At 37.9% G+C, this 72089-nt stretch overlaps 3 protein-coding genes across 4 annotated transcripts in view; 1 reads left to right on the top strand and 2 right to left on the bottom strand.

Moving 5' to 3' along the window:
- elmod1 (ELMO/CED-12 domain containing 1) overlaps nucleotides 1-14401 on the bottom strand; it is a 22200-nt gene extending 7799 nt beyond the window's left edge. Inside the window, exons 1-8 of the mRNA XM_041800669.1 lie at nucleotides 14162-14401; nucleotides 13708-13780; nucleotides 6706-6851; nucleotides 6473-6501; nucleotides 6243-6340; nucleotides 5864-5993; nucleotides 2449-2582; nucleotides 2110-2178 (exon numbers count right to left, since the gene is read on the bottom strand). Coding sequence (XP_041656603.1) covers nucleotides 2110-2178; nucleotides 2449-2582; nucleotides 5864-5993; nucleotides 6243-6340; nucleotides 6473-6501; nucleotides 6706-6851; nucleotides 13708-13724 — 623 coding nt within the window. The 5' untranslated portion in view covers nucleotides 13725-13780; nucleotides 14162-14401. The remainder of the gene's footprint in view (nucleotides 1-2109; nucleotides 2179-2448; nucleotides 2583-5863; nucleotides 5994-6242; nucleotides 6341-6472; nucleotides 6502-6705; nucleotides 6852-13707; nucleotides 13781-14161) is intronic.
- Nucleotides 14402-17081: 2680 nt separating this feature from the next.
- On the bottom strand, nucleotides 17082-28082 carry slc35f2 (solute carrier family 35 member F2). Its single transcript, XM_041801503.1, has 9 exons — nucleotides 27967-28082; nucleotides 27245-27350; nucleotides 23838-24010; nucleotides 23589-23716; nucleotides 21724-21883; nucleotides 20651-20807; nucleotides 20345-20397; nucleotides 20073-20227; nucleotides 17082-18326 (listed from the first exon to the last, which is right to left on the bottom strand). Exons 2-9 carry the CDS (start codon nucleotides 27331-27333, stop codon nucleotides 18123-18125), a joined length of 1119 nt encoding a protein of 372 aa, XP_041657437.1. The 5' UTR covers nucleotides 27334-27350; nucleotides 27967-28082; the 3' UTR covers nucleotides 17082-18122.
- A 5641-nt stretch (nucleotides 28083-33723) lies between these two features.
- cul5b (cullin 5b) lies at nucleotides 33724-54986 on the top strand. 2 transcript variants are annotated; one of them, XM_041802201.1, is made up of 19 exons: nucleotides 33724-33779; nucleotides 38352-38461; nucleotides 38578-38677; nucleotides 39925-40101; nucleotides 40220-40361; nucleotides 40524-40669; nucleotides 42723-42803; nucleotides 43970-44063; nucleotides 44858-44988; nucleotides 47537-47644; nucleotides 47737-47801; nucleotides 47889-48021; nucleotides 48755-48886; nucleotides 49002-49125; nucleotides 50887-51062; nucleotides 51214-51375; nucleotides 53143-53261; nucleotides 53518-53641; nucleotides 53831-54986. In XM_041802201.1, the coding sequence occupies exons 1-19, from the start codon at nucleotides 33756-33758 to the stop codon at nucleotides 54023-54025; spliced, it is 2343 nt and encodes a 780-aa protein (XP_041658135.1). In that variant the 5' UTR covers nucleotides 33724-33755; the 3' UTR covers nucleotides 54026-54986. The 2 variants fall into 2 exon arrangements, with proteins under 2 accessions (XP_041658135.1, XP_041658134.1); XM_041802200.1 differs by having other exon boundaries at nucleotides 43970-44108.
- The last annotated feature ends 17103 nt before the right edge of the window (nucleotides 54987-72089 follow it).

Here is a 72089-nt window from a genome sequence, read left to right as displayed (position 1 = left end):
TGTTGCTGTGACACACTAGGATTACGGGAAATGACGTGCTGTTTCCCAAGATTGCAAATAAGGAAATGTTTTTCCTAAAGGTCAGATAAAGGCGCATATGCCAGTTGCACTTGTCAACCTTCATTCTCTGACCTAAAGGCAGTCACCCAGGCCTGTGCCCTATCTCTCCAGGTATCCTCCCAGCTGGCCCCTCCATAATGCACCAGGTCCCCACCAGGTCATGGGCACCCAGAGTGCGGAGAGCTTGATCAGGCCTGGGAAAGCGCACGTGGTACCCACAGGAGTGCAGCTTGTGCTCTCCAGGAGCTGACCCTTCCCATCCCGTCCAGGCCTCACAAGAGTGAAGACCTGTAGGACCAAAGACTGAAAGATTCTCCTTTTCGTCTGTGGGAGCGCCACACCACCTTGCCCTGCGAACCCATTTGCCCATTTTCTTAAAACCAGGCCAATAATATTTGAAATTGTGCATTCTACATGACCATGTATCATTTCCCATTTAAACTGTCTTTTGTTGAAAAACAGCTGTTTAATTCATTAGCACTAACAATGATGGCTCCCAAGGCTAGACCAGTTAAGAACTACAGATCTACATGACCATACTGTACATCATCATTTCTCTCTCAGGTTGCTCTTAGTAAATTTAATTTGAATATTTTGGTGATTATAACAAAAAATCAAATCCAAATAGCAGCTTAGACTGAATGATAAGGGACAGCAGAAGGGGGGAGTGGTGTTGTCTTATCCCCACTGCCTCCCAGTCCTTTCCATGACGTATCGAAGGAATTCCAGGGTAGATGTAGCTGGAACACTGGGGTTTAGTTACTCTTCTAGCAAATAAGGTTTTAGATTGCCTTTATATTTGTCGTCGTTTTGATTTATGAGAGCTTCCTCAGATCTCATAGATAAAAACATTAACCTGTTAAATAAAAAGTACCCATCATAGTTGAAAAGTGCGCACATCTATATCCTTTTTGAGCTGTTGATGATTTAGTTTGAGTTTGTTTTTATCAGTTATTACAATACTTGTTTTTATCAGCTGTTGCTTTTAATATACCCCCAATTATGACTGTGTTTTGGGTTTTAAATGTGTGTGTTTTTTTAAATGTGATTTTATATGTGTTGTTTGTCAAAGAAGAATTTCTGTCACTTCTCAGACAGATAGTAAAGTTTATCTATCTACCTATTTAGTTGTCCTGCTCCTGTATGAATTTCAGCTGGACGTGCAAACACTAAAGATCACTTTTACCAGGAAAACATGCCTACTATAGTTGACCATTTTTCTTCCCCATCTTTTATGCTTTCCAGACAAACGTGCTGATATTTACAGATAAGTTATAAATGGGTAGCTTCCAAAAACTAGTTATTAATGCCCTTGATTTAAAGCTACAGTCCATACCCTTCTGTATCAGCAACATGTTAAATGCTGATGTGAAAAAATGGAAATGGTGCAATGGTGCAGCTTTAATGAGAGAAGCAACAGCAATGCATGATCAGTCCAACAGAGAAAAAGCAATGAAAGCAGTGAAAAGAATGAAAGTGGAGTAAAGTACCTTGGCTTTCTGTGTGTGCTCCTACAGTGCATGTAAGAGAGAGGGAAGGATGGGCAGAGAGGTGGAGGCAGGTGAAGGAGAAAAAGAGGAAGAATCTTCATTTATGAAATGAGACGCCAGTGACAAAAAATGCAAGCAGCAGAAGTCAATAAAAGATAAAGCAGTGAATGATTTTAAGCTGTTGCAGTGAATATAATCAAGCCGTTATGGATGACTGAGTGTTGTTTAGAGCTGAAGAGATACACCAAGAGTCTAGTAGAAAGCTACACTTCAGTAACTCTTATCAAAGTCCCTACAATGGACACTACAAAGCAGCTGAGATTGCATTCAGTCAGTTACAGCTGGGTTTCAGAAATACTTAAGAAGTGACAGTAGAACATGACAGAGTTTCCCAGAAAGACACATTATGCCAGTTATACAGCAACTATAAACATGGGTGCTATGTCATGCGGTTTAACATTTACACTCAAGTCACACAGCCACTTTCTCCCAAACCCCTGGTGTATTTCTTTTGTTTCATCATGCTTTGGTAAAGTTGAGAAGAAGAGATCTGCCATACTTGTGCTTTGGTTGCAGAGAGTCATGGAGCATCTGCAGAGCAGTAGCCTTGTCATGTTCTGCAAAATACCTGAAAAAAGACCAAAAAAGCAGAATTTGGGAAGCATTTCATATTTAAAATTGTGAGTTTAATTAAAAAATCTGACCTTTTAATCCAATGAAATTGGTGGCTTATGTGGCATTGCAGCTTTTATTAACAATAACTTGGTTTTCCAAAAATGCATGCAAAAAAATTGTGACTGAAACCACTTTTTAAAATCTCATGTAAGGGTTAAACTGTCCATCTTTTCACTGTTTTATGTTCAGTGTTTATCAGCGAGTGAAGTGATGGAGAGCTCACAGTAGGTTGTGCAGACCCAGCAGGCCCATGCCTCTGAAATCAGTTTTGGGATCGCTGCCTTGGAAACCAATTTCACACCACTGTTTAGAGATGCGGCCGGTGAGAGGAGTGTCAGGACGTAGCTCCTTCCATAGCTGCAAACACAGAAATCACACCACAGCATAGTACACTTCAACATTTCATTTTTCATTTAACAGTATTGATCTGGACCTTTCTGTGTATTTGAATATTTAAATCATAACCATGGGGAGGGTAGACATTTTTGGAAATTTGCATTATTGACAACAGTTAAATGAAAGGATCAATACCACTTCCACTGGTTAGGGTTAGGGTTTGATTTGATGCAGCAGCCAGCAGCTGGTATACAGCCAACAAAACATTTAACATCCTTAACGTAAAGTAGAGGATATGTGATGAAACTTGCTTCAAAAAGTGAGTGAAACGGTCTGCTAAAAGGAAAGAATAAATGGTTGAAATACATTCAAACGGTAAACTGTGGTTGATAAATGAAGTTGTCCGAGAACACCGCCACATGTGGCTGAAGCAGCTGGAATTCAAATCCCTCAGCTTCCCACCGAGAGACCACTGAGCCACTCCTGCTGGTTAATATGTTGGATTAGTTAGATAAAATAAATGGTTTATCAAAGAAAATGAGCTGAAGGCATATTGTAATGGCTAAAAGTATCAATAAATATTTAAAGAGTTGGCTAATGCAATGCTGAACGTTACTGCATCAGTGGGTGGGATCACATCTGCACTGCAGCTGGGTTGTCTCCACTGCACAGAAGGTTTCTGAGACCCAGATCCCAGCACCAGTGGGTACCTACAGCTCACAATGCCACAAAAAGCTCTCAACATCTGCTTGCATCCCAGAAGCCCCAGTCACCATTTATTCAAACTCCTCCATCTGGTAGACGATACAGAGCCCTCCTTGCCCACACCTTCAGGGTAAAGAACAGTTTCACCCCCAGAGCCATGGCTGCTCTCAATAATACCCCCTAAATGTTGCTAGACGGTTTTCAATGGCTGCCATTAATGAACAGGAACCTTTCCAATACTGCACATTTGCGCTAATGAAGACTTGCACATGTGCACATAATCAATCCAAATTTATCTCCACTTTTGTTGTTGTGTTGCTGAACATTTGCACACGTGCACGTGATGGACCCCAGATCTGCCTCTACTGCTGCTGTTGTTTGTCATATTCACTACTGTGCTGTTTTATTTATTGCTGTGTTGTTTTTATTAACAGAGCTTTGGCAATAAAGTTTTGAATAAATCAGAACGTAATCAAATATACAGCAGCAAGTAACACTAAATAGTTGTACAAAGCAAAGCTGAATTACATTTTTATCAGAATCTTAAACTTCTGATAATCAATTAAAATAAATGCCTTCAACAGAAACATCTGTCAAATGAAGTATCTAGTTACACCATTTGACATTTCTTAATGATTTGAAATTTGACAGGAAACCAATTGGAGCCAATGCTGTAAGTAGGCACATTAAAACAGTCAAATTGTCACTTAAAAAAAAGAAAGATAAAAAAATGAAAAATGTGGACGTAAGGAAGAAAAAAAGGAAGAATCTTAACTCATAATTATGAAATTAAAGTCCAAATTAGGAGATAAGAAGTCATAATTATGAGATAAAAAGTCCAAATTATGAGATAAAAAGTCATAATTATGAGATAAAAAGTCAAAATTATGAGACAATAAGTCATAATTATGAGATAAGAAGTCATAATTAAGAGTTAAAAAAATCCAAATTATGAGATAAAAAGTCGAAATTACGAGATAAAAAGTCATTATTATAAATTATTAGGATATTTTTTTCAAGAATTGCCTTACTTTCACATTTTTTTCTTTTTTATTTGGCAGAAATGGGCTTCCATAGCTAGCCTTAGTTTAAAACAATAGAAGAAAATGACACAAAAACGGCTTTGAATGCAAATAAGTAGAATTCAAAAATGTGAATTAAAGGATACAATAAATGCCAGTTAACAACAGAAATTCTGAGATTAATCGTGATTCAAAAATTTCAACTTTGACAGCCCAACTTTATACTGTTAGTTGTAAACAGCAAAAGTTATAACTTAAACATAAAGCTAAAATGTGAAGCTAAACAGTTTAAATACGAAGTTAATAACTATGCTTAAAATTTCAACTGTTGAAATAGATGCAAGACTTAAAATATTTTAAAATAAGTTGAAATTAAAATAAAAAAAGATTTAAAAGTTTAAAAAGATAATTAGCTTAATTTTTTAGCGCATAATCTAAAAAGACAAAAAAAAAAAACCCTATTATTATAGGATAAAACTTTGACATACCTCAAAACAACAACTAACATTTGTTACAGCTGTAAAATAAATTGTTGAAACTGCTCACTTATTCATAAACCATGTAACCTTTGCATGTGTGGGTTCTCTGTGTCAACTCCGACTTCTTCCCACAGTCTTAAAACATGCCTTTTCAGTGATTTATTGGGTACTATTTATTTCTGTCTGCATATTCTTTTCTTAATCATCCAGAAAGCACGGAAAATTCCGTTGTACTTTTGTACAAAGACAATAAAGGTTGAATTGAGTTGCCTAGAGGTAGTGATGTAGTGATGCCTGCAAAAGTGAGTATACACTTAATTTATCCCCTACAGTTTTCAGCAGCCCATCCTGCAAAGGACAACCACCCTGTATTATAAACACAGACATATACCAACAACATGCATGTTGAGTTGACTTAAAATGAGCTTTTAGTGTTTTTATAATCTCCCTTCACTTCTGCTGCTTCAGGAAGTAAGAATCATTATTGAAATAACAGCCAAAAAAGAGCAGATTTTGCCATCACCACTGACACAAAGACAGAGACAACTACATGATAATGCATTTTGAGTAAACAAATCCATATTCCTCCGCAGTGGTAGGGGTATTGCATTACAAAACAATGCACTAGTGTACTCGTAGTACTTTGTTTTTGCTTTTGCCATCCTAGGAGACAGGATTAGGAGTGGGTGTACTCTACAGAGACAGAATCAATAAGTGCGTGTGCTCTGTATGCCCGCATATACCCTACACCACTGCCCATAGGTGTGAATGCGAGCGTGTCTGGTTGTTTGTCTCTATGTCAGCCCTGTGATCGACTGGCGACCAATCCAGGGTGTACCTTGCCTCTTGCCTAGTGGCAGCTGGGATCAGCTCAAGCCCCCTGAAACCCTGAGTGGGATAAGGGGTCTAGAGAAAGAATGGATGGATAGATTTATAAACTGTTCATTAAAAAATCAGTTAATGGTTGAAATATATGGCTGTATAAAATAACTGAACTTTGGTTATTTCTGCCTAGAATTGACTGTTTTAGAGAGGCAGTGTGTTCACTTCACTGAGGTTATTTTTCCCCCTCAAACAGCCATAGTTAAGTGTTTACCTTCATCAACATTTTCTCATTCTCAGGGTTTTCACAGTCGTAGGGCTCCCTGCGCAGCTTCTCCACTTCTGCCACCAGACTCCTGTAGCCCACAATCTGCAGCAGGCTGGCCTGAAGAGAGATGCCCAGCCTGGGTACACATAGAAAGAAGAAAAGCTTTTAGTAAGTGGGTAAAACAATGCTTTAAACTGCCTTCAATCTGAGCCATTTATCAGATTAGTTTAAAGAAGAGGCATGTTGTACATTCTCTGTCACTCTTTCACAGCTACGTCTGAGGATTCATAGTGTTGACAGTCTGTGAAACTCTCTAATTTACCAACAACACCCTCAACACAAGCGATAAAGTAACATATACGTGATATGAAATGTGGCGTCTCACTGTGGGTTGGTGTCAGGGTTTATCTTCTTCAAGGCCATGATGTCGTCAATGGTTTTCTCCACTTTATCAGGATGGACGCTGAGGGCAGACTGCAGCAGCTAGAAGATAAGAGCAGAAGACAAACAAAGAGGGACAAAGGAAGATTCAGGCACACAGAGATAAAACTCAACAAAGAAACTGAGATATATTGGACAAATATTAAATTCATTCATATATTTAGAGACCAGTACCTCATTCTTGGAGTATCTCAGGGATGACTCTGAAAAGAAAAGATTGAAAATGTGAGAAAAAGGCCTACAGTTAAATCAAAGCAGATCTATGAGGTGGTGTCAAAATGTAGCTGAATTTAAGGAAGATACAAAGCAGGTATTTAAATACCATTTAAGTTACTTTACAATGCTTGTTTAATGTGTCTAATGACTCCATCTAAGCATTTATAATATGAAATAAATTTCACAGGCACCTATCTTGAGGGTCCTGCGGGCTCCATGTTTGTTATTGTAGCAGATTCGCTGCAGCTCACAGCGGCCCGTAAACTTCCTGGCGACGAACTTCAGGCCCCGCCAAAGCAATTTACAGTAAAGGAACACAAAGAACTGGGACACCACTCTGGAGAGGAGAAGACGGAGTAGATTAGACTGAGAGATTTATGTATGTGTGCAAAGATTAAACCATTTTTGGTTAGTGATATTTACAAAGGCATCTCCCAATAAGCTATTAGCATGAAGTGCAAGGGTTTTTCCAAAGCATCTCACAGTAAACACCCATTTTTACAGCAGAAAGAAGCAGGTTTACATGTCCCATTAAAGCCTGGTTGAAAAAATATGTTTGGCCTCAACAGCTTATTTAATTATATATCTGTATAGTAATACTTAGTCTCACTGCCATGTAGGACAAAAAATTTTTTAAAAAAACTGTCAAATAACTGAAACTAAAATGAGACAAGACTAGGTTAAAACCTAGTATATGGCTGGCCGCAACTATCTGGGATCCCTGTTGAAAAGCCTGACTGAATTTTTTTTGGAGGGGGTGTGTAATTGTGCTGTCCCTTATGTCTGTGGGTTCAGAACTGTAGGATCCCGAAAGTTCAAAATATAAAGCCCTGCGGTAGGAAACAGCAAACCTGACACGGCAGATCGACTCATATCCACTGCATGAATAAATTTGACATTCATCTGGAAAGGCTCCCATAGAAAACAACTGGGAAGGGCAGGATTTTCAGAAAATCTTCAGAAGGTACTTGGAGGAACGTTCTGGTTGCCACGTTCATGGTGTGGCTCTTTGCTCTGGTTTTAACAAGAAAAGTGGTCCAGTTCAGATTAAACAGTCGCGTTCCTACAGCGACATCCAAGCTTACAGCTACCGCAGCAGAAGGCCCTGGATATACCGGACAAGCACATTGTAATAATTGCAGACCCATGCCAAAACAGACCAGGACTACAGCGAAAAAACATGCTCTGCCTTTGATTTAAAAAAGACATGTTCAGACGCAACTGTAACCGTGGCTAAGTCCAAGCTAATCGCTTGGCAGAAGAGCAAAAATATCTCTCCTAACATGAAAAGCTTTTACAGTTGTTTTCATTCTTTATTTCATACAAAAACGTGGCCCAGTTCTAAAACAGATGTAATGCTAAAGCTATCTGAGGTATTTCCAGCAGTGGAGGCAGCCATTAACTACTGCTTTCAGTACAACTAAACCCAACTCTGTATGTTATGACTCTGAAAGTAGCATCACTCAGTCAGTCAGATACTCAGATACAGACCCATCTGGAGGGCTGACCACTGAAAATACTGAACTGTTTAACTCTTGGATTAAACTTTTTCTGCAATGACATAAGGTTTTTTGGGACTGTTGGCCAAAGAAAGCGAAATAATCCATGCTCTGACTCTGTTCTTGGGTCACTCTGATGTTTTTTTAAACTGATAATAAAAACTATTAACAGTTACAGGCATGGAGAATTACTATTTATTCAAGATTTTAAAAACATATGAGTTCTATAGCTGTGTATTGAGGGAGTTTTTTAATCCCTAAGTTTTGCTTGATAAAAGAGCAAAAAGCTAAAGAGTCAGCGTAGATATACCATTGTATGACATGAAAAAGACATGACACTAAGGAGCAGTAAGAAGAAAGATCTGAAAGAGAGAGTCAGAAAGCAGGAGATCATAGTGAGCTATTTTTAAAGTGACTGAGAATGAAAATGAAGATGTGTACCTTGGGAAATGCAAAGTGACCCATTAAGAAACAGTGGAACCAGATTTCAAGCCTTCACTCTCTATACATGTCGTGTTATTTTTACATAGAAACCTGATAAACACTCCTGCCATGATTATTCATTACTTAAAATCAAGGACAGAACATTGTGTGAAAAAACACCAGCTATCCTGCTGCCTTTTACGTGCATAGAAACACGAATGTAGGACCCAGTTATTTGTCTTTTCAGAGCTACCTTAACAATGAAGCTGAAAAAATACGTGAGCACAACCTGCACTTTAAATAACCTACAAACCTCCCACTGTGTTTGTTTTCAAGGAATGGAGTTTACAACCTTTTCAGGAGGAAATAAATCCCCGATCATGAGCGATCACAGCTTAACATCATCTTCAATGTCAACAAAAGAGAAGGTATAAGTCGAGCCTGGATGATTAATTCCTCCTTCTATAGGCCAGAGGATGAGAGTGGCATGCTAAACAGCTCATATAGACGCTCTGTCATTTCCCTCACCTTCAGGGAAGTCAGCGTTGAGGCTGGGTGATGAAAGCGGGATTCAGACTGAGATCGAGCAGATTTGGTACAAAGAAGTCTGTGAAGGTCAAACGTGCAACCTCATTTAAGGTGCACTCCATTAAATTATACACATACCTTACCTCTTAATGTAAGATAAATTATTAGCATTATTTGGTAAAATCTTTTAACACCACCTTATCCCATAGCATGTTTTTATGAGTTAACATAAGTGCCAATCTTTAGTTTTGTAGATTTTTTTGTCACAGTGTAATGTTTAATGTCTTTTATCCTTCTTCTTCCCCAAAAGTAAACAAGCTGATGTTTACGAGTGACTTTTAATGTTTTAATTCTGCTTACTCCAGCTTGAAACTCAGAAATGTTCACTGTTTCAGATCATAACACAAAAGAAGACTGTTTGATGTGAGAGCGTTGGAGTTTTGTTATTTAAATACAACACTAAATCGCAGCAGTACGCCTCTAAATCCTTCTGAATCTCTCTGATCAGCCAAAACCATTAAAGGAGCTACATGAATCATTTCTACATCAGTAAACTATTACCACTTTCATTTTAGCACATTAATATAATTACCCTAAACAGGCAGAGCCATCTGTGAAGAGGATTTTGGCAGACAATGCTGAGCTCCACTGTTCATTAAAAGTAAATGAAACTAAAAGGCTTTAGAAGAAAAGCAGAAAGGAGCAGAAATGGTTTCTATTCATGAGAAACATGGTGAATTGTGGGAAACATTCAGTATTTTGTGGCAACTTTTAGTAGCAATAGTGATGCATTTCAAACTGATGTAGTGTCAAGGTAGCAAATTAGAAAGATGCTACTTTAGGATAAAGTCCTTGGCATCTGAAATCACAATGTCTTACTCGTCCCAGACAAAATATCAAAGAGGGCATTACCAAGAGGAAGTTAGATAAATTCTCTTGCCCTCAAATTCCTCACAGTAATTTGTGTGGTGCACATTTTGTACGTGGAAAGTTTAGAAGGCCTGACATGTCAGCATTAGATGCCTGCAAATCATTTTATGAAAAACAGAATTTTCCATAGCAATGTATCATTTACAACAGAAAGAGTGAGCTTAAGCTGGGCGTACACTGTGCGACTTCAAGCCAACTCTATAACAGCTATGATGTAATGTCAACTCTCACTGTGCAACTGAATCGTTTGCAAATCACAACTATTGCACACAATTTATGTGCCCACACTGCACAGTCCAGTGGTTGGTCACAACCTGAGTGCTCACACTGTACAGTCCAGTGGTTGGTCACAACCTGGGTGCTCACTATGTACAAGTGAAGTCAGATGGACTGTAACAAATACCATGAAAGTTTCACAGAAAGGCTCTAGTCATATCTAATGACTCGTTTTCATTTTTCAAATGGCTACAAACAGTGAAAAACGTGCTCTCATCATCTCTGTCATGCACAAATAATCAGCATTGTCAGCAAACACAACTAACAGGTAATTCATAGCAACTATTCTGTGTCAGCTTGAGGTTTGCAGCTAGACATATTTCCTCATTTGCTCATTTGTTTCCTTTATTATGATCAGGGAAGGTAACTGTGTTTCTCACTAACAAATCCATCTTGCAAACTCCCATCTGAACAGATTGGGCTCAGGAAGAGAGTGACAGGACCAATCAGCGTCGTTTGAGGAGCCATGATGTAAGCAAGCAGCGACAAGAGGCCAGCACAATTATGGTGGAAGAGATTAGCATGGATGCTGCTGAAGCGTCAGTTTTATCAGGCCTTGACGACATTTTTTTGTTAAAAGAAGAACAAGGAACAGCAGTGAGTTGTTTTCTTTTCAAATACAACAAAAGTTGTGTACTGACATGTATACAGTCACCATGGTTTGCGTTATGCAGTTCTCTATGGAGTTTACTCCTCTGTAGTAGTGCACACTGACGACTTCACTTTTGTTGCTCTGATTGGCCCGTGACAGACAAAACATTCATTCAGTCACCCTCCAAGTTTTTTTCAAAGCTTCTTCCCTTTCCCAAACACTGTCTATGGGAGATTTCCAGAAGGATGTGTGAAACAAATCCATCTGGCGTGTCAGGTTACAGGAAAGGCACATCAAAAAGGAATTTCAGCATTTTCGTGGTGGTGTAAGACGCTGTCAGACACTTTACAAAGGAAAAGTGGCCCCAAAGTTTGGGATTCTGCTCGTAGTTCTAAACATGCCAAAAATCCATAAGACCAGTCGGGTTAAACTGGTCAGACCACAGTAAGTCATCATGTCCACGCTGCACGGCAAATGACGCATTAACAGGCTGGAAGTCGGCCTGACTTCCAAGCAAGTGGTGCAACTCAAAATATGTTTCCGAATAGGATGAAAATCACAAATTGTAGGCTCGGCTAAACTCTACTGCTAGCAAATGGCAGTGTTAAAAAGTTTTCCTGTTAACTTGCAAATTTAAACAGAATTAGATTATAAGAATAGAAAGAGTACTCATGAAAGTCTCCTAGTGCAGTTTACAAAACTAAACAATGAGGTATTCACATGGACAGTTACACAGGTATGAAGGTTTTTGTACACTTCACTGCCAGTGTATGCAGAGATGACTTCATAAGTTTCTGTGTTTGTTAACATCCTTGAGGTGGCTAAGTTCATTTTACAATCAGACTTTTAAGACAAGTTGGCAAATTTTATAATCTTAGTTTCTGTTACGTTTATGCCTCCAAAATACACCTCCAACTTTACTAAATCAACTAAACAGCAAAGTAACCCAATGTTGACATCGGTACTTGCAACATCCGCAGTAGTAAGAATCACATGTCTGCAAGTGGTCCTTATAAAAATCTGTACTGTGAATCTTTGAGGGGCCGACTTGGATAATGCTTCACTGTGCACAATGAGCATTGGGCAAATACTTGATAAGTATCACACTAAATGTCAAGGTGTCTTCCTGAATATCAGCACTGCTGTGGTTCAGTGCTGTAGGTACCATGCCAAAGATAATCACAGTAGTGCTGCATTTTAGGGGTTAGGATTCACAGATGTGTAAATCAGTCTAACTGGTATGTAAGATTAATCATTGTTAACCCTTGGGCGGACTTCAGTCCATCTACAAATTATGTGGCCTGCATCAGCGTCAGCAGTTGATGTGTATCTGTTGTGTTGTACCATTAAGCTAGTATATCTAACTACTGATTCAGGGAGGAGGCTTGTTCTTGGGCAAAGACTACCTGTTGAATAAACTTGGGTTTGTGTTTATGGTCAAATGTAAAGGAAAATGAAAGTATCAGCACACAAAAGAAAGAATAGTTTGCAAGACATGCTCCAGTGACATTTCAGGGAAGGGATTACTGAAATGTTACTGGAGCATGTAATTTATTTCAGGGCTGTCAAACTATTGAATTTTTGTAATGCAATGAATCTTTTCTTCCCTTTCCCTATTTTAAAAAATCCACTATTTTGAGCTCAAAACTGCTTTTGATTCATTTTGGATGTTTACACATTCTCAGACTAAGGGTAATTGACTTCCTGTTTGGATACAGACCAGCTTTGGCTTAGAAAAATAAGGACTTTTGGGTACATCGAAAATTATGACATGACTATAACCACCAAAAAGGAGTTTATGGATTAAGAAGGAAATAAGATGACAGTAAAAACTGAAATGTTTGATATCATAAGATGCAGATGACTTCTGACTTGTCGCTAAAAATTTTAAACTGAAATGGGCCATTAAGTATCGGCACTTGTTTTACATTTTTGTGGTTGTAGGAAAATGTTTGAGTGGCTCAGTAAAAAGGACAATAAAGTATGCAACTTATTGCCATTAAAAAAGCACTGCACATTATAGGCTTTAAGTGATTCTAATTAATGCATTAATGCTGACAGGCCTAATACAAATACATCAAATCACATAGCACATTTGAAAATAGACATAAAGAATAATGTAAACGGGTTGAAAAAAACGCATTGTATTGTATGTATCTTCCAATTATTGCTATCTTTTTGTATTGTACGCACAGCATTTTAAAACACCTCACTATTGTTGAATAACATAAACATGTTGTGTTTATGGACCTGCCTTTTGAACAATCGGTGCATCTCTTATTGAAATTGTTATCATGTATTTATTATCATACTGCCTTTTCATATTCTATGTACAGTACTTAAATTGCCCTATTACAGCTTAAAACGAAACCTAGCATGTTTTTGAAATAAACGATGATATAAATAGTATAGTGTACACAGATCTTTGTGCAAATTTTGATGTAATTGAACTCCTTTGTCATTTGAAGTATTTTAGCCAACAAAAATATAAGTGATGAAAGTATTGCCTCTATGTTAAGCATAGTAAAGCACAGATTTATTCATCTTATGTAACACAGCACAACAGATTTATCCAACATTTATGCAGAAACAGTCAGAAAGCAGCAGATCTATTAATAGACACACCAGGGGAAACCACTTGCTTTGCATGAGCTCTATTATTAAAAGGCCTCTTTCTGAGCTACCCACTCAAACCAATTCACACCTTCACACAACCACTCATTGCCCACACACTATCTAATGCGATCGATTGGGAAAACTTCATTGGTAAGCTGGGAACACTGTGTACACTGATTTTTGCACAAATAAGACATAACAGTACCACAGTTAGGAAATAAGCATGCTGAGAAAAGAAGGGGGTTCGGTATGCAATGAATTCCTTCACGATTTGACGAACAAAATGCTTATTCAACTCTGCATTGCATGCAGGAAAGGAGTCTCCTTACCTCAGAAAATGCTTCATCTTGACTTCTGTCTCTCCTCAGGTGTTTATCAGAGCTTTTTCAGAGCAGGGATCACCTGAAAACGATTAAATGTGGTGTTTATAGGAGTCAGCCAGAGGGAGGGTGGCCAGTGGATCAGGCCCCGCGGCTCCGGAGCTGTCCGTGGTGCTTAGCGACTAACGCGAGAGCAGGGGGGTTTGCCTTTCAGTAACAGGCATGCACAGTCTATTCGGTTCAATGGAAAAAACAAAAACACTGAAACCTATACTCGAGTCTAATGGGTGAATATTTCTCTTTTTACAGAGCCACAACCCGGTAAAATCAAGCTCTTAATGCTCGATCGATTAGCCCAAACAACCTGCATAATCCGTAGCAACAAAACAGGCATGCAGCGTCAGCCGTTAAGACAACACAAGCTCTTAATCGATGCACTCATAAGCAATGATTTCCCTCTTACCGGTTTCGTACTAAAACAGGCGAAACAAAGATGGGGTGCAGCGTTTTGTCCTCTTCACTCGGCTCGAGTCGTCTGCTCTTCCTCCATGATGACACTCACTGAGGCTGAGGAGGTGCACGTCTAAAAGCTACAGCGCAGCAATGCAGTCCAGAATACTAATCAATGGATCCATTTATAGATCATTTGTCTCCCGGTGTCCTCAGATAATGCTTGCATGCACCTCAGGGTACGATGTGAGGCTCAAACAATACAATAAAGCTTATTACGTTGCGCAATTCAGGTGTTTGGCCACTGTCACCCAGAGTTACGAAAAAAATCAACCCAACCGTCAGTTAGCATGTTTGTTAAAGCTGCGGTTTGAAATGCTGCTAGCGAGAAAGTCTGTGGGTTTGGTTATGAGAGTTTCTTGGCGTTTACATTTTAAGTTACAACCCTCCTAGGTTTTGTTTGTTTGTTTGTTTGTTTTTTTATTTTTTGTTCCCATTTACCTTTTTGGTCACATTGGGGTAGAGCAACAAATAACAACCATATAGTAATGTAAAAATCATATTTTGGCTAGTAGCCTAGTTTTAAAGGTTGATTTCCTCTGGTCTCGAGCCAATAGGATAACGATGCTGATTTCACATGATAGCAATTTGCTAAAAATTAACTTATATCTGGAAAAGGGAAGTACTCCTGAAATAATAAGGGGATAAAAGTGTCTCTTTAAATGACATTGTAACATAATGAGATAACTACAATAAAACCGGCGTGTGAGAGGCACTTTCAACGCCTTTTTTAAAATTGTATCATAAGAGTAGGCTGTATCCTACACTGAAGGGCCAAAAGTATTTGGGCACAACTATTAATTATTAAGTGAAGGTGTTTGAATCAGAGCAGTTGCCACAGGTGAATAAAGTCCCCTAGCCATGCAGTCTCCATTGTGATACAAAATGGGGCTATCTGAAAAGTCTAATTCTGCGATGAATGCCACCGTTACAATAATACAGTTCATGAAATTTCATCGCTGCTGGATATTCCACAGTGAACTGTAAGTGATATTGTTAGAAAGTGGAAGCATTTAGGAACAACAGCAACTCAGCCATGAAGTGACCACATAAAATCATAGTGGGGTCAACGACTGCTAAGGCACATGATGCATGTAAGTCATCAACGCCCCGCTCTGCTTCCATAGCTAAAGCGTTCCAAACTTCCACTGGCATTAACGTAAGCACAAGGATTGTGCAACAGGAATTCTTTGAATGGGTTTCCATGCTGCATGCAAGTCTAATGTCACCAAGTCCAGTGCCAAGCATCAGATGGAGTTGTGTGAAACACACCAATGCTTGACTGTGAAGCAGTACAAATGTGTTCTGGGGAGCAACAGATCATGCTTCTCTATTTGGCAGTCAGATGGGTGAGTCTGGGTTGGGCAGATGCCTGCAGAACATCACCTGCCTGACTGCATTGTTCCAGCTGTGAAGTTCTGGTGGAAGAGGGATAATGGTATGGGGCTGTTGTCAGGTTTTGGGATAGACCCCATGTCTCCAGCGAAGGACAATCTTCAGTATACATTTTGGACAATGCAATGCTTCCAACTGTAATCACTATTACAGAGTGAAAACAGTAAAATTAAAAAGGACGGATGCATGTACACTTAGGGCTTCCTCAATCTCCCAACCCAGCAAATAAAATGTTTTTATTCAGCAGCAGCAGTGGAAATGAGCTGTTCAGCTAGGACCCAGCTACTGTGAGGAGTCTGCTTATGGCCTATGAAAGCAAACAATACAACTGAAAGTAAGATGGGTAATTTCCAAACAGTAATTTAAAATGCTCTGGCAGTCTCCTCAACTGTCCGGTCACTGTTAGGCAAAGTGACTTTCAGTGGGATACAGGAAAGTCTCCAATTATATTTTCCATGGCAAAGATTTACAAAAGTGATTGATTGTTAAAGGTTTGGTTAGGGTTTGACACCAGAAAGTGACCCTTTCGCATGTACAGGACAAGATCTGCAAAGAGATAAGACATACCACTTTGTCAACAGGGGGGCTCTAAAACCAATGCAAACCTAGAGTTTCTCCCAGGAGCTTTATAGTCTATCCAAATCTACAGAATCTAAATTATTAAGATTTGGGTTTTTTTCTAGTGACACATATGGCAAGTGACCACAACTGTAGGTGAAATGGCTTACTTTTAATGCAAATTTACTTGAAAAAGAAACAGCTTTCTAAATGAGCTGGAAACCAACTTTGTTATGCAGGCTACAGCTCAAGTGGCATATTTGCATCCTTATAGGTCAAATATTTTACCGCTTTAAGACAAGTTTATATTGGTCTCAGAGCTCCCTGAAACATGCCTGTGAAGTTTGATGCTGAAAAAACACTTCAATGTTGGATTTTTGAATGTCTAAAAAAGCCTCTGTTTCAGCCCTGCTCAGAACTGTTTCTGTGACTTTAAATGTTAATGAGACATTTGACTCCGCCCCTCTCAGGAAATGGATGTGGCTTAATGAATGTGACTCTCCCAATCCTCCATTCAGCTGGCTGCTCAGAGGAGGGTGGAACCTTCTACCAAGAGGGAAGGGGCAACCAAACCTCGGGGCGGTGATAACTCCCCACATGACATCATGAGGGAAAAATCTGAGAATGGCTTGTTTCAGCACACATTTTCTGAAAGGGGGAGCGGGGGGTATATTCTGATTCTTGGGGGGATTATGGACAGGCCAGGGGTGCATATTTTTGCTAGAAAAGCCTGAAAAAGTACATTTTGCATCTTTGTGCCTCATTATTTAAATGTTAGATAAAATCTAGAGAAGAGTGTAAATTTAGGGTTGATTCCAATTAAAGAACATTTTGGAATTATTCTTTGAATAGCGTAAAATGAAGCAAGTAAATAATATCAACTAGGGTGCTGAATAGCAGAGAAATAATGTAGAACAAAAGAAAATATAAAAAACTGTCTTTAATATTATAAAAGTAAAACTTCTGCTGCATGGTTACATGCTATACACTTGGCAACATAAGGTAAACAAAACCTTGTCATTACAGTGGATTTGGTAGATTACCAAATGAAGATTGTAACAGCATCAAAGGCAACAAAATACAACTTTCTGATTGGATTGTGTTCATCTCAATTATGCAGCTGTTTAAAAAAGGCATTGCCAATATATTACAAATATATATAAAAATTTTCAAAAAAAAAAGAGAAAAACAATATTTAAGGGACAATAAAAAGCAGCCATGTTGATACACTCTTTGAGTCTGACATTAAGTGCAGTAACAGGTGATCATTTAACATTACTTAAAAAGGAATATCTTCAGTGACCTTTCATGAATAGGAATGAAATGTATTTTTTAACTTTTAAAATATTAAACCAGCTTCATCAAATTTAATAACGAAAATACAAAACTTTGTACAACTGCAACAACAGGTTGTTTGCAGTTGCATGATCCCGATGACACAAGAATATCAGATGGGGGGCAGGAAGTGAACAACAGTTAGGAAGGAATGGGAATGGAGGAAAATTGGAACATAAAAGCTCTGAATGAGCAAACTGCAATTATCATCAGAAAATTATTACATACACTAGGTATGATCCCTGCACTTTTCACAAAAGTGATTTTTCCAGCAGGTTAACTGGTTTAACTGGTGTAGAGGCGAGTACTTCTGACACCTCAAGTACTGACTTTAGACAGGTGCTTTTAATCTGTCTCCTGCCATTTCCCCATTAGCTCTGAAACTTTTTTTCCTGAATTTGACACAACTTTCAGGACACAAAAGAAGTTGAAGATTGAATTATTTTTGTAGAATTGTTGGTTCAGTCATAAAGAGCACAAAACTTTGGCATTTTGATAGCACCTTTCTATGTAGATATACATTTTCTATACATTTTCTGCCCCCCATCTGAGTTTGTGGCATGTCATCATCTGTAATGAACTTCTCTTCTAGCAGCAATGTCTTCCTCCCTCTTCTTCTGTATCAGTCACAGAGCAGCCACAGCTGTGACTGTCTCAGTCCTCTGATTGTCTCCGTCTTGAGACAACAGGCGGCTCGAGGTGCCATCAGCAGCAGGATCTTCATCATCACTTGAGCTAGAGTCTGGTAGAGCCGAGTAGGTGGGAACAGCGTTGAACATGATGAAACCCACAGTAATGATGACAAAAGAGATGATGTACAGGGTGGAGAACTGAGGATGGGAGAGAAGACATTGATATTACAGATGTTCCCATTTTTGAAATACCTACAGTAATTCTCCAGAATTGTAAAGGCATTATTAGTACTTAATGTAATTTTGCTTGAAGGTGGTCTTTTTTAAAAAAAAAACATATACGCAACTGTGAAAAATGGAAGATTTACAGATGTGCCATTTTCCTTCCGTTTCTTGATGATGGAACTCTGGGGGGATGTTCAGTGCCTTGGAATTATTTTTGTATCCATCCCTTGACATATACTTTTCAATAACCTTTTTCTTTTGAGTTGCTTGTTCTTTTGTCCTCATGGTGTAATGGTAGCCAGGAGTACTGATTAACCAGTGACTGGACTTTCCAGACACAGGTCTCTACAATCACTTGAAACACATTCACCACACTCAGGTGATCCCCATTTGTTAGACTACTAGCACCAATTAGCTGGACCTCTGTTGAATTAGGCCAGACACTTTAAAAGGGGTGAATATTTATGTGATTACTTATTTTACTTTACATATTTTTACCTAATTAGCATTAATTAGTAGAACTCTGTTTTCATTTAGACATTAAAGAGCTGTTTTTCGTGAAGAAGCCAAATCTTATCGACCATGACTTATTTATAAAATCAGTCAAAGGGTAAAACATCCAAGGGGATGAATACTTTTTAAAGGCATTGTATAAATGTAAAACACTCATATTAATGCATTATCAGTACTTTTACTGATTACACTGAATAAAATAACAATATGCCTTAAATGCAAAGAAGAGAAAGATCATAGACACCACATAGACCACATAGACACCACTTAGGTTTTGGTCTTGTTTTAGACTCCTTGACCGAACTAAACTGACTTCATGTCAAAGTTTTCATCGCGAAAGATGTTTTTTTTAGTTAGTTTTCGTCTAGTCTTCCTCATGGAAGGTAGTCAATTAACATTTTTTAGTCATATTTTTAGTTGACAAAATTAACACTGCAATCCACCTTTGTATCAAAAAACATCTTGCAAAAAAAAAAAAATAGAAATTATAACAATAAAACAAAAAATAAAATATCAACAGGCTAACAACACACAAAGAATGTTTATTATATCTTAATATCAGTGTTTCCATATGCTTTGATTGGTTTCTTTTCTTCAAATAACACTGCTGAACAAAATATTCAAATATGTATTCTCAACTTCACAGAATCTTTCCAAAATGCTATGATTTCTTAAATATTTTTTGAAAAAAAAAAGTAAATAAATATTAAGGATATGAGGTTATACAACAGAAATTGTATTGTTAAAAATGAAAAAAAAAACACCTCTTTAACTCTTCAACTTTTCATGTCTCTTGTTAAATTCCAAATGCTTGCAACTGTTTTAATTTTTCAGTGATGTGAAACAATTGATGGTTGATTAATTCCTTTAATTCCTTTGTTTATTTTCTATCCATAAGAGTTAAAATAATGGGATCCTTTAGTTTGCTTTTTAAAAAGGAAAGGTTGTAGTTTGGATGTTATTGTGATTCTTTTTCATTCTAAGAGCAACAAAAACCTTTCTGTGTGAGCTCCTTTCAAGCACTCAACTGTACTGTCCTGCTGCTGCAAACAATCTAAAAAAGGATTTCTCAAATTAAGGGCTGTGAAACTGTATTTTTTAACAAGGAATAAAAAAGATCACATTTTTACTTCATGGTTATCATAAAAAGGTCTTTTTCACAGCTATCAGGCCTGTTAAAATGTGTTTAGCTATAACTAGACTCACTGTGTAACGAAAGAGGAAGATCCCACAGAAGAGACTGAAGAGGTCAGCAGTGAGCAGAGAGAGGTTGACGGCTGTAGCGCTGGTCATCTTCACCACCACAGGCATGAAGCTGTACAGAGCGAACATGCACAGCGCATAGAGAGCAAACAGCATCGCTGCAAAATAAAATAAAGAGACTTTAATGAGGAGTGATGGTGCAACAATCAGCTGTCCGTGATTCCTTTACACTATCATATGTTTCTATTCTTCAACTTAACAGAAGGAGAACTTACAAATGTGGAGGTCCCACTTTATCACTGCTACTGCAGGAATTTCAAGAACAGCTCTGCAAAGAAAAACAAAGCAGAAGTGAGCATAGGAAGTGAAAATGCAAAGGTAAACTTTTCATTTTGAGGATAATATCCAGAAACTGGAATTGTCTATTCTTTTTAATTTCATTTTTGTTTTCAATGCCCAGATGTCAGAATACATGCAAATGCAGTGTTTATTGATCTAGCAGAACTAACTATAAATGTGGTTCTTTACCAATGATTAGTAATTATAAAGTGAATATATGTTGGATTTAAACATGAACCCACAGCTGTATGCCACTGATGACGGTCCCAAACAGCCCCATCATGCCCAGGAACTCGATTCGGCTCAAGTTCTTCACCGTGTACTCCTGGCACACATTGGATACAGCATAGAGGCCAGCACTGAGCAGGACCAAACCGTCTCCCAACACCACATCACTACCTGCACAGAGACAAGGAGGCACACTGTAAATACTGTAAATATCAATTTTATTATCATATTAATATTTGACATAAAAACTTGGAGAACAAGAAACATTTGCAGGTAAAATTTTGGCCTTAGATAACTTAAGCAAAAAGCTGCATCACAGTGAAGTGTGAAAAGGGGGAAGGGTCTGAATATTAGTTTTGTAGTTCTGAAGAACAGTCTTGGTCTTGAGACCGTTCTTAAGACCACATTTTGAATGTCTTGGTCTTGTCTCGGACTCGAGAGCATTTTTACTTGCTCGTGTCTCGGTCTCGGACGTGCTGGGCTTCGGATTTTCCATCAAGATCGGTCGAGACCAGCACTGATCTGCTTTTCTTCAACTTCATTAATGTGATAATAAGGAGAAGCACTTGCTAAAACAACAAATAGCAACACCTGCAAAAACTCAGACATCAGTCCATCTTATTTCTGGTCAGAAATACCACTGAACATTTACTTTAGGCCTCATCACCTGACAAATCTAAATAAACATCTCATTTTAAGATATCTAACATAATTATTGACTTGTCAGTGGCTTTTAAATACATACATGGATTTATTTTTTAAAGTAAGTTACTTAAACATATTCGTTAAGATTTGAGATTTTTGCATGTCGTTTTTTGAAAGAGTTGCAGACCCCTTGTTTTTATCTGTCAAATTTACTTAAAAGAAAACTAAAATTAAAGAGAGAAGGCTCTGTTCAACCTTGTCATGGTTTTTTAAAATTGATTTTATAGTCTTGGTCTTGTCTCGATCTTGACTCTGTCTTGACCCCCAAAAGTCTTGGTCTCCATGCACTCTGGTCTCGGGCAAGTCTTGGTCTCTGATAGTGTGGTCTTGAGTACAACACTACTTAATATTTTGAGTGCATTATACAACAGTGTGTCCTTACTGGATCCCTGGTCTCTGCCTGCCAGGATGTCGGCTCCCACCATGGCCCCCACCCCTAACAAACACACAATCACTGCTACAAAGTGGACCAGCCTGTAGCGAGTCTTCAAGATGAACCAGGATAGGAACATCAGCACCGGGATCACAAAACAGTCCAGTAGCTGGAACACAGAAAAAACTATATGAAATATGAGCTTAGACATAATCACTTATAGATAAAAACAATACAAAAGTAAGTGTTCATCAATATCCTTGTCACTTTGGTGTTGGCCAATCGACTATGGCTTCATTTTCAAATCTTACAATGTTATACATTTTATGAATGATTGGAATTTGTACAGATTCATCAAAAAAAAATGGAAATAACAGTTAATTGCAGTCAACAATTTGAGAGGTTTTAAATTTCTATATGCTTCAAAAATGTGAGTAGGGTTACAGTATATATTTTTGTCTATGGCTTGGTATGGATTATTGACATGTTTGTTGTAATACCAAGTATGATTGGGCACTTTTTAATCTTGCATACCGGTAAACCTTCCATAAAATTCACTTCAGTAAACAGTTTTACTGCCAGGTGTTTTAAAACCACATTATACAGGTTGACCAAGGAGTGGCATGTAAGCACAAGGACAGTAATCAGAGCACATGCCTCTACTCGCTTGTCATTCACGCCTTTAACAAGATTATTTGAGTGCAAAAATAAACAATAAGGAGGTGTATTACAGGAGGGCTAGAAGTGAATCATAGCTGCAGCATTGTTTTAACTTCAAAGGGAAACTGAACGTCTACAAATGATCCTCTGTCTCCTTCATTTCCTTTCTTTCTCTATTTGTGTATTAAGATTTATATGTTCTTTCCATACCCCATCTTAAAAGGCAATATGAGAAATAATTATCCAAACTATTATCAGACAGGATCTAGGAATAGCAATCTAGGAATACCTCAGTCCGACAGTATGAAGAGGAGTTCTGTAACCACTATTATAACATCTTAACACACAGACGGTAGAGCTGCTGCTGGAATCAGACCCACATCCTAAAGGCTTTTATTATAAACTAGCACTTTACACTGCTCCACCTTTATGATGGTAATTAAAGCAATACCATGGCTATTTTTTCAATATCCCAGTAGTACCGTATTACAGCCCATTCCTAGCACCAAGCCAATGTTTCCTCTGGTTGGATTTGTCACAAAACTTCTAAATTCTTTATCTGATAAAAACACAAGACTAATTCATGCATTCATTCTCTCTATAAAGATTCAGATTGCAGATTCAGTAACATCTTTTAAATCACTCCCTAAAACTTACTTTTACAGAAATGCTTTTATGTGACGCTTCCTTTAAGTCCTTGTACAGGGCTTTTCTAGCCAACTGACTACCCACATTCACACACTGAAAGAAAAGGCTGTTTTGCTGAGTGGTTATCAGTATTAACTAATCACAACCATGTGTGAGTGATGCAGCAGTGAGAGCATTTGGAGGTTACGTGACTTCCTAAAGAAGACATGGACATGTGACTGCAGGAACGGGGACTGAATCCCGACCCTCCAGTTGAGGGACCACTGACTCTACCGAATGTCCATCTACAGATGCCCATTACTAGATGAGTGTTTCAGCTACGAGGTTACAACATTAAAACAAGACGCAAATATGTCATTATAGTAAACTTCATTTAGACACAGAAAAGTTGTTACTGCTTACTCTGGGAGAACTACATATAAAACTCTGCATTTTTAATGATGTCCCAACTAAAACCTCTTTTTAAACATACATATCAGTCACATTTAAATGACTGTTTAATGTCTGTTCATTTTATTCAGGAGTTCGCCACCAGACTGAACTAAAAATATTTTTTCTCCTCTTACCTGTATACTTGTCAGTGTTGTGAACTGATAAGCTTTCACAACTGTATAGTTTGCCTCCACATCTGCCAGACCCATGATCAGATATTTCCACCACTTGGTTTTTAAAATCTCTACGATGTTTCTGTCACCTGAAGAAACAAATATTGTTAGTTGAAGGATGCAGAAAAGCAAATTTTTGTGGCTGCAAAAACAAACCCAACCCTCTCTATCTTCAGCTGTGAAAACAAGGAGGAGTCCAGATATGCTGACCTTTGCGGGTGCAGAGGATGGTGGTGTAGATGATCAGCAGCAGGGCATAGTTGAGGAAGCTCTGCAGCATGGGCGTCTCCACCCCGGCGTCGGCCAGGTACTGACAGCTCACTGCAGTCCCACAGATGAGCAGGGACAACACCTGGCCCATCACTATGGTCTTCAGCAGATGCCTGCAGAGTCAGCAAGAACATTGTGAACTACTTAAAAAGCTGGAAACATTTATAAAATTTTACATATCAGAACAACACCCCCTATGACTCTCAGACAGACCCATGCAGTGAGTATAAGAGGGAACTAAGCCTGAAGGCAAAGACATTGTTTTACAAGTCAATCTACATTCCAGTATCCATCTGTGATCACAACGTGCTGTTACAGCACAAGCATACATACTGTACATAAACATATAGGCTGTCAGCATGAGCTTCCTCCATAGGTGTCTGAGTTTGTACTCAGGTTTTTCAGGTATCTGAGGAGGTATTCTTGATTGTTTTGACAAGGACAACTCTTGAAACAACATCATACAATCATTTCAAGACATGAATAATACCCAAAGAGATGTCAGTGAACAGGTTGTTAATGACACAAGGAGGCAACCATTGTTCCTGTTGACTGCAGCTGAAAGAAGTTAGGAGTGAAAAAGAAAATGTGTGAGATTCTTGTTCATGTGACTGATGATACCAGAGGGGTAAGTGTACCTAACGTTTATTTATGACAGAAATATTCCCCCCTTACTCCCAGTTTCTCTTTCTATAGCAGTGTCACAGTCAGCAGCTTCAAAATTCTCCAAAGGCTCAAGGAAAGATAAAAGCATGTCTGTGTTTCCATTACCCTTAGAAATACACAAAATCTAAATAGCACAATAAAAAAATGTAATGGAAACACCTGAATTTCAAAAAACTTCTCAAATATTGCAAAAAAGTTTTAACACTCTCATGAGGAAGTTTTTCAGATGTTTTGATATAGAAATCTATCGCATAAGTGCAATGGAAACACTTTTTCTGCATTAACAAGTCACATGGCCAGTTCACTCAGAGAAAACATGGCGCAGTACGTGTAGACAGAAGAGGAGACGAGACTTTTCTTTACATTATACTTATACCCTTTTAATTGGCTCCTGAACTATCATCTTTTGTCTTCATCTTTTGTTCAAAATTATCAAGGAAACCGCTTAAGATGTAATCATAACCGTACTAACAGGTAACAGGTTTTGAATGTCCAGCTTCATTGTAGCAGAGACTCACGAGTTGAGATTTTATGAGAATTGTGAGGCTCATGCCCGAAACTCCCTTCAATGGAAACACGTTCAAAGTGCAATTGTACTTAGTTGAAATTTAAGAAATATCACTTTTATTTAGCAAAAAACTGTAATAGAAACCCAGCTGTTATCATCGATGAAGCGCTTTGAAGACTAGTTTTATTAATTATGATTAGATGTTTTAAGATGCTTTAAGCAACTGAGTGTCAGTTGCTTAAACTTGGGCTCAGTCCCATTTCTAACTTTTACCTCTATCCCTTGTGGTTAAATCTCCCTCTATGAAATGGGACGACCCTTCAGGTTTCTCATACTTCATCAGTAGTTGTCAATGGCATTTATGTAAACTGACGTAACAAATTGGATATTTCTACAATGAGCAATGCACTAAAACACCTTTTTTAGCTGCTGTTTTGTCTTACATGGTCGTAACTGTGGCCACTTCAGTTATTTATTTGTTGGAGAAGAAGGATTCACTTCACATCAGCAAAGATTACCAGAAGAGTGCATTGTCTAAGCTAAAAAACGTTTCAAAAAAGGTAGCACATCTCAAAATCCCAGTTATGTAAGAAAAACAGTGTCATTTCACTAGTTTGTATGGCTCAGAACACAATGTGCATTTCACACAGGCTTTATCAGAGTGTTTGTGAAGGCTGCTCAGATGAAGGCCTTGTGTTAAAATGTGTGTTTATTGTGGTATGAGCCAAATAAACTAGTGAGATGTTTGTGCTTTGTTCACAACTTGGATTTTCAGATGTACTGCCATTATTGAAACTTTTGAATAATTTATTTGATATTCACTGATTGATTATTCAGTTTTGCATGGAGTATAAAGCATCTGAGTAGTAGCTTTATTTCCTCATTTTAGAAACCATTGTATTTAAGACATATTTTAAAAGCAGAATCAAAACAAGACTAACAACATTAGATTCTAATATTAAGAGAAGTATGTATCCTTGCTAATATAGTAATTCAGTTGGGGAAAACTGGAAGTATTTTAAACTATCATGTCATGTCTATTATGTGTAAAATTTATTTTTAACAACAAAACCAAGCTTCATCTGTCTTTTTGAGAGGTACAAAGAGCCCCATATGAACCTGCTGTCGATATGTCTGCCAATATGGAAGGCCAATGAATACACGGTAAAATTACACATCTGGTATAACAATAATTTACTTCACGAGCAATTATTTACCAAAAACCAGAAGGGTAGTGGTGCCTGGTGAAGTGAGAATACTCCTGGTTTATTTACCATATTTTTAATTGGCCCATCCAGCAAAGGATAACCACACTGTGTTATAAACCAAGACATATAAGACAATATTTAATTCACATAAAAACAGGCCTTTAGTATTCGTATATTTCCTGCTTCACAGAGTAAAGATCATGGGGAAATTAACGGCCAAAAAACAAGCGGATTTTCTGATAGTAACTAGCCAACTGACTATAGGCAAAGAAGACATGGTTATACTTATTAGTTAACAATTCCAGCCTCTTCAGTGTTTGAGGTAATGCATTATAAAGCAGTGTAGCAATGTACTCAGGTCACTTTTTTGCCTTTACCATCCTAGGAGAATGGCTGTAGATGTGGGTATACTCTATGGAGACTGAAAAAGCCGTGGCTATTTGCTACATACCCTGCACTACACTGCCACCACCACCAATACCAATATTATGTCCATAATCCCTGATCTGTTAATGGCCAACTTAGTGACAGCTGTAAGTTGGCATTTAAATTCTGAAGATAAGTAGGCTATGGTATGATAAATTGTGATATCTAGAACAAAGCACATCTCAAATGTGGATTATCCAATACATAAAAACTCAGAACCTTACTACAACATTATAAATACTTGGTGTATGTGGCTAACTATCTTGTGCTGAAGGCCCTTTCTCAGCAGAAGTTGTTACCTAATAAAAAATCACAGGTTCTGATTAAAGCATTAACAATGGCTCTGTTCTATTCCAGTACTCAGTAAGCTGCAAAATACAAGGATAACACAATTTAGGCAGCCAGGTAAAATTAATCCATCATAAATACAGTTGTTCACACTTTTCCAAAAGAGTTATATAAATGTGTTTTCTAACAGTCATTCACCTGGGTAATATTTCAATGTCATTAACTTAAAAAGTAGATATATTTCTGCTCACCATGTGAAGACATCCCTCAAGTTGTAACTGTGCAAACCACAAGCAACCCTCCATTTCCCCCACAGTCTGTCCTCCTGGAGCCCCTCCATGTCTCTGGCTGCCAAACCTAGACAGAGGAAGGAAAGGAAAGAAAGCATTAAAGAATTAGTGTCTTTAGGGCTTAATGTCTTCATCAGATTGCCCAGGAGAGCAGGACTCCAAATCTGCACAGGAATGTGATGAAACACATGTGGTTGGAGATTACTAGTAGTTAATGGTTTAGCTTTTTATGAAAGTTATCAAACTATCAGTGTCAAACATGATTTATTTCCTTGTTCCTGTACTTTCAGGAACTGTACTGGCCCACAAACGAACTTGTTCGGTCAGATTTAAACTCGATAAATGTTAGATCTGTCCATGAACGCTTCTCTCCTATGAATTACGTTTAAATTGGCGTTACTAATATGACCAGATAGGCTAAGCGTGTTTTCTCGTAATATTAGTAATAACTGAGATCTAGGACATTTCACATATCCCGACTATAATTACAGCCGCTTAAATTAAAGAATACACGCTGATTTCGTTCAGGCTGATAAGGTGGAGTTGTAATAAGGGAAACAATATGAAACTGCTACATTTGTCAATGAAGTTTGGTCCACGCGCGACTTAAACCTTCCTTAAACTGCACGTGTTCAAATTAAAACTTCTAACATATGACTTATAAATAATAGATATATACTTACGTTTTATTCCTCTGTCTTCGGAGGTATCACGAAAATCTCCCTAAGCGGTAAATTTCCATGTTGTCAAAATCTCACCATCCACGCGGGCCACCTTCACAGCCGGACCTAGAGTCAATCTAACCTCGTGTTGTTTGGGACCGCCCTCTGCGCTGTGATTGGTCGAGGAGGAGAACAGGGTGACGTCTGTACCGTGCAGCCAAACTTGATCTGGTGCTGATGAGAATCTCTCCAACAGAAATGGAGCGTTTTATTTCAAATTAACAGCTTAAGTAAAGTGAAAATACATTTTTACCGAGTGAAATTCAGTAGTCACTGAGAATTCAGATCTGTTAATTAAGTAAATAACGTGGAATCATAGTAAAAAAATACTCTGGACAACAGTTAGTAAGCCTAAGAGTTAATGTCAGAGGCAGTGGTGGACTCGGGATTTGAAGAGTGAGGGGCCAAATAATAAAAAGGCAACCTTCTGTATGTGATGGGGCACCAGCACACACAAAATTTATAGACATTTCCAACCATAATTCCAAAAAAGTTGGGGTGCTGTTTCATTTCATAAAAAATATTAGCTTATTTTGAATTTGACAGTAACATATCTCAAATAAGTAAGGACAGCCCCTTGTTTACCATTGTGCAGCATCCCCTCTTCTAAATCTGGGAAGTGAGAAGAACAGTTGCTGGAGTTTTGGGAGAGGAATGTTTTCCTATTCTTGTTTGATAGGGTTCTAGCTGCTCAACAGTCCTGGGTCTTCTTTGCCGGATTTGTTTCATTTTATGATACAGAAAATGTTTTAGATTGGTGAAAGGTTGAGACTGCAGGCAGGTGAGCTCAGCACCCAGACTCCTCTTCTACTGCAAAACCATGCTATTGTGATAGCTGCAGTGTGGGGTTTAGCTTTTTTTTTTTTTTGCAGGAATATGCTAGGCCTTCTTTGAAGGAGACGTGGTCTGGATGGTAGCATATGTTACTTTAAAACCTCTATATACATTTCGTCATCAATATGCCTGTCCAGATGTGTGCTGCCTACACCATAGGCACTATTACAACCTCATAGATGCAGAGATGTAGACTTTTGAACTGCACACTGATAATAAGCTGGATGGTCCCTCTGACAGACACGGCATCTGTGGTTCCCAAAAAGTATTTCAAAATTGGATTTTTCTGACCACAGTCCATTTTGCCTCAGTCCATTTTAAATGAGCTTTAGTCCAGAGAAGATGGCATCTGATATGTTGTTTATGTTGTATTGTACTCTCTTGCCCTCTCTTTGAGTAAACCAGTGGCAAGAAGGGAAGGGTGAGTTAACTTGATTTTGGTTTACAGTGAGTGAGACTGCTCAGGATTTTAAAAAAAACTTTCAGTCAAAGCAAATTAGGAATAAGAAGATAACACGAGTCAGTTAAAAGATGGTAAATAGACTAAAGAAAATAAATATCAACCAGTGAAAAATATGGATACAGATGTGCCATCAGAAAAATGAAAGGAAGCTTTCAATATAGAAATTCTTACTAAATGCAGAATGTTTCCACCAAACTATAGTTTAAGATGACTGTTTCATCCTTCAACACCAAAATATAATTTGAAAAAGAATTTCAGCCTTCTCTTAGATGATTTCACAACATTTTGTCTCCACAGTAGCACAGAACTTTCATTGCCTCTTGAAGCTGCTTTTGTATTTTTAAGAATTGTCAAGCTCAGGAATTTCCTGTCCTCCGCAACTTGCACTAAGCTGCTCCTGTTATCTTTGAATGAAGGTCACAAAAGTCCTTGCTTGTGTGGGAAAAACTATGATGACTGTGATATTCAGTCTGTGGAACAATGATAACAAGCATAAGGGCGACTGTGAGATACAAAAACTGTCCCTGAAGCTATGCAGATTTTTTTCTTACAGTTTTCTTAGTAAATGAGAGAAATTTAGGCGGTTTCTTCCAGTCAAGGGTGGCTTTAGATTAAAAGGCAGGCTGTCTTATTCCTTTATAGATTGTAATATTATTTGCTATTGCATATTGCATTATCTCTTTGATATATTTCAAAATGAAGTGAGAAAAACACACTTATCTCTTTAAGATTTTACTTTTCAAATGATTAAGATTTGTGTGAGAAATGCTGTCCAAACATTTTACATCTACTAAAACACTGAAAGCTTGAATCCATCGACTATGACTGATTTTTGCCACACACCAAACATTTTTTTTAATCATAAAATATTTATTCTTTCTCTTCTCTCAAGAAGCTTAATGGAGGATGAATAAAGGTTCATAATTTTGTTTGAAATGGGTTCAAAAGTTTGAAAAATCCTTGTGTTATGTTAAGAAATGTCACTACAGGAGCACCTTTTTCTGCTGTTAAGCAAGCCTTATTGGGATTTTTGCATACTGTGCAGACCCATGCTTACTCACCACATTCTGTACCTTTTAGCCTGAGCTTTAGATTCTCTAAAATTGTCACTTCTGAAACAGGTCACTACCAAACATTATCTGTGTTGTGTGTTCCACTTGGCTCTTTTGTGTGTGACATAACTGAAAACTTACCTTAGAATCAAAAAACATCAATTTTAGCTCAACAGCCAATCAAACTGAATTAGACTCTTCCTTTCTGTTCTGCAAGAAAAAGTGTCTTGAGGAGTGTGTTTATCAAGTGTTCACCGTTAAACTGTAGAAAGTCAGGCGATATAAGGAGGAAAGCGTGGTGGACCACATGCACCAAATAGCTGCAGCCCATGCAGCAATTATGTGCATCTGCACCAAATAAGCTAAACATCTTATGATGTGTTTTTTTCCAAATAGAACGAGGCAAATCTTTATGATCAGGACTGAACTGTTTATTTCCAGGTTCATGGTGACAATATGAATATATGACACTTAAGACAGAGCATGGACACTGGGTCATTGATAGGTATAAACCACATATATTATGTATATCATAAATTATAGTCATCTACAGTGCTTTAAAAAGAAGGCTGTGGTTGTTTAGGTCAGACATGTGGAGAATTTTGGAACTAAAAAGGATTTGGCTCCTCTAGTCTCCTTCTACTTCAGGATGTTTGCAATCAGGTTAGATGTAGTTCACCGTTTGGTGAGCCAAGTGTGTTCTCTTTGTCTTTGGACCTGTTTGGGAATTTTGAAATCACATAGTTAATGTTACAGCATTTTAATAAGTGGTTAATGTGTAATTGTTTAATAAAAAACAACCTTTACTCTCAGGTGTTTCAGTCTGGGATTTCTTCTTTGAGCTTCCACTGCTCTGTCTTTGGTGAATTTCATCAAATAAATGCACCTTCTCTTCAAAGATTAAGATTATGTGGTCATTTTAGATGAATAATGATAGTTAAGATCATTTTCTGTCGCAAATTTAAGACCACTTTTGATCTGCAGACCACCTCACACCTGTATGCTATCTCCATTTGTTCTAAGAGTAGAAAACAGCATTGCATTTCCTTCCACACTTTCCCCAGTCTTACAGTTGCATCACGAGAGCAGGCAGACTTCATTTCCCTGTGACATTTCTTGTTACAGAGGAGGGTATGACACTTCTCCATTCTGATGCTAATCACTCATCTCACTATAAAATCTGCTGCAGTCACTCAGACAACCTTTCTAATCAGCCACTGTTAACCCCAGACCTGGGGCCAACTGAATCAACCCATGCCATTTTTATTTGATGAATGCATCTGACATATCTAATCCAATAAACAGTCAGAATCGTTTTTTAGACTACTGCACTTCTGTAAATTCAAGAGAAGGAAGAGCGAGGTATGGAGTTATTAAAGAGGAGGGGGCTTATAAGACTCCCTAGTTCAAAACACACATTTTTTTAAATGCAATTAGAAAACAAATGTATTTAGCTTTGGTTTTATATGTTGATTTCAACAGGGCTGTCAGCATTATTAGTGAAAATGCTATCAAAGTCCATAGTAGTGGATTATTTTTTCAGTCCCATAAATCGCACGCTTTATTGTCCATTTAAGCAGACTTTGGTTGAGACACTGCAATGTCTCTCTGCAGCCACAGAGATGTAAAATAAGAACAACATTACACATTTCACTGTTTACTGCTTTACTGTTTCCTGATTTCTTTTTCAATCTATAACAAGTTCCTCTTTCTTTGTAAAGGTTATGTAATCTTCAATATGTCCAAAAGAAACAGGAAGTCAATCATCCTTAAAAATAAGACAGACTATTTGATCTATGGTTATCATTTAAATTTCCTGGCTGAAGTTTATTATTTACTATTGTCATGATGTTGTGGTTTTTAGTATTTTTGTCGGTCTTTTAAACTTGATTTTATTGTGACTTTTGTAATTATGTATTATGATTGTTTGACTTTATCTTTAATTTCTTGCCTCCTTGTTATTTCTTTAAATATATTTTCAATTTCATGGTATTCTGTTGCTGCATATTGGTGCAAGTTATTCTCTTAAGCCTATTTTAACCTTTTACACATACTTTATTTAATTCTCAGTGATAATTCGTCTTTAATCATTGCTGTTTAATGAAAATGTTTGTTTTTATTCTGTTCAATCAAATGCACCTTTCAATATATAAAGTCATTTCTAATAACCTAAAGATGGAAGTTCTTCCCTTTCTCTGAGGGTTGAGGATATTTATCTCTGGTCCCTTCCTTTTCTGTTGTAACTGTTTGAACTGATTTCTATAATTTCTATGAACTAAACATCTGTTCTTCTGGTTTATTTAACTCCACAATATCAGAAATGACAGAAAACTCTGTGTCCTTTCAAAACTGAATTAAGGCTTGAAATGTGCAACAAATAAAATAACGTTTATGTCATATAGAATCAGCCATTCTTGCATTTTACATCATTTCATAAGTGATTTCAGACAACTTAAACCATTACTTTTCCTTGTCCCCTGCCTGTCCCTTTTTTGTTGGTTTTAATTCATTGTGCAATCAGAAACGATTTTTCTATCAATACAAGAAATTAAGCATTGCGGTCTTTCAGGCAAGGCAATCATGTTTTTAAAGACACTCTTACAAAAACAATTCAAAAATGCTTTAGGCTGAAAACAAATATGTGTAGACAGTCCTGTTGACAGTGTTGTGGTGTTTTAGGCTTCTTTTTTCATGGCTGTGTCTACACATAAAAAACAGACATTTTTAATCACAGAATTTCTACATATTTATAAATGTATTTTTATGCAAATTTTAAATAATAATTTATAAATACTGTAAATGAAAACTTTGATTTCAATCTGTAATCTGTACAGCTAAACCTAGATTTTTCTCTATATATATTTACTACTTACAGTAATGCATTTTTTCCTGTACGAGTATAAATTCTATGATTTAGAAATGTATTTGGACTTTGATTTATCAATGCTTAAACATGTTTTCCATGCCAATAAAGCTAATAAAATTGCACTTAATCGTTTAAAAAACACTTGTTATATCAAAAGAAGTAAAATACACGATCTTTGATAAAACAAGACATTTGGGACATATGAAGCATAAGACAGGAAAATATAGCAATAAAGAAATCATGAATTATGACATTTAGTAGCCTTGAGAGAGCATATGTAGGCCTATAAAGCAGGCTGTGGCCATCAATTTAAAATAGTGTGCTCGGTTAACTTGGATTTTTTGTTAAAAGATACATTTTTTAAAAAAGCATTTTAACAGTTTTTAATATTGAGGGCTTTTATTTTTAAACGAATAAATAACGCCTTCTGCAGAACTGAAGAACTGCTCAGACAGAGCTGGTGATGTGATACGGTTAATCTTCATCCTCCGTGTAAAATCACGCGAGACTTTACGAGAGGATAAGTTGAGGGAACATGGCGACGTCTAATTTGCTAAAGGTAGGATCCCCTCCAATTCAATTATTGCTATTTAACGCTATCTTAACGGCTTGTCACCCTCGCCGTCTGTTGTTGGCGTTTAGCTCCCACCTTTACGAACAGCACACGGCACCTGAATGTGACTGTGCTGCCAGTTTTGACTTTAGCTGTGGACAGTTAAGTTACATCTGGCTAACATTAGCTACTTATCAGTGATTTAGCTGGCTAAACAGAGCAGCTACAGCAGCTAAATATGAAGCAAAAAGACAGGTTCGAGGGTAGCCGGGTTAACGGAGAGTTAGATAACGGGTTCGGCATGTATCGTGGGCTAAAGCTGCGCTAAAATATCATTATTAGTGTGTACGCTAGCTACAAGTCTCATATCATCTGTCAGTTCAGTGGCACAGAGACCAGCAGCTGACCAGCCCATTAAAACACATGTTAAATGCTGCCTAAAGCAACGGTCGTAGTAGTTCCTCTGCATTTAGTCAACGGTAATCCTCAATTGCTATCTTGCTAACTAAGCTGATCTTAACAGAAAGCTAATACACTGTGTCTAAGTATTAAATTACAGTTCATATAACCAAACAGAGACATGGCTGTAGGTAGGAGACACATCCCAGAGTTGTGCACTGGAAACCAGTCTAAACACTACACTGTGCATGGGGAAATAGGAACTGCATGTTCAGTATGGGCAAACAGGCAATGCCAAAACATGCATGTAATCTAATCTACACCATTAGATAGCACCAGTGCATGAATTAGTATTGCAGCTGTTGTACTTTTCTGGGTCGTCATGATTACAGAATTTCAACTATGATACCACTGGTAAAAATCAAATAATACTGATACCTGTTTTATACCACAGCAGTAAAAACAGGAGCCCAGGGCACCCAGTGTCACTACATTTCTAGTCTTTTATTACTGGAGAACCATAGCAGGGTTTTCTGACGCAGCTTAAACATCTTACAAGGTGAAGTGAGGATGGAAAAAAAAGCCTCAAAGAAAGCAGAAAGCTCCAGCAACACTTGTAGTTTGAATAAGTAAATTAAACGGATATGTTTCAGCCTGTGGCCTTCATCAGGACCCTGTTTAGATGGGCATGGATGACCCTGATTGAGGTCACAAGCAGAAACGTGATGTTTGCTGAATTACAAATGTAGCCGGAGTCTTGTGTTTTTTTTTTTTTGTCTGTAATCACCAAGAGATGAAGGACAGAATCCTGCATATACCATCTAAAATGCACAAATACATTGGTGGTGTATTGGTTCTGAAGTGCTGTTAATGTCTCTGAAAGTAAGCTGGTGTAATCAACTAAAGCCTGGCAATTAATAGACATTTAGATTAAAATGGTGTATGGCCTACTGAAATTTTCAAATGTCAGAAGATGCAATATGTCTTTGACTTGAAATGTGTGTCAAAATACCAGTCTTATATGATTTTTTTGCAGCAGAGGAGTTATGCTCTACATATCATGCAAACATTTGAGTGTATTTTTTTAGATAGGTTTACTCTTACTTTCCATATTTTTGTTTGTTTTTCTTCTTGAAATTAAATGACATGAAAATGATTGTTCCCTTCAGTACGTTTTACATTGCATTTGCATTATGAGTCAAAATAATCATGGTCACAATAATAATCATAGTCATGATGATTGCTTTCTAGATATATACTTTATCAATACTAAGGGAAATTCAGGGTATTCAGTAGCAGCTTACAGGCACATGACATGAACAATCTCTTACGTTTAACCAAGATCATACTATATCCAGAGTTCAATAAATTAAAAGCCTTTTCAGAAGAACACGAATTAAACATGTACAATGTAAAGCAAAAATTTGTTTTAATCCGTATAAGAACAAAAACTGTGCAACAAGTCGGCAAAGTACAGCAGTGTTTTATAGGAGAAAAAGGATGTTGGGTTTTTTTTCAAGTATATACAAGTCCATGTGCATTGATAATGTGGTTGCAAGTGAAAATGGTATAAGAATGCTGACCAGACATGATAAGAAATATAAAATATGAATGACCATAAGGTAAACAAATCACTCTGTTTACTACTGAAATTGAAATAGATAGATACAAATATGTCATTCATACTGATTCATGCATCTGCTAATTTAATTCTAATATTTAGGCCTGGCCTTCAGGAAAGAACAGTTTATGTATAATCTAACTAATATTGTGTTGGTTGGAATATTGTATGATAGATTGCTTGTGCTTGTTGAATTATACACAAGATGTGGAAAAGAATAATTGCATACTTATCAGGAATTAGGGATTCATGTTCATGATATACGTAGATAGCAGCAGATATTAGCTTTAAAACTGAATTATCTGTGTCAGCGGATATAAAAATGTTTGTTTAGCTTTACAACCAATATATCAGCTGTAGATATTTGCCTGTATTGGCTATGAATATGAGATGAATGTACAAATAAGTTTGTGAAGTCTTTTCTTTGATCATCCTTATTCCTTGAATTTTAAAGTGACTTCTAAGGCCAGTAGTTTGTTTCTTTGTTCAGCCCTACACTTAAAATATCATTTTGAGGACTGAAGTTTCAGCTCTGGACTACATTTACATTTCAGTATTAGCTGGAAAGAATTTGTAAATATCGTCTTGTCTGATAAGGGCAGAAATCCCTCATCACAATCATTATTGTTGCTTAAGGACTTAATGTTTTAATGGTGCTTCATAAGTCTTCATAAGTCTTGAGATAAATGGGAAAACTACATCAAGACTAAAGACATTTTTGCACAAGGTTGGCTGCAAAACATATATATCAGAAAAGCACATATCAAAGATGCTGATATTGAGATTGAAGGATTTTGCTAGCTGCATATAGTGTGTTATATGTATCTTTAATATCGCGCTTATAGGAGTTTGTTCATGCTATTTCTATCAAAGTGACCTACTGACATGTCATAGCTGCTCACAGTTTTTATTTTCTTTATCTAGTTGCACTTTTACCACTGTTAGCACAGCCAGATTACATTTAAAGTGTGTCTAGTTAGTTGCACCAATACTGTTTGTGGTGAATGGCTAAATCTTATCTAATCCTACTGTTTTTAGATTACAAGACATACAATTCAAGAAACAGACATGCTAAAGATCGCCACAAATTCACAGACAATAATATTTATTTCAACCAGGGATGCACCAACTGTGAAATTTAGAGCTGATACTGATGTTATTTTTAGTTACATAATTTGTTGTACATTTCCTATCATATCAGCATTTTCTCTCCTATTTGACTGTGAAAACAGACTAGAGTTTGCCCAGTAGATCCCTTTTTCCTGCCCTGTAAAAACTATTTTTGGATTGAGAGGTCAGATATACAAGATACCACATAATGCTACATAATCTGACCCATGTTGGATGTCTATGGGCTGATACCGGCTGATACCGTTGTTAAACTCGTGCGTCTCTGCGTCCCTAATTTCAACATAGAAAATGTATCAGGGGCTGTAGCCTAGTCTTTGCTCTCTATGTATAGAGGCTGTTCTCATCTAAACAAGCATCCTGTGGCTTCTTTCCAATGTCACTCTTAACTCTCTCTCCCCAGTTTTTAACTCTGTCCACTGTCTTGTTTCTTTGATAAAGGCATAGAAACCCCAAAATAGTAACCTGACACACCAGATAGTGTTTTACGCATACATGGCTTGGGATATATTTTACCCTACATCCATCCGAGCAACACTCCTTCAATGGTGTTTAGGAATGGCAGAACCATTGGAAAAACGAATAGGTTGATTGAACTGATGTTCTGTTTGTCACACTCATTATGGGCCAATCAGAGTGACACATATGAAACATATGATATAGGCTTGTGCCACCCCGGGGAGTAAACTATACAACACAAGCTCATCATTGATGTTCATTATCAGTGGAGCCAGTTTGTAAATTAAACTCTTGCCGAAGCTTTCAGTGCAGCTTTTTACTCTTCTGTTATTAAAGAAATGCCATCAGTTTCTGATAAAACTACCACTATAGCTACATCCACGCTAATCTCTTCCCCAGCCAGCCACCATGGTTTACTGGACTGTGGAGTGACTAAATCACACTGGTTTACTGCCTCCTCCTCCTCAAATGAAACTGATTGATCCACTTATTCTCTGACCAGGAACAAATAAATTGGCTCGAAACTTTATGAGATGGATTCGCCTAATGACAAGCATGGAATCTGGCTAATCCATTGGCTTTACTAAGTTACAAAAATAAATCTTAAAAAAGCATTCAGTATACAGTTAATGTTTGATTTTTAGTAAGATTTTGCTGGAGGTCTATTCCACCAGGCTCAAATTGTTATTGCTTTAATATTTTGTTCATTTTTGTTGCTTTACCTATTAATTACTTTCTTAAATAAGTGTTCAGTTTATAAAATGACATAAAATAACCATCTGTTTATCAGTGGTTACATGTTTTTTTTGTTTGATGTTTTAAAATTGTCTTATTAAAAGAAATGACACTTAGTATTTAGCCATATAGCTTATGTTTGCCACCCTACAAAAAACAGCCCATACATCTTTATTACCTTGGCTCTAGAGCTCATGTCTGATAATGATCTTCACCTCCTTTCTGTCTGTTTGCAGAACAAAGGCTCCCTTCAGTTTGAGGATAAATGGGACCTGATGCGTCCCATCGTACTGAAGCTGCTGCGGCAGGAGTCTGTCACCAAACAACAGTGGTTTGACCTTTTCTCGTAAGTTTACCTCACTGCATCTGCTCTCAGCTCAGACACCTTTTAACATAATAATGAAAGTGCGTCTTTGATAAGTGTCATTCTTCTGATGCTGTTTCTCATCTTTGTTTCCACAGAGACGTCCACGCTGTATGCCTGTGGGATGACAAAGGTCCAGCCAAAATCCACCAAGCCCTCAAAGAGGACATCTTAGATTTCATCAAACAAGCACAAGCAGTAAGAACAAGAGCATGATGGGAGTTACGCACTGGTGTCTCAAAAATAGGACAGTTTTTATAGCTTATACATAATGACTTTCCTCAAAATCCACAATTAGTCTCTGTATTAGCAATTACAAGAGATCTAATCAGAAAAAAAGTCGTCCAGTAGATCAGTGGTTTTCAAAGGATATGGCAAGGCACACTGGTGTGCCTTGGGGCAAGTTTAGGTGTGTCGTGGGAATTTTCACAACCATGTAATTACTACTACAATACATTACAGAGGCTATTTTTCCATGGATATAAATGTGGTGTGCCTTTAGATTTCGGCTTGATCTTAGCTGTGCCTTGGACTAATAAAGTGTGGAAACCACAGCAGTAAATAATGTGTGTTTTTTTTTGCTTACAAAAAGTTGAATGTATACCATTTTTTTAAGATTTATTTGCCAGTTAGCCAATTAGCCTCGTTGATGTCTGGCTGCAACTTCTGTTGGTTAAAGAAAGTTTTTTGAGTCTATGATGAAATTAACATAGCCCCTGGTGTCTCATGGTTAAAGAAAATGTTATGTCAAGTATTAATTTATTTCACTCATTCTCTTAAACAAGAAACTTCTATAAAATAACTGCGAACTGAATACTTTAAACTATTCTTTTAAAAAAGAACCACTTAATGGACAGATAACCTGTCTGTACATTTCAATGATTTAAATGAGAGAAGGGATCCTTATTTTGCTAAAGTCAGTTGCCTTCATGAAAACTATCAGGAGTTGGAGTCAGCCATTTTTGAAAATAATTGCTGAAATTAATAATGGTTTGAATTTGCTGTTAAATTATTTCCTTTATGTCAAGTTATCAACCGGCTTTATGCTCAGTATTGACTGCTACAGTAATGATAATGGTGCTGATAATGGTGCTTGTGTTTTCATTTTGCCTTGTTTTTAAATCCTTTTTTATTGATGCTGCTTGTTTATCTCAGTGGCTAATCCTCAGACTATCCTCTATATCAGTGGTGTGCTGTGAATTTAAACAAGCATACATGCAACTGCATCTATACGACAGCTTTAAGTACTCTAACACGAGTTAAAGAGGTTAATTTGCATGGATATGATTATGATGTGCTGTGAGATTTTGGCTCTATCTTAGGTGTGACTTGGGCAAAAAAGGTTGAAAACCACAGTTCTGCATTGTTCCTGTGTATATCTGTCAATGTGTCGGTTTGATTCTGCACCCGTCAGTCAACCCTGTTGTGTCTCTTTCTTTACTAAGCGGGTGTTGAGTCACCAGGATGACACGGCGTTGCTGAAGGCCTACATCGTGGAGTGGAGGAAGTTCTTCACACAATGTGACATCTTACCCAAACCTTTCTGTCAGCTGGAGATCACTCTGATGGGCAAACAGGGAAGCAACAAGAAGTCCAACGTGGAGGACAGCATCGTCCGCAAGGTGAGTCAGGGGAGCAGGAGGAGAGAAGCTATGATGAGGATGGAATAAGCCTGTTGACAGTCCTCAAGATTGTTACTCTACATTCTGATTATCTTTCTATCATTACTCTATACTTCAGCTGATGCTGGATACGTGGAACGAGTCCATATTCTCCAACATTAAAAACAGGCTACAGGATAGCGCCATGAAGCTCGTCCACGCAGAGAGGCTGGGAGAGGCCTTTGACTCCCAGCTGGTCATTGGAGTACGAGAGTCCTATGGTGAGAAACACATACTGCTTGCCCTAGTAGCTTCACTCTACAAGGCTGGTTGAGTTCTTCTTAATATTGTGTGTTGAAGTCAAACATTACACTTTGGTCTTGATTGCTTTAAGGACGTGTCTCATAGCACCCCATAACCTTCATAATTTTTTTTCTGATCAGTGAACCTTTGCTCCAACCCTGACGACAAGCTGCAGATCTACAGAGACAACTTTGAGAAGGCTTACATGGACTCTACTGAGAGGTTCTACAGAACACAGGCACCCGCCTACCTACAACAAAATGGCGTCCAAAACTACATGAAATATGTGAGTATGTCTCATCCATGCATTTACCCATGAAGACCTTAGGCTTCATTAAAAACACACTCTAAAACTTAAGTACCAAAAACCTGAGGGTGTTCTGAAAAACACAAAATTGACACATTTATTCAAATCTTTGTTTCTCGGTCTCGGTAGCAGAGAGAGACATGAAAAAGGCATTTGAAATCTTGAAACCTTGGCTTTAAAGGCCACATATTTTACCCTTTTATGTCTGGTTTATGTTGGTCTCAGAGGTCCCAAAACATGCCTGTGAAGTCTGTTGCTGAAAAAACACTCCAGTATTGGATTTTTGCATGTCTAAAAACCCCTCTGTTTCAGCCCTGCTCAGAGCAAGATGTTTCTGTGTTTGTGGCTTTAAATGTTGATGAGCAGTCGGACTCTGCCCCTGAAACTTAAGATTCAGTTCTTTATAACTGTCTTATACGATGCTGTGTCTTGGTTTTCTGACCCATCAGTGTGTAAAAAGTATTAATTGCACAATCTGCACAAAGCTAGAGAACGTTTTTTGATGAGCTCCAAAGATAGCGTCCCCCTTAGCGTCTGCCAAGGTTCGAACAGGGAAGAGAGATGAACATACCGCGGTTAACTGTTCAACCTTGTCATGGTTTTTAAAATGGACTTTTATGGTCTTGGTCTTGTCTTGGTCTTGGCTTGTCTCAGTCTTAGTCTCAGTCTTGACATGGTCTCAGGTCCCAAAAGTCTTGGTCTCGTCTTGGTTTGCACTCTGGTCTCGGGCAAGTCTTGATCTCGGATAGTGTGGACTTGAGTACAACACTACTATGGAGTGTAGAAATGCCAAATGTAAATAGAACTAAAAGATATTCAATCAAAAGACTAAATTTAAAATAGCTGTCAAAATTAACACTGGGTGAAATGCTAGTCTGTGAAGAAATACTCAAGGTTTAAAACTCAGAGAGCAGACATTTCTGTACTTTGTTCAAACTGTTGGTGTTTCTCCCTGCTTCAGACCATCGAGAGGTTCTTTTTGTTGCTCGCAGCTTGATCTCTGCTCAAAGAAAGCAGCCATCTCATAACAAAGACAAAAGCTGACGTCCTACAGTTGCATTTTTCATCACAAAGCAGAGACTTGACTCCTCTATTGAGGCTCCTGTTCTACTGTTTTGATGATCTTGGCAATAATCCAGCTGGTAAATAGAAAGAGAGAACATTTAGTTGAGCAAAATGATCCACTGCTCTGGTTGAGCCCTGACTTGTCCTCCTAAAACCATCACTTCTAAAACTATGTGCCTGTTAAAGCTTAGAAATGTTCATCCTCGGTCACAGATTGGTCAAGGATAAATACTTTATGAGAGTCAGTGGGGATCAAGCTTGAACTTAAAGGAGGACTAGACTTCTCTGGAGATTTTTAAGGACTTTTTTCAGTTAATCCTTTCAACTGACTCTAAAACAGAATATTTTTTAGACTAATTTGAAAAAGTTTGTGCTTTAGAAGGGATATAGGGCTGATAGTTTGCAACAGTCCATGCATGTCTCTGTGTCCAAGTGTTAAAAGTGAAAAAATAATGCTTGATATCATCTTATGACTGTTAGCAAGTGTGCAAATCGTGCATTAAAAGGGAATTCCGGTTCTTTGAAAATTCAAGGTAAAGTTGTATTTTAAGATCAGTGGCACATGTTTGTCCACATATGCCTCCACTGATAGACTAATCTGGCAAGGGACTACATTTAGGGATGTGTTTCAGCCAACACCAGCAGTCTTACTGGTTTTACTGGAACGTTCTCTCCCTTCTGTTTGTATGCTTTTTGTGACTCTTCCCCAATTTTAAGGGATTTTTTTTTTTCAAGGAAGTTTTTCAATCATGCATCCAGGCAAGCAGGCTAGTTACACTGTCATGCCCTGAAATTTGTTTACTTTTTGGTAATTATCTGACAGACATACCTGCATTATCTCTTACATTTCCTACAAACAGGTTACCTAAGAATGAATTAATAACTATTTTATATCTATTTCATGTGGATGAATGTGTAAAAAAAGTGATTTAAATTCTTTCTGTTGTTGTGTTTTTTTTTTCACCAGGCTGATTCAAAGCTGAGGGAAGAGGAGAAACGTGCACTGCGATACCTGGAGACTAGACGTGACTGCAATTCTGTACAAGCAGTGAGTGCTACACCACAGCATGTTTCATTTGAATTTTGTTGGCAATTCAGCATTCAAGCTGGTCAAAGAAAAGCGTACAAAGTTTTCCAATCTCTATAAATATTTTAATATTAATATTTTTATTTTACAGCTGATATAGAACATTATTTTCAGCCCACAAAGGATAATATTTTAAGTTGATACAGGACAATATTTGCAGCTTATATGAGACAATATTTACAGCTGATATAGGCAATATTCAAATCAAGTGTAGGACAATATTTATGGCTTATTCAGAATGATAGTCACAGCTGTTATAAGTGGTATTTACTGCTGATTTAGGACAATATTTACAGCTTATATAGGATGATATATGCAGCTGATATTGATAAAAGGATTTATAGGACAATATCTACAGCTGATATACGGCAATATTTTCAGCTAGTTTAGGTTGAAATAGGACAGGTTTTACAGCTTACATAAGATGATATTTACAGCTGGTATAAGAGGATGTTTACAGCTGATATAGGATAGTATTTACAGCTAATAGAGACAATATTTACAGCTTATTCAAGATGATAGTCACAGCTGATAAAGGTGATATTTATAGCCAGTTTAAGATGAACTTCACAGTTTATATAGGATCATATTTATAGCTGATTTTACAGCCGATATTCTACAATATTTACAGCAGATATGATGTTCTAAATATCAGCAGAGATTTTTCGTTCCCATCAGTACTGATATCATGACGGCAATCTTGTGCATCCCTACAATAAAGCTGGGATAATGAGAAGCTATAAATTGTATGGTCATTTCACTGAATAAAATTGGAATGAAATAAATGAGTGACACTTAAATAAATCAACTACTATTTAAGCTTTAAGTTTAAAAATTGAAATTTCCCAAAGGATAAAATTTCACTAATTTCAAGCAGATATTGTATTTTGTTGCAAATGTTGACTGTAGCATAAACAGGAGATATCATGTGTTCTGACATTATAGCAAACGTTTAAACAATCTTTATACCAGAGTGAGATGTGACTTTTTTTAAAGCAAGAATGTTTTCTACCAGACTTAGAAGACTTTCCCCACAAACGTTTTTATTTGCATATGAATATTTTGTGTTTTTCAGGTTTTGTACGTATCTTTTATGAATAAATTGTTATTCTTGTTTGTTTTTCCAGCTAATGGAGTGCTGCGTGAATGCACTGGTAACATCGTTCAAGGAGACCATCTTAGCAGAGTGTCCAGGCATGATCAAACGAAATGAGACAGAGAGTGAGTACGGCAGGACTGCTCCCACCAAAGGCTCAGCAAGCTCAGGTTTGCAACCAGGAAATAGCCCTGACCAAACCGTCTTGTGCAGCATCTGATCGCCTGTAGATCATCCACGTGTGTTTGCATCACTCCTCTAAAATCAAAGTGCAGTTTGAAGGGTCTTAAATGCTCTCCTTTCTAGTTAAATTTGAAATTATCAGGTGCTCTACTTCCACCTAGCCTGCTAAAAATGAGTTTAAGCAACATTTGCTCCCGATATTTTCCCCCTTTAGAATATACACTACTATAATGAATAATCTGAAAAGTAGATAAATGAGGCATCTGCTCAGATTCTTGGCTGCATAACATTGTATTATCTTGTTGGAATATTTCTGTGTGAGCTCTCAGGCCTGGGTTCGTGCAGCTTGATTGAACAAAAGGACAAAGGGCTTCCACAGTAATGGATTTTAAAGCAGCTCATTTTATTGTAGTTTGATTGTGAAGCGTCCAAATTAAAGCTAAGTGTTGAATTCATCAGATCAAGAACTGCTAACACTGAGTTTACATGTAGGACCTTAGCCACTGATTATTACTTTGGTTTACATATTTTTTATTCTTTCTAAACATGAAGCAACAAAAGACTACTTAATGCCACAGTCATAATTATTTTTATGCATATTTTTGCTCTTAGGTGTCTCTACAGGTTTCTGTACTCCTCAGCAGTTACAAAAACACATTTACTGTTAACTGGCCACATTTTTTAATCCACTCTGATTGGTCAAAGTGTAATTTTTGCTATTCCCTTCACATCACAGAGCTCCATTTGATGTTCTCTCTCATGGACAAAGTGCCCAGCGGCATCGAGCCCATGCTGAAAGACCTGGAGGAGCACATCATGAGCGCCGGCCTGGCTGATATGGTGGCTTCAGCAGAGACGATCACTTCTGTAAGTAAAACATACACGCCTTCTCAGTAGACTAGGCTGAGAAATTAAAGGATGGCAAGTGCCGTTCAGACCCTAGACACACGGACGACATTTGAGAAAAACACAAAGTTGTTGTGTTTTTGTGCTGTTGTGGAATCTGTTTGCCTCCGTGCTGTGCTGAGTTTATGTATCCATGCGCGGCACTGAGTGTTTGTATTCATGCGCTGCAGCAACTTTTTGTATTTGTGTTGTAAACTTTTGTTTTTGTGTTTTTCTCAAATGTCGTCGTGTTTTTTCTTTTTGCAAAGCGTTTTGAATTTGCATTCGTGTGAGACCTCTCGGCCACCGTAGAAATCCCCTCAGTGTCAGCTGCTTCTAGTAACCATGCTCACGGCACTCTCACTTAAAAACAGTTAAACTTTCGAAGCAGTGCTGTGTTCGTTAAAATCATTTCTCCCTCACTGACTGATCAGAATCTGATCTATTTGGCCTGTCTTGTCAAAGATGGAATTTTCAGGTCTACAGTTGCTGCTTGGTTCAAGAGAGGATCACTTCACATTGTTTTCAGATTTTTTGGTTACATTTCCTAGAAAAAAGGAACTATGGGGCACACAGAGCTACTTAAAACCAATACCAGCAATGAAAGCAGAAGTCATCTTTCATAATCTCGCAACAATAAACGCTGGTGAGAAGCGCTCTGAAACTGAGGCTGTAGGCACAGCTAGCACAAGAACATTGGCCAGGGATCATCAAGTACATTTGCACAAGGGCCAGATTTAGTCTTGACAAACTCTTAGAACTTTAAAAAAAAACAAAAATTAAAAAATTTTTTGGTCTGATAAACATATTATTGTATTAACATTTGTATTTTCTTTCAAAATGCAGGAACTCTTTAGGCATTACTAGTGAGATGTATCCCTATTATCTATAATGCAAAAGGACACAAGGAGACAGGCCTGCCTACAGAGTTGGCTGGGCAACTGAAAATCCCAGAGAATGTGCCTGTCCTAAATGTGATTTAGCACCACTCATTTTTAACACTTTTTAACCCCTTTTCACTACTTCCTTTGGCCATTTCTGCAACATTTTCCCCCTCCTAACCCATTTTTGATAGTTTTGCCACTTTTAAACCAATTTTTCTCAATTATTGATCATTTTGCGACTATTCAACCCCATTTTTGCGACTCTCGTGCCAATTATTGCCCCTGTGTGCACTCTTTAACCCCTTTAACCCCTTTTTACTACTTAGCCAGCCTATTTATTCTATATTTTTGCCACGCTTAACCCATTTTTTATTCCTTTTGCCCCCCTTTGCCTCTTTTACCCAATTTTTGTGACTCTTGAACCCCTTTAATACTACTTTTCCTACATGTTTTATTCACTTTGAACCATTCTTTTATCCATTTTGCCACTTTTAACCCATTTTTGATACCCTTTGCCCCCTTTGTCCTCTTTGAGCAATTTCTCACCACTTTTCCTGCCAATTGTTGTCCCTTTGTGCCACTCCAGAACCAACGTTGACTCTTATCACCCATGTTTGCCTCTTTAACACCTTTTCACAACTTAATCTGGCCATTTTTGCAACATTTCTGCCAGTCGTACCCATTTTTTCTTTACTATTTACTAGTAATGGCTGACAAGTTAATTTCTGTCAAAACAGATCAAATGTTAAGTCATTCTTAAACTATTTTAGTATTGAAATATTCAGTATTTTGGGGTGGATTCAACAGCTGCAGATTTAAAGCCAAAGGATACTCTTAAAAGCCAAACATCATCTTTTCCTTCTCTGAATTTAATGATCTTCTGGGGGCCAGACAGGAAGCTTTGGCCTGATATGGCCCCTGAGCCGCCAGTTGATGATCAGTGACATAGGCCCTTAACCTTGTTAGCCCTTTTGAGGTAGTTGTGCTGAACTCCTGTAGCCAAGCTATAACTATAAACATTAAAACATTCAGTTTAACAAATCCCACAGAGAAAACAAGAGCCACACTGCAAGCACAGTAATCATTTAACTTAAATTATCTTGTTTTCACGATCATAGAAGCCAAAATCATGATGTGAAACTTGATAAACTGCCCTGGCCCTGCTGCTTTACAGTGATCCTTTCTTATCCCTTAAAGCCTCTGTTAGTACCTCTGATGCCAGCATAAAGTTGGGACAACTTGATCCCACCATTACACATCTGTAATGCCCATATTGAAGAAGAAAATGTTAAAATGGTGTAAATATTGCGCCTTGAATGAGCGATAAATAAATGATAGTGAAGTAGACCATGGGCTGGGATTAGGTATCATTGTACTATTTCCAAGTTAAAGAATGAACTTTGTTGTGTTGTTGGAAGATTCCTTATTATTTATATCAATAATGATAACAAATTTATAACTTACTTGCATTTAAAAACTTATCTCAGAGTGCTTCTTCTATAAGAACACGAATTAAAACCAGCTGAAAAAGAACAAGCAGAGAAAATTTACATCAAAAGTCATGTGAGGTTGATGTACCATCCAAAGTCTCTTATATCAATTAGCTTTTGCTAAGTAATATCATGTGTTTCTTTTTTTCCTCACAGGATTCAGAGAAATACGTGGAGCAGCTGCTCACCTTGTTTAACCGCTTCAGTCGGCTGGTGAAAGAGGCCTTTCAAGATGACCCTCGCTTCCTGACAGCTAGAGACAAAGTGAGCTCACCTTTCACCCACTTAACAAAGCTGTGTTACTGTTGGATGAACCTTTCAGATGATGCTAATATCTGAATAAATTTCTTTTTCAGGCGTATAAAGCTGTTGTGAATGATGCCACTATATTTAAATTAGAACTTCCTATGAAACAGAAAGGGTAAGAGATGCTCTCCTTGTAAAATCAAGCTTATTATTTTAACCATAAACATGTGGGTGAACTGGTGTTGTTGTCCTGTGTTTACAGTGTAGGTCTGAAAACTCAACCAGAATCCAAATGTCCAGAGCTGCTGGCCAACTACTGTGACATGCTGTTAAGAAAGACCCCGCTGAGCAAGAAGCTCACATCTGAGGAGATCGAGGCCAAGCTTAAAGAAGTGGTAAGCCCTTTTATTTAATTTCATGATTTTTTTTATTGTGAGGGACCTGTATAAACCATGCAAACACTATGGCACTTTTAGCTGACTCTAATTTGCATGCCTGCTTCTAAATGGCCCTTTCAAATACATAAAATATGAGAAAAAAATATTCTTTAAAAATGCATTAAGACAGAGACAGATAACGACACAGAATCATATCATGCCTCACTGTAAAGCCAGAGGCACATAATCACAGATTAATGCATTTCATTAAAACAGGTTTAAGTTGGTTAATATTGTTCCAAACATGTTGATAGATCTTGATGACTGTACTTTAATTACTGACTTTTTCTTTTGCTTTTAACAAAGTTGGCTAGTTGTTATAGACCCTGGATTAATAATCAAGAACTGAATTAGAGCTGCCATCAACCAAGAGCCTGTTTTATTATGAATCATCCTTTAAAGCCAAGCCTTTAATTATTTTCAGGATTAACAAAATGAATTTTTAATCACAGGTGATCCTTCTTTGTGTTGTGCCTGATACCACCCATCACTCAGTGTTGTTTTTTGCTGGTAAAATAGGGCCAATGAAAAAAGAAACCTCCATACAACATTAGATCTTGTGCACAAGATTGACTGTGTGGGAGTCTCCAAGATCAGCTGCTATTTTGGTTCATGTAGGTGTAGCAGTCAGCAGGGCTAACTTTACTTTGAATGTGGGCTTCAGTAATAATTTGTATGCTCTTGTTTGCAGCTGCTAGTGCTAAAATATGTCCAGAACAAAGATGTGTTCATGCGCTACCACAAAGCCCACTTGACACGTCGACTCATCCTGGACATCTCAGCTGACAGCGAGATCGAGGAGAACATGGTGGAGTGGCTCAGGGTAAGAGCTGGATGAATGTTCCATTCAGTTTTATCTCATAAGTACTGAGTGTCCACCAATAAGAGAATAAGACTGAGGTTTTTTTCATCACCTGTGATGTCATTTATTCTAACAGGAAGTAGGAATGCCAGCTGACTATGTCAACAAGCTGGCACGGATGTTTCAAGATATCAAAGTATCAGAGGACCTCAACCAGTCTTTCAAAGAGATGCATAAACATAACAAGCTGGCTTTACCAGGTAAGAGGTAGAAGAGCTTCTCACTTTGGCTGGAAAAACTGTTTTCCTCCTCCATTTTCAAAAATAATCCTGTCTACAGACATTCTCAAAAACAACTTCAACCACGTGATAACGCAAAAACACTTATATGCTGTAAGGAGCAAGACATTTCAATGGCAGTGGTAGGTCTACGAGGATTTATTTGTCTCTACAAACAATTCCAGCTCACTCACAGATAACAACAATGCCCATGACGGGAAAATATCCTCGTTGTTCCCCTGCAATGACAGTTTAATTTCCAAAGTTTTGCATCTGTCATTGCTGTGGAAACATGAGTGATACCGCACACCGGTGGCATCAGAGAGGAGAAGCTGGCGAACAGTGTGATATTATATGCCCAAATCTGTTGACACATGAATGCTGTAAGTAGAGCTCCTAAAAATCTTCCTCTCAGAAGGAGTTTTCAAAAAAGTGTTTTCTGTGACCTAAAATGCCATTTGCACATGTATAGAACAAGGTTATAATAGTTTTGGGTTTTTCATAAGATTTATTTTTACTTTGTTTTTGCCTTTTGTTTTATATTTAGGTTTAGTTTTAATTAGTTTACTGCTGGGTTGCTAGTTTACTTTACTTTTTATTCGTTTTAGTTTAGTTTTTAGTAGTTTTAGTGTTAGTTTTAGTTTTTTCTGCAATATTGGATACCTGTCAGAGGTGAAACCCAAAAGGGCTCATCACTTTTCATTTCAGTTATTCAATTTTGATGTTTGTATACAACTACGGACCAAAAATTACCATTGTGTGAATTCTTCTTCAATCAAATCGGTGGATTTTACTCTCTCCAGGCTTGGGCATACATGTCAGTCTTTATGCTGCTGTCAGAGACTAGAACTAGGGAAATTTGGTCTTTAATTTTGTTTTATTTTGGTTAGTTTTCTAGGCACATAATTTAGTTATTTAAGTTAACTATAATAACCTTGGTCTGGAAGGCCAAAGTGCACAGAAAAATCTACATGTGGACAAGGCCTTACACATTTTATTTTGTTATAAGTAAGAAAACTTGTCATAAATTTCAAACTAATGTTATTTCTGAAAGACACTTAAACTTTTTAGCGTTTTGGCTTTCTGGCTGAGAGCATCTGGTAAATGAGATAGCTGTCTGTTCGCAATTTGTACTGTATTTATACTGTTGAGATTAGGTGCTGCGTATAGCATTGAAGTTTACTTCAGTAAAGTTTACTGATGCATATATGCTGGTTGTAGCACACTATATGACTTGTAAACAAAGCTAAAAAAATACAACACCATATATATGCTGATATCTGTCCATCTCACTTATGATCATGTTATGATACTGTAGATATTTCTATGGTAGGAGTGATCAAGATCAAGTTTTGGTCATGTGCTCTGCCAAAGAAAAACATATTGCATAATCCCCCCGAAAAAACAAAATTGCAAGCATTTAAAACATTTTATTTGTTAATGATCTGGCTTCTTTTAGAACTTAGAGCTAAATTAATCCAACCAGCTTCTTTTGGTGGCTTTATATTAAGAATATAGATATGATACTGGCCACTCATCTAGCCCTGGATAGGAGAGCAAATAAGTATTCCTAAAAAATGTGAACTAACTTGTCTTACTCCCAGGCTAAATGCCAAAAAGCTGACAGAACTTAAAATGCTTATAATAGTGACAAATGTGGACATACAGTACTCTAAAACTCTTATTTTGTGCAAGTTAAAGAAAGTTTGGTAGTCACTAGCATGTGTCTGTGTTCTCCTGCAGCTGACTCTGTCAACATAAAGATCTTGAATGCTGGAGCATGGTCAAGGAGCAGCGAGAAGGTTTTCGTCTCTCTTCCTACAGAGCTGGAAGATTTGATACCAGAGGTAGAAGATTTCTATAAGAAGAACCACAGCGGCAGGAAGCTGCACTGGCATCACCTCATGTCTAATGGCATCGTAAGTTTGACACACAGAGAAACACACATAACTTTGAAAGCTGCATGATTATGTTGACATACTTATTTCCAGAGTGTGTTTATTCATGTGTATGGAACAGCAGTCACACTGTCTGTGAATGGGAAAGAAACCTCACTCAATGTCATTACAGATAACGTTCAAGAATGAGGTGGGCCAGTATGACCTGGAGGTGACCACCTTCCAACTGGCGGTCCTGTTTGCCTGGAATCAGAGGCCAAGGGAGAGGATCAGCTTTGAAAACCTCAAGTTAGCCACTGAGCTCCCTGACGCTGAGCTGAGACGTACTCTCTGGGTAAATGGAGATAAAATGTCAAACAGATTATCAGCAAGTACCATGAAATCCATCGTAGAAGACATCCTTTTAACATTTTGTCATCTAAAGAGTTGGCTGCAACCTATATACCACTATGAAGTGCTGAGGTACTCACTGTCATTATAGCCACCATACACATCATATAAGAGCTGATGCCATTAAAAATATGTCCCCATTCATTGTGATTTGTAAGCAGCTGCTTCACTGCTTATGTGCATAGTGACAGCCAGTCTGACACCATTTTTGACCAACTTTTCTCCCTAATTAGATCATACTCGCATGTCAAGTACATGTAGGTATACTGTTAAGTATAAAACCTCATGGGGTGCTGGTTTGATTTAAAAGATTCCTCATGTAAAGTAGGGATGCTCTATTATGGCAAAAATCATTCTGACAATTATTTTAATTGGTAATTAAATCATGAGTACAAATATGATTACTCACACACCACTGTGTGAATTTCATTGAATACATCTTTCATGTTGCCTAGAGGGGCAGCAGCAACAACAACAGTGTAACTTCAACTTCAAATTTTTCCAGGTCTGACTCCTTAAAAGAAGAGTGGATCTGTGCAGGTCTGTGTACTTTATAGTGGCTGCATTACTTTGTGAACAAAAAAAACCCCTGAAAAACAAGCTTTATCCTTTTTTGTTTTTGCTTGTTTTGTGTTGATAAAAAAACAAACAGGAAATTAAAAACAGTCTGTTATTTTTTGATGTGGGCTATAATGAAAATCAAGAATTAAAACTAGTTAGTGTTGATCCCTGCATCAGTTGTTCTTTCAAGGTGCAATTGGAACCCAGTTAATTTTCCTGTTCTGAGTGAGAAAAAGTGACCAGCAAAGCTGGGCAGAGCAACTTGTGGGTTGTGTGAGAGTCAACTTCACATCACTGCTGGCTGAGAGCAACACTACTTTTTTTTTTTTTTTAACTTGCAAGAGTGAAAACTCTAAACGGCTGAAAGAAATGGTTCTTAAGGAGCTACACAGCTGCATAGAAACAGCACATTCTGAACTCTGTTGATCATAATAAAAATTTTACCCCAGAAAATAGACTGTGGATGAAACACAGAGGCAACATATCCTGTAAATCTGGAATGTAAGTCTGCAGTCTGTTTTTTGAAATCTCCTGAGGGGAGAAAGGTTTAAACCGTCCTCCTGGGTGATGATTTCCATTTTACTCAGCAAAGTCCACAATGTGCAGTTTCTATGCAACTGTGTTGCTCTTCCAGTACCATCTGTTTTTACAGATGGAGTTTGCGCGTCTACTAGCTCTAATACAGTAGTTGAGCTCACCGCCTTTGGTGATTGTTTCGAGACACAACCCGCTTGCCCCACTGTCAAACCAGTACTCAGTGGTAACCGTATTACTAACAGTTTTCTTCCTGTTTTCTCTTAAGCATACAATTATAGGCTTGTTGGGAAAAAAAGCAGTTAAAAAGTGGTGTCAAACCCTGAAGGTCTGGTCTGTATTGTAAAGTATTCCAGCATGTTCTGAGCAGTGAAGTGGCCATTAGAAATACCCAATGAATGGAGTTACATTTTCAACATGCATTTGTGGTAATGCCATTGTGTGTCTTGGTACTTTAAACTGGTATAAGTCACCCCGATGTAAACTTGATGCTGCAGTCAAACACAGATTAAGCTCTCTGCAGTAGTGTTACTGTTTAAGTATGTGGTTGAAGCAAATTTGGTTCCATTTTTTTACTGTTTTCTATCTGAACAGTTTGCCTCTTTCTCTCTTTAAGTCTCTAGTTGCATTTCCCAAACTGAAGCGGCAGGTGTTGTCATACGACCCGGTGGTGTCTTCACCCAAAGACTTTGCAGAGGGAACACTATTCTACGTCAACCAGGAGTTTTCTCTCATGTAAGAAAAAGTGACAGCATGCCTGTTTATTCTTCCTCGTCCTGTTTGGTTCTTATTATTTTAAAAGTACAGCTTAGTAGGTTTTATAAATGTTGCTCTAGATGTCAGCAGTAGGAATCCCCTTTAACACAGCTGTTTCCTTCTTTAATGAGTCTTGTTTTGGGTTTTATATTTTTGAGTGGTTTCAACTTTTATGAGATTTTCTTCTAATTTCTTGAACTTCACTTATTTGGATGTTTTTAATCAAAATTTGCAGAAAAAACTCTAAGGTTCAGAAGAGGGGGAAGATTAACCTGATTGGTCGGCTACAGCTCACCACAGAGCGAATGAGAGAGGAGGAGAACGAGGGCATCGTCCAGCTCAGGATACTAAGAACGCAGGTACAAAGATGTTTTCACAGCATGCAGGTTGAGATACTCAGTTATGTAACTTCCCCTGCTGTGAATAAATAGTTTCACCTTCCTTTCCCGTCATAAACACCTGGAGTTTTGTTTTTATAAACTCACAGAAAACAAAAAAATCCATCTTTCTTGTTTTTCACACCAGTGTGTCTGTTTCCCTCTATCCAGGAGGCCATAATCCAGATCATGAAGATGAGGAAGCGCATCAACAACGCCCAGCTGCAAACGGAGCTGGTAGAGATCCTAAAGAACATGTTTTTACCACAGAAGAAGATGATTAAGGAGCAAATCGAGTGGCTGATAGATCACAAGTACATAAAGCGAGATGAGACCGATATAAACACCTTCATCTACATGGCATAGCACAACACATCAAGAACACTCGTGTTGACTTTCGTTGGATCAGGCCTGATGGACACTAGGATACTTCCAGGCTCCCCGTCCTTTATTTAAAAAAGAATCTTGTGCAGGGAGGCATGAATTTAAGACAGAGACCTACCTATTTAAAAGAAAAAAATCAAAGTGGAACTTCCTGCCTTAAAGTTGTACAAAGAAAAAAAATGCAAAAGCTGCAGTGGGAGTCTGCACCAAGTGGTTCTAACTGTTTTTAGTCGGAGGGGGTTTCTCTGCTGTCCAGGTGAGGCCATTAATGGTTGGTTTTTGATGTAATCTTCAGCCACTACAACACTCCCGCTCAGTGCTCGTGCAAGTCTAAAGGCATGCTGACAGGAAGAGCTGAGGAGCCTTGGATCTCAAAATATCTGCAGTCCAGTTTTAACCCACATCAAAAGCCAGACCATCTGAACCTTGATTAAAAGCCTCTTCACTCAAAGACGACGCTGCTTTAACCCAGCTGGTCAGTCTCACACAGGGGAACTGAAGCTGTTGTGACTTTTTGCAGTCATAGTTAAAGCGATCAAACACTTAATCTGGACATTCAGTTTGTATAAAGAGCCAGAAAAGCACTTCACAGTTTGCAGGAACTGAACCACAATGCAGCATACCGTTAAGCTAACTCCAAGCTCAATAAAGCCTCTCTGTCCCTGTGTTAAAAAAAAAAAATGTGGGAGAAATTTAGCACATTGCTGTTATCCAGAACCTATTTCCCTCATCTGTACACACCCAGGGACAGAGGGGGTGTTGGAGTCAAACTGGAGCTCAGCTCATGTTTGTGTCAGCTCTCTTTTCTGCAGGAAGCCTGGAGGAAGAGGCTGAGGTCAGTATTACACATGAAAAATGCTACAATTCAAAGCTATAGGAGAGTGTACCATGAGATGTGAATAATGAAATGATTAAATAAACAGCACCTTATTATAAAACGGCACACAGGCTTGTCATTCATCCTAGCTCAAAGGCTGCATCTAAGTCAATTAAAAAAAAAACCCAATATATTTCTTTTTGATTTCAACTAAAAAAATGAAACTTTTAAGACTGTTTTAGATTCATTAGACATAAAGTGGAATACTTCGAGTCTTAATTTATTTTATTCTTGATTATTACGTCTTATAGGTCATGAAAACTAATAATCCACTATCTGAGAATATCATTGAACCAATCAAAAAGAATAGTCATACAGAGATGTCAACCTTCTAAAAAGCATGTTCCTATTTACTTGAATTACTGCATCAGTGCGATGTGGCATGGAGGCAGTCAACCAGTGGCTCTGCTGAGGTTTTATGAAGCCCAAGTTTCTTTGATAGCTGCTGAGAGCATTGGCTCTTGACTTGATAAAGCACGGTGGACCAAAAACAAGCAGATAACATGGCACCCCAAACCTCACTGACTGTGGGACCTTTACACTGGGCTTCAAGCATGTTGGATTCTGTGCCTCTCCGATCCTCCTCCAGACTCTGGAAAGTCCCAGAGTGGGACCTTTAGTTCCAAATGAAATTCAAATTTTACTTTTAACTTAAAACAGGACTTTCAAGCTCAGTGGTCCAAAGCCCTCTTTGTCTTGTCCAAAATTGCCTGCATGCCACAATGTAGTGGTGCAGTAATTCATGCAAAAAGGAGCCCTGACCAAATATTGAGTGAACAAATACTTTTCAGAAGGCTGGAGTTCTGCTTATAAATCCTTGTTGTAATTGGACTTAGGTGAGATTCAAATATTACATTCACATTTTCTTAATCAAGATATAAAAAGGCTTGAAATATTTCACTTAATGTGAAATAATTTCACAATATATATGAAAGCTTCACTTTTTGAAATACATAATTGCAAAAAAATCCACACAATTTTTATATTCTTTCATGAAAATGTAAGTTCATTTATTAAAGTTTTATGTCCTAAGGGGGCTAGAACTTGCAAACAACTTTTTCTTCAAGCATACACTGTCAAAGAAACAGTCTAAAGAGGCTAAAAGTTCCCCTTTAGAAGGATTGGGCTGTAGGTTAAGAAATGGTTATAGATACCCACACTGAAAGGACTTTGGAAAAACTGGACTTTTATATCATAGAAGTGGTCACTGTCTACAGTATTAATTTGTTGTCAGTAATTAATCAGATTTACATTTGCATTTACTCTTCCCCCTCTTGCATAGCTGTTTCCTCTGAATTCAGTGAGCACAGTTCTTATTTTAACCAGCAGGTGGTTCAGAGGTGAACAGTAACCACATCTGCTGTTACCCTCAGAGACTTAAAGGTTCTGGGAACCTGACCGTCCCTAAAGCTGTGGGGTCCATGCTCCTCTGAGGGTAACAGCACATGTGCAATATGTAAATTAAGGTTTCAAAATTTCCAACAGGTTGATATTTTTCAGCACTGCATATTTATAAATGATCCATTCTCTTTTTTAATGATCGCTGGTGTTGAGAAGTACTGAAGCGTAATAAAAAGAGAGATCTTAAATAAGATGCTGAGAGCAAAAGTGAGTAAAATCTAGTTGCACCATTAAAGGTGTGTATACTTGCATACTAAAAAAAAAACAAAAAAAAAAACTAAAAATAAGTAAGGTGTTTCTGGATTGTGGGCGGAAGCCTGAGGAACATGCAAACTCCCAAAAAGTATTCTGCCTTCCCACAAATCTTTGAGTTAGGTGACCATGCAAACCCCTGCATAGCTCTGCAGACCATCATTTCCATCATCTTACTCAAAATCAGAGACAGGAGGAGGATTTAATGGTGGCTTACCAGCAGATGGCACCAGAGTAATGCTGAACCAAATCTGACTTTGAATGTAAAAGTAAGCATAGTTATTTCTCCCTAAATTTCTCTCTCTCTGCTTCTGCATTTGAGGATCGCTGAAGAACAAGCTTTGCATGTTCATGTTGTTTCCTTTCTTGCTTTAACTGAAAGGTGAAGGGTCCATCTGAAGGATCTAAGAAATTAAATGAAATACATTTTTTGATAATGATTGACTCACTGTGAGAAAATGTATTTCATTGATTCTTATTTTGCAATTTTTGTGTTTTTACCATCACACCATTCAGTGTTGGCCAGCACTTGTATAATTCATGATATGCAGTGAAGTGAAAAATTACATTTTTACCATACTTTTAAATAATATATTGATTTTTTTTAAAACAACACCTTTAGACCAACACAATTCAGATTCAAGGCCCTCATCATAGTGCTTTCTGGATGTACAGGTTTCCTTTTATAAGAATTGCAAGACCAAAGTCATTACTCACCTGGAAGCCGTGTCCAATTAGTCTAGAACCAATTACCTCTATGTCATAGTTAAATCTGCAGGAGCTGATGACAAATCACAACCAGGTTAACTTCCACAACACAAAAACTACAAATCAGTTAGTACCAGGATTGTTCATTACATGCCACTTAACAGTGAAACAGGTATTGTAAGTTGTCCTACTCTAAGAAACATTTAAACTGAATTCATCATTGAGCCCATCATTGTACTGAGAGTATGAATCCAAAACATCTCTCTTCAAGATCCATTTCCTCCAAAAGTATTGGAACAGTGAGGCTAATTCCTTCATTTTTGCTGTAGATTTGAAACATTTGGCTTTGCATTAAAAGATGAATATGACACAAATTTTTCGGTGAGTGAAAGTATTGGAACAGATTGATTAAAGTGAATAAGGCTTAATGTTTAGTTGCAAATCCTCTGCTTGCAACAACTGCGTCAAGCCTGTGACCCACTGACATCACCAAACTTTTGCATTCTTCTTTTGAGATTCTTTCCAGGCTTTCATCGCTGCCGCTTTCAGTTGTTGTTTGTTTTGGGGGGTTACTCCCTTCTGTCTCCTCTCTAGCAGGTAAAATGCATGTTCTACTGGGATTAAGTCTGGAGGTTGACTGGATCAGTCTAAAATCTTCCACTTCTTGCCCCTGATGAGCTCCTTTGATGTTTTGGTAAGACAAAATGTTTCTGTAGACTTCTGAGTTCATTTTGCTGCTGCCATCATGTGTTACATCAATGAAGATTAATGAGCTTGCCCTAGAAGAGGCCATGCAAGCCCAAGCCATGACATTACCTTCACTGTGTTTCACAGACGAGCTTGTATGTTTGGGATCTTAAGCAGATCCTTTCTTTCTCCAAACTTTAGCCTTTCCATCACTTTGGTAAAGGTTTATCATTGTCTCATCAGTCCATAAAACCGTCCTTCCTATTCTTCTTGCTAATGAGTGGTTTGCATCTTCTGGTGTAGCCTCTGTACTTTTATCATGAAGTCTTCTGTGAACAGTAGATGGTGATACCTTCACTCCTGTCCTCTAGAGGTTGTTGCTGATGTCACTAACAGTTGTTTCAGGGAAAACAAGTAGTAAAAGGAATTGGTGTCACTTTTCTAATACTTTTGGAGAGGAGTGTATCACATCTCTTAATATGCATTGCAATTTTCTGAATCCCACAGAACTATAATGAGGAGGGTGAACCATGACTGGATTCTATCTAATGTTTGGAAATCTGCACAGGTTGATGTTTTGTGCTCTGTTAGCCATTTTTTAGGGGTTGTTTACTTTGTCTAATGTAGTCTAAGCCACAGGGACATGGTAACATGTAGATGACATGAGTGGTTTTGCAATTTATAAGGCTGTGGATTAGAATTTTATTCCCAGTGTGGGGGTGATTCAATTATTTCATTTTTGTTGTGTTGTTGCAACAAACAGGCACAGTTTGTTGTATCTATACATTCCTGTTGTTATCAGCCATTCAGTTTTCTTATTACTGTTGTTTTTTTGCATGGCAATATTTTTTTTAATTTTGAGTGCTGCTCACCCTCCAACTGACAATTCAAATTCACAAAACGGTTTGAATTTCCAGGCATTTTACACTGAACACACATTTTTGTAAATATGTTAATATTGGTCTGCACTAGGGCTGAACGATTTGGGAAAATAATCTAATTGCGACTCAACCCCCCCCCCCCCCCTTGACATTGCGATTTGATATGTGATTATTCCTGAACTTTCTTTTATTCTTAAACAAGGGCTGAAGAATTCTTTAAAAATATCACATTCAGCATTGCTTGTTGCTGATTGGTTGTTAGATTCAGACCTGATAAGTGTTTGAAAATAAAGACAGGAAAACTATGAGAGCTTGAATAGAAACAGATAAATTTTGATAATTTTAATGTCAGTTTTAATGTTATATTTTGTGACATGCAATGGTCAGAATTTGATACATTAATCTTAATCAAAATTAATAATATTTACAGTAGCTTTGAAGTTAAAAGTACTCATTTGACTAATTTTGTGATTAAAACATTGAAGACAGAACTTGTTGGCTTTTATATATTGGGAGAATTGATTTGGCTTGTATGTTGTAAAAAAAAAAAATTAGTTACTTATTAGGAATGAATTAATTTTTTCTGTAGTTGTTCCTGTGACATCTCAGTATTCTGAGTGACAGTCTTTGATAACCGGAATGACCGTTGATAACCGTTGAAAACGCAATAACCGTTGATAACCGTTGATAGCCTAATAACCGTTGAGAACCTAATAACCGTTGATCACCGTTGCCCCCTGCCGCTTGTCATGAGATTTGCTAGCCAGGTTCTTACTGTTAGTGCAGAGTGGGAAAACATAAATGCAGAGTATGTTACTCCAACAGTTTCTAGTTTTCAAGTAAATTCAGTTGTAGAATAGCTGACTCATTTATAACAAGTTCATGCTGTCGAGCTAATTATGTAGGCTACTCTAACTTTAAAAAGCGAGAGGGAAAATAGTTAACGGCGACAATGAAGCGTTAAATCTATGTTGTATTCCAAGAATTTTCACGCTAAATTTGGTTGGAGTCTCTGCTCTGGAGGATAATGAGGACGGGAACGAAGACGACTGCCATAAGGAGCTTCATTAATACCACAACTTGCAGCTGATAAATGTAAGCAGCTTTCATTATATGCTATATGCTTTAAGCTAATATCAGCTACCGTTTGCTGCTAGCTAGCCAACCAAATACAACTTCATGTGTAGCCTAAATTAACTCCTGACAGTTTCATAGACTTACGTTTTTATGTTGTCATTCATAACCAGAAGTTACTTTGTTTAAAATTTACTTAATTAGAAGTAAAAGGTAATTGTCTATACATTTTACAATTTTGACAGAAAGCTTAGACCTCCTTGATTTACGTTTATGTCTTTTTTTTTCTCAGTAACGGGTGCTATTTCAAATGTAGTGAAGTACAATACCTCCTTCAAAATATACTTAAGTAAAGGTGAAATTACTTATTTTAAAAACTACTCCAGAAGGTTTAATGACAGAAAAAAACTCTTTCCGCTCAGTGCTGTGAATTAAACTTTTGCACTTGTTAAGAATATGTAGAATTATTGTGCTTGTGTTATACATTTGTTGACCTGCTTTTACTTCTATTCTTAAAATGAACAAATCTTGGTCTTTTGTAATATACGTACTCTTTCATTCCTTAGCAGTGGCTTTTAAACAAATGAATTCCCTCCCTACAGCTTCCTGCAAAGCCTGCTTTTTTATTGTCAGTGGGTATTTGCACTTACTTAAAATGTATCGTACTGATATTTCCACCAAAGCAAGAGAGCTAAATAATTTTCATACCAGTAATGAATTTTTAAGGACATTCAACTGCTAAAATTTTCTTCACAATGACTAACATTTATTAATCAGAAAGTGTTTCAGGTTCATATTTAGGTACATGTTGTTTTTGCTGATATTAGTGGATTTTATCTTATGCAGAAATATGAAATTAAACTGTTATTTTTTTCTCTTATATAGTCTCAGGGGTTATACGTAGCTATCGTTGAAAGTGGGAGACTGTAATTAGGTGGATAGTTTTGTCTTAATTACAGCATATTGCATCCTCTTGTTATTTGTGACAAAGGGGATTACAGCAGGCCTCTTAACTGTGCGCATGCTCAGTCTGCATCAATCCCCTGCCTTCAACCTCCACCTCCACACCAACCCCCCATCGGCGCGCAGCCTCCTCTCGCGGTTGTGCTGAGGACCGGTGTTATTTACTTACCATGTAAGAGACTTCCTATCCCTTCCTTCAAAATAAAACTAATGAAGCATCGTCAGAATCTGTAGTTTTAAGTTCTATCAAATGTAAGCTTTTCGAAATTTTTTCCAGACACATTCGATAATGAATTTGACGATTAATTTATCAGTAACACTTCCAGGTATTACCAGATTTTTCTTCCATTTAGGGGTGGCTATAAGATACAACGTATTATATACATACAACATTGGCTCTGACTGAGTATTCTGATTGGACGAAAAGCATTCTGTAAGTGCTGATTATAGGTACAACATCACAGTGACATTACACAATGTGTATCATTCTGCCTCAGCAGGGAGTTTGGATACTATAAATCAACATCACAGCAGATGTTAAAAAAAAAATCAAATAAATAAAACTGCATGGCTGTGTACAGCCTTATGCCCATGCATGAATCATATCAGTGCTGATTTTCAGGGCCTTGCCCCCCAGTTAGCTTCAAACAGGCGGATTTTTGTGTTTGCCCGTTACTATATTAGGGATGCACAATATTGAATTTTTGCCAGTATTTGATATAAATGTGTGCTTTGTGGCAGAAGAATGGTATTGGACGATAGTGAGTAATATATATATCAAGTTGACCTGATTAACTAGCTTCAACAACATGCTAACGATGCTAGAAGACTTTGTTACGATAGAAAAAAAATGCCTCTAAATATTTGGTTCAGTCTCTATGATTGTTTTAGCTAAATGGAGAAGGGCCTTATGTCAGTCTTTAACACAAGCCTCCAGATAACTAAAACCGCCCCTGAGTTGCTAATAAATCTTGAGTGGGATTTCCTTCAGTAGGACTTTTTATTTTCACAACCAGAGCACAAAGCTTCCTGTTTTCCCGCCTTTTTCTTCAGTGGGCTTGACGCAGCTCGCTCGGGTGAGGAGAGAGGAGCTCCGTCAGCGGACCAGGCAGGGAGAGCGTGGTGAGGATTCCCAGCAGCCCCAGGAGAGAGTGAGCCGGACCGGCTGGACCCCCGGAGGCGGACCCGAGAGAGAACCACGTTGGCACGGGAGAGGCCTCAGTTCAGGTAACCGTGCTAACCGTCAAACCGGTTTATACTGCTTCCTTTCCGGGTAGGCAGGTGCTTTTAACGGGCTGTTGGAGATGGAGAGGCGGCGGTCGGCTAGCCGCTCGAAGCGGCTTGTTAAATCTCAGGAGATCCGAGATCCTATTACTTAGTTGCCGTAGCTGTCTGATTGATATGGCCTCTGTGTGCGGGGTGGCTGGGCTGATAACGTGAGGTGAAGGTGGGGGTTAAGGAAATATTTATCAAACCACCGTGTTGGACTGGGGTAAAATGGTCTATACGTGTTTAGTTTGCGCAAAAATAGCGGCATATAACGGACATCATAATCGCTGTTACTGCTCTACGGCTTCTGTTTGTACGCTGCTTAGCTTGTTTACATATTTCTTGGCAAACATTCGCGTTTATTGGCTGTGACAAAGGTCTTCATCATTTCATATTTTGATATTTTATATAATTTCAATGCAAATCAAGCCACAGTTGCTTTTAGTCTATATGGAAGCCATATCTGAAAATAACAACATCAGTGGAGCAGTCAAGAGCAGTGATATCTGCAGGCTCATACTTTTAGACCTTAAACCGACACATTGCTTTAAATAAATAATGATATCACTCATGAGTATAGTGTTCTTATCGGGAGACTTACGGTTTGGTAAGTTTTGCTGTCACCAAGACTTGTTAGGTTGTTCTTGAGTCATGTTTTGTGCCTCTCTGTGATGCTGTGGAGGCTGTTTTCCTCCGCATCAAGAGCAATGAATTAATAATCTCAGGAATGTGTTGTTCTGCAGAGCACCAAGAGGGGAATGAATGCACATTAATAGTCTATGCCCATGTGTAAGCTCTAGTTTAGGCTTCATGCCAGGTATAATGTTCTGAAAAGTGGAGTCTTGAGACTCCTGGCAGGTCTAATAGGGATCTCTACAGGGTCTAAAATCAATACAAATTACTAACAGTAGCTGATTTAATAGAAGATTTTATCCTTGCTGCTGTTACCTCGATACATTCACAGTTAAACTACATGTCTTCCAATTTATTGCTAAACTTATCAGATTTATCTTTTCTCGAGTAGCTCTCCAGCACCAATTCTGATCAAAAGTGCTCCATGGCACAAGTTGTTGTCAGTTTAGGGACTCTCCTCTGCTTCTGATCTTCCTCTACAATCCTCAGTTTTGATCTTCTTAAATTAAGATTAAAAACCCAAAATTCTCACTATAATATGTGTCTTTTTGGCATTATTTTGCATTAAAAAACACAAGGAAATGTATGCATCACTTTTAACTGGATTAAATTTGACCCCTGTAATAAGTTCAAAGGAAACCAGTATCTTGTGGACTTCATTTTTTAACAATTTGTTGTTAGAGCTGCCTCATGGGAGGTTACTGGGTTCTCAAATGTATAGAACAAATTTGTGATAACAAGGATTAAAGTGAAGAAATGAAGTGGAGTGGTATTGTAAGCAGAGAAAAGTGACTTGCAGTGCAAGTGTCGTATGTCATGGCCAAGCCTACAGTAGCTGGCAGCAGGAGAAGATACTGCAGAGAGGAGATCACGATGCTGGGAGGAGGATGGGAGGCTGGGATAGCCCTCCTCCCTGATGCAGGAGGGTGAGGGGGGGCTGTGGGGGTGGATGAGGGATGGTCTGGCGCACCCCTCCCTGCCTTTTTTCTTTCCTCTCTCTTCCTATCTCTCTCTTTCTCCCCGGTATACTGGTGCATTACTGCTCACTGTTCACTTCTCGGAGTGTAATCAGTCTGTCAGCAGAAGCAGACTCAATCAGTCACTCCACCCTCCACCACCAACACCAACTCCCCTGAACACACTCCACCCTGATCTCTGACCAGAACTCTGCCAGAATCTGCCGCTGCCCGCTGTGCACCGTAATGAGGGGATGCAGCTTTGTGAGCAGTTATAATCATGATATCTAATCAGGGAAGGAAATAATGTTTTCCTCGACAACAACTCAATGTAATTTTCTTTTTAGGTACCACAAGTGCAGCTGCAGTTTCTTTTATTCATTGTCTACCATTACAGCCTGATATTTGCATCATTCTTTGATATTAGAGGATGTAACACCTGGATTTACACTTGTTTATCCTTTGTATTTTTTTATAGAAGTTGAAACATGCATGCATGCTATACATTTGGACTGAAACAGTCTCTCTAGAGAAACGAAGTAGCCTAGAGTCACTAGCAACTGCATGGCAACCTCATACTCAGAATAATACATTTAAAGTAACAGGCTGCCCTTTTTATAGCTGTGAGAAAGGAGAAAATTGTTTTAAGTGTAGGCTGGCTCACCATTATCCATTAGTGATTCTACCTCCATAGATATAAGTAGATTTGTCTTTTTTTAAATCAGTTGATTGGTCTTAAGAAGGGTTTGCTGCCTGGTTTGATTCAGTGCTGCAACACAGGAGCTGTCCATGGTGCTGCTCAGTGAACTCTATGTGGCTTATGTGAGTGCTGCCGTGTTAGTACTGAAGTGACCCCACATTAGTGTCGCTCCCATGAAAGCCCCAGTACTACTTTTTCCATCTCTGTCTGCTTTATACACACCTGATCAAGACCAGAGGCCAGTATAATGAATACATATTTCTGGTCCGTACTGTGAAGACATCAAATCTTGCTCTAATTCAAGTAATCCAATCACTTAAGTAACTGAATGGTCAAATTATATTTTAGTTGTTTTAAGAAACTGTTTTATCAATGTAACTGACTAAATAGTCCCATGATATCTGTGATGGACTTTGTAATGTCCAAAAAGAGAAAAACTTTGCTTATAATTTTTGGTCTCCAAACAAGTCTGTTGAATAGTTCTTTAAAGGCTTGGCTACCTGTTTGGAAAATTTAAAATGGAGAACATTATTCTTAACTTTCACAAGCCTATCTTGACGCTTCAGCCAGTTGTTTATATAGTTTAACAACCCCTTTCAGTTAATCTCTTAAACAGTATTTCTCATATGTTGATTGTAAAATACTTTTCTTGTCTTGATCCACATCTTTGACTGACAATGAAATATCACTGTTTGTGAAACCATTTAAATGGCCCCAGACAGTGGCTGCGCCATATTTAGGCTATTTTGCATCTTTTTTTTTTGTTTGTTTGTTTTTTTTTTGTTTTTGCAGAAATGTTATTGTGTGTTGTTCTGTTTCACCTTAATACTTAAAAATCTAACTCTTTAAATAATTTTAGCAATGTAACAGTTATAGGAGAAGAGTTAGCCTAAGTTTTGAGCAGAAAAATGCATTATTTTGATGCAACATATGAGTTCAATGGAAAAGAGACAAAGATGCCAGGATTGGAAATTCACTGCCTCACATCATTTGGGTTCAATAATAGGGCTGCAGTAATAGATTCTTTTTGTAATCGAGTACTCTTTCGATTCTTCTGGCGATTAATTGAGTACTCTAATAAGAAATATTGCATTTTTTTAATCAGTCACTTTTGCTTTTTCAAGAGTAGTACTAGACAAATGAGAAAAGAAGCTGGGTCCCTTAAGTGTACTACTTCTTTATTAAAAATGGTTATTAACAGATTCTCCAAAGAAAATAAAGTTTACAAAGTGCAGTTATGTTCTGATGACAGTTTACATTTCTTAAAGTTACAAGGACAGAATGATAAATAAATGATATTACATTATGCAATATTTGGGGTTTTAGGGATCCTCTCCCAGGAAATTTTGGGGGCCAACACTATATTTCTCCTAGAATAGTTTATTTTTATTTTCCAATTTGTCATTAAAGTAAAGGGACACTTCATCATTTTAACATCCTCTACTTTATGCATGAATGTAATATTTCACATTCTAGCAAGAATAAAGTTCCATCATTCACACAGTGGTCTGATGATGTCTGAAAGGTGAACCTTTAGATTACAGGAATATGGTCTATTTTTTTTTAAAGGGTGTTCACTTTTAATTTTTGCACTTTTTTGTTTTTGAGTTCATCCACCATAAAAATCTGACCTTTTAAGACCATCCACTGACATGGAGAACACATTTTAAGGGAAAAAGCTGCTTCTATGACCTGTTGAGTCCTGACTATATGATGATGAACTTTAACCCATTTAGTCTCTCTCTCAGTCACTGTCTGTGGCAATAGCGTGTTTCTATTTAATTGGTGTCAATTCAATCAAGATGTTAGTGCGCTGAATTTAAATAATTTTTTCATTAAATGTATAACATGTGCATACAGAAGAGAGAGAGGGAGCAAGAGAAAGGGAAAGCACCAAAAGAGGACTTGAATGGTGAAGCCTGACTGTCTTCTGTGAATCATTGCGTCAATCAGAGAAGTTTGTAAAATTCCTTGAAGTCTGCAGACACAGACTGACACTGTCTCACTCCAGCGAGTCATGCAGGCAGCGTGTAAACTTGGAGATCTGCGTAGGTTCACCGGTGTAGGTGTAGTGCCATATCTGCCATAAAGCCACGGCCAGTGACTGCATAAAAACACAGGACCAGTGCCTGTAAACATCACCACATCAACTTCTCTTCCTTCGTGATTTTCACGCCTCATATCATGCGTGTTACGTTATCGTGACAGTGAAAACAAGTGCCACACAAATAGCTGTCCGTGTGAAACACAGCATGCACACAGCACAGTGTCCAAGATTACAGCATGGGCGTACATGGATACAGGACTGATTTAAGCGAAGCCTCGAGGCAGCTAATCTGCCTCGAGGCTTTGCTTGAATCGAACCACCTGAATAATTCGAGGAACCGTTTCACCCCCATTTGATAATAATAAGAATAGCTTTGAATTATATAGCCCCTTTCATGGGACCCAAGGTCGCTTTTCAGAAGAACAGGAAACAAGACACGACACAAAAGACAAACACTAAGTCGAGTGTTTAGAGGGGGGTAGATTTAGGCATCTGTAGGCCATTGTGAACAGGTGTTTTTTTTTAAGATGTCGGAAGATGGAGTGTAGCGGATGTTTTTAGGGAAGTTGTTCCAGAGGACGGGGGCTTTGCTTGGTCATGGTTAGTCAAGACATTTGGAGGTTTATTAAATTGGATTAATGTAATCTGAAGATTGATCTTTTAATATATGCCCTTTCCTTCTCCTGGTGGCTCCACGTGCTACCAGTCTTGGACATACGTCACCCATGTAGCTTGAAATGTGACCTGCACTCGCTTCTTAAAACCTTGAGGCTCAGATTCAAGGTTTGAATCTTATGCCCAATCATCTTATTTTGGATATCTATTCGCATTATCAATACAAGCTGGATATCTCTTCCTCAAACTTAAAACTCTGCTGGTGCAGGGCGGGCACCTGAGCTCTACAGCCGACTCAGTGGAGAGCACTTAAGCCACTGCTGCTACACACTGGGATGATTCACACAATACAGGTGATTGTCTGGTGTGCTACATTAAAGAGGAAGGAAACCCCAAACCGATATAGAATCAAATCCAATCAAGATGTTGTAAATCAGAATCAATTCAGACAATCAGTTGCAATACCCAGCCCTACTTTAAGAAAGCTTAACAAGGGTTAGCTAACACTTAGCAGCATTGTGGCCACCAAGTTTGAGGGTTAAAAACTGTCACATTTCTTTTCTTTAATTTTTCTTAATGATTTGGACGTATTCATCATGTGACAGTGTGCACTGAACTTTGACCTCCAAACCGTGCTGGTTTGGGACAAATACAAAAACCGTTACACCCCTAATAATTACTCTGTCACTTACCCAACAAGGTTTATTTTCTTAATAGTATTTTACTGTTGTGATTAAAAGCATAGTTACTCCATAACAAGGGAGAAACTCTGTTAAAGAGCCATAGCTAGCCTCTTAGCACTGTAAGACTCCTCAGGACTGTTGTCTGCCTTCATCTGTCTAGTTGTGTAGTAGCATGTCTGCAGAAAAAAGCAATTTGTGTTATAAATCACCTCCACTTAAGGCAAATCAGTTAACCATTGGGAAAAATCACCTTTTTATTAAGTGTAGGGATAATTATTGTATTTTTATCATAATTCCTGTCAGGCCCATATAGAGCTTTAAGGTACTAACTTTCCTCCCCTCCCATTGATTCCTAATCAGTGTTCTCCACTTCTTGACTCCCATCTGACTTTCACTTGTCACGGGGATCATGTGACAGCAAACAACCTGGAGTATTACAACTCAACCTGAATATTGTTGAATATACTGATAGTTTGGGAATTCTAATATTCCTGCATCCAAGTTTGAGAGGATTTTTGGCGACATGTTTTTCAAGATTATCCGGTTGACACAGCAGAGCAATGGCTGTAAAGTTTGTTATTCCAGCTCAGTTTTTTCCTCTTAAGCATGCTAACTAGCATCTAGCTTTTATATACTTTTTATTGATGAAGTACCTCTTATAAAACCACTTCATAAATACCTTACTATCCCTTAACTTGCAAGAATGTCACATTTGACTTTAGGGCACCTTCTTGTTAGTAATTCTTTCCCCCATTTGCTACTGTACTCCTGTAGTTGTCACTACTTGTTGCAGCTAGACACATCCTTCCTGTCACATCACCACTGTAAGCATCTGCTATACAGACACACTGGTGCTTGTTAGCTGTACATCAGTTTGGCAGTCATGTCAGATTTCTGCTACTACACCATTATATTAACTGTGGTTCTTCTGCCAGTGTACTTTACATTACCACGTAACTCTGGTAGAAGGAAATCAATGTTGACATGTACAGATCAGCTCTAACACCTGCTCAGAAAGGCTAGGAGAGCTAAATCAAGCAAAGGCAGTTAGATTTGTGCATTCACTCCTGCCTTTGTTATGGTATTCTGTTTAATTGCAGCAAAGATCATAGAGCGGTCTGGACTAGAAATGCTTTTTCAGCACTGCTTTGGCCTCTCCTTCAAAGTCTCTCACTTCACAAGATGTCAGACTTGTAATACTGTTCAGTAAACAATGGCTGAAACATTGAGGACAAGCTTAGCAGAGTCAGAAATGAGCAGAGAGTAAGCATTATGAATTATTTGTCATCTCGGATCAACACGTTGGAGTTTGAAGTGTAGCTGATGATTAATACACACTACTAGAAACACTGCATCACACACTGTATCATTCTGTCCGCAATGTTCCTGTCTGTTGGAAGGGCCACTTCAACTGCATCCTCAGAGTATTGATCATTGATTGATTGGCTTTTTCACGCAGCTTCTCACCTCTCTGCTGCAGAAGCTGTTGTTTCTGAATCATGACTCTTTTGTCTCAGAGTGGGCTGCATCATCTGCCAGTCATGAATTATTTTTATTGTCATTTCGTCCTCAGCAGACATGTTCCACCTCTGCACATTTCTCCTCAGCAACAGATTGTTTGTCATGTTTTGGCAGCTTTTAAATTCTTACTTCAGTTAGTTGCACCCTTTGTTCAAATGAACAAGCAAGAACATCAGCGACATTCAATTCAGATCTAAATTGCCAATCTTTTATGAACTGATGTGACTCTTTATTCATTAACTTACATTAGGTTTTGAGTGGTGTGGCCTCCAATACCAAAAATATCCCTGAAACCATACATAAAATCCAGCACACACATAACCTACTACTTTACAAGGGCACAGAACTGTTTTTCGGTAATTCAAAATTTTCCTTAAACTCACTGTAAAATTAGCCAGAGCTAGCAAAATATGTATGTATGAGAGTATGAGAAAAGTACATACACCGATTTCCACATTATTATGCAAATGCCATTTTTCTCTTTTTTTTCCAAAATATTAATGCAACTGACAGTCAGAATATTTTTCAAGTTATCAGCTGTTAGAGCATAATTCAAATGTTTTGAAACAAACTTCATAATGATAACCATTATTTTTAAAAAATAAAAACCTCAAAATGCACCGTTCCACATTATTATGCAAAACAGAGTTTTAAAAGTTTTTATAGGTTGTAAAGAACTGAAAATGGTCATTCATTGAATTTGCAGCATTAGGAGGTTTTATTTACTGAAATCTAAAGCTATTTCAATCAAAAACATCTTAACAGGCAAAGTTACATGTTAGCATAGAAGACATTTGTGGCTGATTCAGAGCACAGATGGGTTCATGCAGATAAAGGCATAATGAGGAAGGTTTCTGACGGACAAATACATCGGATTAAGAGAGCAGCTGCTAAAATGTCATTACAAAGCAGCAAACAGGTATTTGAAGCTGCTGGTGCCTCTGGAGTCCCACTAACTTCAAGGTGTTAATTGTTTATGTTCACACTAGGGATGTATGCGGTTAATCGGTAAAGAGGTTAAAATCGTTTATCAAAGTAGCCGGCGCGGGATTTACTAGTGGGTTAAACTAATTACCTATAATTTTTTTTACATGGGCTGGAAATCCCTGTCTATAATGCTCTTTTAATAGGGCCCTATGAAATCCGTTTTAGTTTCTGCCAAATTCTGTATTTTTTTTTTTCTGTTTTAAATTCTGTTTTTTTTTAACCTTTCCACTAATTGTACCATTAAAGAGTGTCTTTTTTATATAAATGAATAAAATTTTGACTAATTAAATAAAAATAACCTTACATTTATTGAAAAAGGGCCACAGTTGGCCCGGGAGCTGTTGTTTGGATAACCCTGATATAAAGTAACTATAACCAGTGTAACAGTCAAATATTTCCAACATTTTAAGACCCATCCATAATCACACTAGGTCCTAACTGATGTTTATAATGTAAATTAAGAAATCTTTCTGTTCTCTCAAACACAGTCATAGTAACTTAATAAGAAGGTCACATTAAAGTTAAATGGTTCAAAGAAAACCTGTTACCTAAACTTTAATTTACTCTCAATATAGCAACCAAATAATAGCAACCAAAGGGAACTACAGTATCTTCTGAAGGAATTATTGAGCTAAGTGATGCTCGAATATAACATTGTATAGTCTACGGGACCTCGTAAAAACTTGAGTCTCTCTGACTCGGGTTTGAAGTCTCCGAGGGGTGAGTTGGTCTTCAAGTTGTGACTTCAGCTGTGAGCCTCCGGCACGGACACACCTCTCTCTCTCTCCATGACTCTCTGGTGTGGTGAGGTAAAATAACTCGAAGCTCGGATGAGTTTTCTTGTAGATGCAACATTATGTTGCACAGGACTGCCCCTTGTTGAGCTACGTGATGTTTGCCAGTGTTCCGTGCAGCTGCTTTGATATGCTTTTTATTGTTTAGGAGGAGGCGGAGTGAGCATTTCTGAAGTGAGGCACAAGTTGTGCCCCGCTTTAGTGTTCCCCCAGAAATATTCCTCAGACATACGTTCCTCATTCTAAAAAAACACAGCATTTTCAGTCAAATTCATTCAATTTCCGCAATTTCTGCATTAAATTGTAAATCCCGTTTTTATTGGCCAATTCCGCGATTCTGTTAACGCGGAAATCATAGGGCCCTATTTTAAACTGTGATGGACCTCCCTCCACTAGAGGATGCAGTAGCTTCAGTTAATGGCTGCTGCCTTCCTTTTTTTGGCACTTGAGAAGCTCAGCGGTTAACATGTAGGAAGACCGCGTTATGACGGTTTTCTGAAGTAATAAATGGAAATAAAGTGGTATGTAGGCTGTCGAGGGTTGAACTCACTCATCTGATGTTAAAATAGGCCAGATATCAAAGCACAATAGTAATCTGCAAAGAGGAATGAAGGCGGGCGGTGCTAGCTTTAATGCTAGCCATGCTGTAGAGACTATATCAGGCTAACATCACACCTGCTGACACAATGACCCCTGTGATGAATTTGACTGTTTTCTAAGGGGTTTTCTCCTCTTTAGACTAGTTGGTTAAACAAAATGTAAACGAGCTTTTAACCGAATAGGGAAATAGACGCTTATGAACATCCTAAGTTCACACAAGCTAATCTGCCACCAATGGTAGCTTTATTGTAGGGTTCCTGCTGTGTTAATCATATTTGTAAAAGGAACTGAATCATCCAAGGTCAGACAAATTCATTTGACCTGAAGAAAAAAACCTGCAACAACACTGAATAAGGAAGATTTATGTTAGAAATCTGTGCCTCCTGTGCTCTTAAGAA

This window comes from Cheilinus undulatus, linkage group 12, assembly GCF_018320785.1.
Source record: "Cheilinus undulatus linkage group 12, ASM1832078v1, whole genome shotgun sequence".
NCBI classification, from domain to species: Eukaryota; Metazoa; Chordata; class Actinopteri; order Labriformes; family Labridae; genus Cheilinus; species Cheilinus undulatus.
The sequence above is the reverse complement of the archived record's forward strand: the minus strand, read 5'-3'. Positions and strand labels throughout refer to the sequence as shown.

Bases quoted from the DNA above. Each gene is read 5' to 3' on its own strand.
- cul5b (XM_041802200.1), top strand. From the start codon at position 33,756: ATGGCGACGTCTAATTTGCTAAAG. The intron at 42,804-43,969 runs GTGAGTGCTACA...TTGTTTTTCCAG, and splicing joins ACTGCAATTCTGTACAAGCA to CTAATGGAGTGCTGCGTGAA. The intron at 48,887-49,001 runs GTAAGAGCTGGA...TTATTCTAACAG, and splicing joins ACATGGTGGAGTGGCTCAGG to GAAGTAGGAATGCCAGCTGA.
- slc35f2 (XM_041801503.1), bottom strand. From the start codon at position 27,333: ATGGAGGGGCTCCAGGAGGACAGACTGTGGGGGAAATGGAGGGTTGCT. The intron at 21,884-23,588 runs GTAAGAGGAGAA...TCTGTGTTCCAG, and splicing joins CAACACTGACAAGTATACAG to CTACTGGACTGTTTTGTGAT. The intron at 20,808-21,723 runs GTAAGGACACAC...GTCTCTGTGCAG, and splicing joins AGGCAGAGACCAGGGATCCA to GTAGTGATGTGGTGTTGGGA.